General features: G+C 40.4%; 2 protein-coding genes across 5 annotated transcripts; both read right to left on the reverse strand.

Moving 5' to 3' along the window:
- Positions 1-6,017: 6,017 nt before the first annotated feature.
- LOC122978439 (activating transcription factor 7 interacting protein) lies at positions 6,018-38,221 on the reverse strand. 3 transcript variants are annotated; one of them, XM_044345619.1, is made up of 14 exons: positions 37,597-38,221; positions 15,428-15,487; positions 13,946-14,476; positions 13,387-13,831; positions 11,827-12,008; positions 11,564-11,701; positions 11,329-11,400; positions 11,120-11,214; positions 9,405-9,469; positions 8,383-9,048; positions 7,787-7,888; positions 7,598-7,675; positions 7,301-7,383; positions 6,018-6,931 (listed from the first exon to the last, which is right to left on the reverse strand). In XM_044345619.1, the coding sequence occupies exons 3-14, from the start codon at positions 14,468-14,470 to the stop codon at positions 6,473-6,475; spliced, it is 2,910 nt and encodes a 969-aa protein (XP_044201554.1). In that variant the 5' UTR covers positions 14,471-14,476; positions 15,428-15,487; positions 37,597-38,221; the 3' UTR covers positions 6,018-6,472. The 3 variants fall into 3 exon arrangements, with proteins under 3 accessions (XP_044201554.1, XP_044201555.1, XP_044201556.1); XM_044345620.1 differs by having other exon boundaries at positions 37,587-38,221; XM_044345621.1 differs by lacking the exon at positions 37,597-38,221 and adding an exon at positions 19,847-19,904.
- A 7,971-nt stretch (positions 38,222-46,192) lies between these two features.
- Positions 46,193-60,488, reverse strand: sept3 (septin 3). 2 transcript variants are annotated; one of them, XM_044346280.1, is made up of 10 exons: positions 60,356-60,488; positions 54,720-55,124; positions 54,399-54,527; positions 51,438-51,519; positions 51,061-51,198; positions 50,301-50,418; positions 50,116-50,211; positions 49,751-49,847; positions 49,581-49,632; positions 46,193-48,807 (listed from the first exon to the last, which is right to left on the reverse strand). In XM_044346280.1, exons 2-10 carry the CDS (start codon positions 55,120-55,122, stop codon positions 48,678-48,680), a joined length of 1,245 nt encoding a protein of 414 aa, XP_044202215.1. In that variant the 5' UTR covers positions 55,123-55,124; positions 60,356-60,488; the 3' UTR covers positions 46,193-48,677. The 2 variants fall into 2 exon arrangements, with proteins under 2 accessions (XP_044202215.1, XP_044202214.1); XM_044346279.1 differs by lacking the exon at positions 60,356-60,488 and adding an exon at positions 57,796-58,004.
- Positions 60,489-60,948: the final 460 nt, after the last annotated feature.

Here is a 60,948-nt window from a genome sequence, read left to right on the forward strand (position 1 = left end):
GCCTCCGCCATTTTGGACTGAAAGTGACTACCGTATTATCAAAGACCTTAATGATGCCAGTATAACATCTACAAAGTGTAAAAAAATTATTTCTATTTTATTGTCACATAATTAATGCCTCTACTGAAATGGCTTGTGTTGAACAATGAAAAAACATTCTAAATATGCATACTCTTTATACAGTATTTATATATCTACTTATTAAATTCAAAAGAATCAAAGCAAAAATTTGTAAAACATTCATTCAGAATGTCATTTATTAAACAACAAAAACTTTCAAATTATTATTATTGTTACTATTATTATTATTATTTAATTTATTTGCACAGTACAAACAAAATAGCATAAAACAACACAACACAAGAGAAGAAACAAATTGTGCAGGTGAGATTTAGAAAACCCCTAGAGGATTATGGGAGTTATCTCACCTCATTACACATTATAAACAGATACAAAAGTCATGTGATCTACAAAAATAAACAAACAAGCAACCACAGAATCAAAAGCAAACATAAAGTAGGCGGCACAAACCAAGCAAAGAAACAAAACAGGTAAAATAATGTGATGAGGGTGTGTGTGTTTTGGTGTAATGTATAAGTGTGTGTGTGTGTGCGCAAGTGAATGTGCGTGCACACATGCTCTCATGTGCGCATGATTACTGAAGCAAACTTGTGTTAAGTCAACTCCTTACGACAGAGAGGGAGAGAAAGGCCAATCATAATCAGATATGATCAGTTTGAATGGTTAAGTTTGGCTCATCAGACAGGTCCTAAGCTTATATTTGAAATTCTTGAGAGAAGTAAACGGAAATGCAATTTGAATATAACTGTTCCACAGCTGAGCCCCCCTATATCTAATAGAGAATTGACAGGGCCCAGTACGGAATATTGGGAGGTGTAAACATTTGGCATGTCTTGTATTATAGTTGTGTACATCTCCAGCAGGCTGGAAAAATGCTTTACAAGGGAAAGGAAGCGAAGCAGGCTGATGCAGTTTGGTATTTGTTTATGTTAAAAATTGTTAGGATCTTGAGCTGATTGACGAGAGGGGCTGAGTGATCAGCCCTACTGATCATGGGGTTATGGGTTCAGATTTACAAATTCTGAGTGTTCCAAATAGATATGACAGGATGTAACATAACATACCTACCCGCTTGCTCCAGTCTGCCTGCTGCCTGCTGGCTTCAGTACGGAGGGTTTGTTTGTTTTAAACACCCGGGTAGAAGGAGCCGTTGGTGGTTTGTTGGTCTGTGAGACAGTAACAGCTGTCTCCATGTCTCGCACAAGGATAGAGTGCTCAAACAGAAAACAAAACGAGCATTCCTAGAATCTACAACAGATATGGCAAGCCTAGCGGTTCAAATATACATGATTTTTAACACATAAATTATGGTAGAGAGCCAGTCTGAGCTAACACATGTAAAGTGATGAAAGTTTGCATAAACATTATTTCTGAATTTGAGAGGTGGCTAAACAGCATTTATGTGTATTTAGCTCAGATTGTTGTCATTTGCTCCCACATGAACAATGGAGGTTGGGAGTGGAGGCATTAGACCCTGGAGCTTTGGCAGGATCACAGGGGCTGTGGATCCAGGGAGGCAGTGTGTGGCTGTGTTGAAGAAACGTACACTTCTGATTATGGATTGCCGGCTATCAATGTAGTAGGGGAGAAGAGTGGACAAAGGAATAGAGACTGAGTGCTGTCAGGACAAAACGGCGCATATTCAGTGACCACAGAATGCAACGATCTCACTAGCTGTGGATGGGTGGTCTGGACAGGCAAGTGTTGTGGTGAGAAGATGGGGTCTTTCTTAGGAGAATGGTTCTCTGCTGGCTCCAGGCAGGGGAGACCTCCAAACTGTCTGATCATGGCCTCCTTCAACATTCTGCGACGGTAGTAGGGAGACCTATCTCGTTTTTTGTTTGGCTGTCCCATGATGGACTGACCAGCTGCCTGATCAATGCCAGTGACAGGTGGAGAGGAGACAGGCAGGCTTAGAAATCTGACTTTGTGAGGTAGGCACCAGGTGTGCTAGGACTGAAATGACAGGGAGAAATAGGCTAATGACTTGCCAACATGGAAAAAGGCAAAAGACTAGCCTACGGAACCCGGTTGTGTGGGAAACAGGCAGAGAGTTTCCTAGCTAAAACACAGGCAGATACCAAGCCAGCTGAGGTTCTCCTGTGGACAATCTCGGACTCAGCACTATGTCTTTCTAAGGAACTAAGCCCGTGGGAGGCTTCAAGGTTGGGCTCTACCAGCCACGGCAGGGCCTGTGTCAGATGCACTGACCATGTCATGGGGAAAGCATCCAAAACTCAAGGGTGAAAGGCATTGGCAGATTTGGGGATACTTTTGAGACCCCAGATGAGTGATGAGTGTTGGAGGTCACCACCTTAGATGGGGAGAGAGGGTCACTGGATGTTGCTAAGAGGAAGGCTCTGATTTTATAATGTCCCATTAAACAGCAGTTCAGAGTATTCAGCTTTCTTGGTGTCTTGGACAATGCACCACACAGGGATTATATGGTCCTGCTGGGGGACTTTAATGTTCACCTGGGCATTGACAGAGGAACCTGGTTGGGATTGAGTGATAGGAATCATTGACAAAATAAATGTTTGTTAATCTTTCTGCTCTCTGCTGGTAAATATGTGTATAATTCAGGAAAATCAGATATGCATATTAGTGAAATACAGAGCAGCTCCTGTATCATTTCCGTTGCAGTGGTTTCTGTAGTTGCCATGGTCACAGGTTGAGCTGCAGCAGTAATTTGAAAAGTAGAATGCAGAAGCAAAGCTATCAACTTACATAAAAAAACAATGGACTATGATCTTTCACACAATCTTTTTTCACATGCCCAGTAAGTTAGCTGGTACTCCCCAAGACCTACAGTAGAGTGAACAGACTTCAGTGTGTCTGTGTGTGAGCCCCACCAAACAATTTGACTAAAAACTGAAGCAGACACAAGTTGTGGCAGAAACTGGCTCAGACTAAAAGCCAGGTACAGGCATTGGTTCTGAAACAGGTTTGGCTGGGAAATGGCAACAGGCCCTGACAAAGGGGGTAGTACAGACTGACTCGGGGACAGACTGACAGAGGAACAGGGGCAGATAGATTGGCAGACTCTGACAGAGGTAGTGGAGCACTGACCTCACTGACCTGACTGCCGAAGACCAGGGGAACTGAACTGAACTGGAAGGTTCAACAAACATTTATTTTGTCAATGATTCCTATCACTCAATCCCAACCAGGTTCCTCTGTCAATGCCCAGGTGAACATTAAAGTCCCCCAGCAGGACCATATAATCCCTGTGTGGTGCATTGTCCAAGACACCAAGAAAGCTGAATACTCTGAACTGCTGTTTAATGGGACATTATAAAATCAGAGCCTTCCTCTTAGCAACATCCAGTGACCCTCTCTCCCCATCTAAGGTGGTGACCTCCAACACTCATCACTCATCTGGGGTCTCAAAAGTATCCCCAAATCTGCCAATGCCTTTCACCCTTGAGTTTTGGATGCTTTCCCCATGACATGGTCAGTGCATCTGACACAGGCCCTGCCGTGGCTGGTAGAGCCCAACCTTGAAGCCTCCCACGGGCTTAGTTCCTTAGAAAGACATAGTGCTGAGTCCGAGATTGTCCACAGGAGAACCTCAGCTGGCTTGGTATCTGCCTGTGTTTTAGCTAGGAAACTCTCTGCCTGTTTCCCACACAACCGGGTTCCGTAGGCTAGTCTTTTGCCTTTTTCCATGTTGGCAAGTCATTAGCCTATTTCTCCCTGTCATTTCAGTCCTAGCACACCTGGTGCCTACCTCACAAAGTCAGATTTCTAAGCCTGTCAAGCTTTCAGTGGATCAGCAGGAGGGCCCACATGAGTTCTAGCAGGCATCATTAGTGAGCTCTTGCCTAGTCTTCTTCCAGGGCTTACATAAATGCAGCACTCCTGGATCCACTTTTGTCTCTCCACTATTCAGTTAAGCAGTCTTTCTGCTGTCAACCACTCCATAGCCTTTCTGTAGGTTGCACCTGCAGTCATCCAGTTGGTCACCCTTACAGACAACCAGATACCACCCTAGCAGTCATCTAGTTGACCCATCTCCCCTGCTCTATTGCAGTCAGCTGGGTCCTCTGTATCTCAACTCTTCAGTTACTGGAAGTGAACTTCTCTGTTACCTTCCAGTTCAGTTCCCCTGGTCTTCGACAGTCAGGTCAGTGAGGTCAGTGCTCCACTACCTCTGTCAGAGTCTGCCAATCTATCTGCCCCTGTTCCTCTGTCAGTCTGTCCCTGAGTCAGTCTGTACTACCCCCTTTGTCAGGGCCTGTTGCCATTTCCCAGCCAAACCTGTTTCAGAACCAATGCCTGTACCTGGCTTTTAGTCTGAGCCAGTTTCTGCCACAACTTGTGTCTGCTTGTGTGCCTGTGACCATTCCTTGCTTTGTCTTCTATGTTCCTCAATCTGGGTTGGCCCTTCAGTTGAAACATGCACCTGTTTCTGTTAAATCCTGTGCTTGCACCTGCTCCCAGTCAGTGTCTTGACTATCTGTCCGAGCCTGTTTCAGTGTCTGTTCCTCTGGGGTTTTTCTGTGCCTCAATCCCAGTCTGTCTCATTTCTTCATGGCAGTTCATGGCCATTTCCCCCAGTTTCCTGTTATATAGGCCAGAGGTCTTGAATCAGGGCTTAGCCTCCTAGAGACCAGTTCCCCTAAGCCCCAAGAATCTCCAGTTTCTCCAGTCCAATCCACTTTCTCCCTTGGTTTTGGTGTGTCTGTGTGGCTAGGTTCATTGACACTTTTGTGGATCATGTGGCCATCCCCATTCAGCAGATGCCACCTTTATCTCTGGATCCCAAAGTGATTTGACCTGTCTCTCAAGTCTCCTGGCCATTCTCCTGACTGGCTCTAGCAGTCTGTCCTGCCTCTGTCCTGGCATGCGCCCCCATATTTAACACTTAAATATTTGAATACAAAGTTATTGCTCTAGCCATCATCCCACCATCACAACCATTAGACCAAATTCTTAATTGACAACTGGATATGTTTTCAGTGCTTCAAGTTCCCCATATGAAGAAGTCTATTGAGTTTCCTCTAATGCCACCGTCAGTCAACCTTTTAGTTTTCAAAGGACCATATCACAAGATCTGCTAGTCATGAACACACAATATTTATTGTGCATAATCATCATGCCAAGAATGAATTTTCATTATGGTGAGTCCACGACCCTTTCCTGTAGATCCACATTCAGGGTAAACATTTGCCACCCTTAAAGGTGCAGTTGGTAGGATTTAGTTGCATCTAGCAGTGAGGTTGCAACAAACGGAGTACCCCCACCCACCCACCCTTCGAAGCATTCAGGAGAACCTGCGGTGGCCACAAAGGTCGCAAACAATGTGAAAGGCCCTCTCTAGAGCCAGTGTTTGGTTTGTCCGTTCTGGGCTACTGTAGAAACATGGTGGGCTCAGTGGAAGAGGACCCTATATAGATATGAAGGGCTCATTCTAAGGTAATAAAAACATACTTTTCAGTACAATACTGACTAAAAATAAAGGGCTATCTTGGCAAACAGTTTGTTCTCTCACTGCTTAAGGCAACAAAAGAGGAATGCTCCAATATGCTAGATGCTGACATCCTCTTGTGGTCTGTGCGTGCAAACCTGAATGAGTACTGAAGTTAGTGTCAGCATAAACTTGGCATTTCTGTGGTTCTTCATTGGCTGCCAGGTATACAGAGCAGCTTAAGGATACAAACCTGCAGCAAATCAGCTCATTCATCTGGATCACCATGCAAAGGGAAAAAAAAGCTTTCAGTGCCTCTGTTGAAAGTACTGCAAATCTATCTCAGCTGGCAAAACATGGGACTTTTTTTCCATTTTTTTTTTACAGACATCTCTGTATCCTGTTACCACAGTGCCAGTGTCTTTGTGGGGCACTGTTCTATTCAAGGTGGTAGATTGGTGGTAATAAAGAACTACAAACCAAACTATAGAAGATAAAATTTGTCGCAGAGTTAGTAAACCAAGACTTTAATAAAACCCTTTATTGTGTTTGTCAAAGTCTGGTTACCAGACAAAACTTACAAAAGTTATCATTCAGATTCTACAACACATTTATACATTACTGTGCAATTCTGTGTTTACATGGATAATCCTGTCACCTATTCTCAAGTAAAGCAAGGGACATCTGGGTCAGAGTAACAGGAGTCAACAACATAAATATCTGGCTTGGTAGAGAGGCAAAGTAACTGAATTATATACAACAGCTTAAGTCACAAAAAATACATTACATACATTAAACAGACAAAACCAACCGTTTGCCGCTTAAATTTTCCAAGTCAGTCAGAAGTCCAGTTGTTATGCAGAGATATTTACAGATACTGTATGTGTTCAGCGCACAATATTTGAGTTCCTAACACAAAAAATAAGTAAAAGGCGTCATGAACTTTCAAATGCAAAAAAATTGTTTCCATTTCCTAACTGTTCAGCTAGAGCTGGAACTGATGACATTTGTGCACTGAGGTTCACAGAAGGCGCCAAAGCGCCCATAGATGTCTTTGGCTCGAACAGCAAAATGATAAGTGGAGCCAGACTGGAACTGGGTCAGAGTACAGGCCATAGGCAGAGGAAGGGCCTTCACCTCCCCAATCTTCTTCCAGTGCTGCTGAGCTGCATTGCTGTTAGAGTTGTCTTGATGGAAGGCATAAAGGTGATAGCTGTCTACAGCTGCACAGGTCCGATCAGTTTCTGCCACGCACCAGGACAGCACAATACCGGTCTGACTTGGCACCAGCTTCAACTGAGGCTGCTGAGGGTGTGATGTCCGCTCAGCCTCAGGTGGTAAGCGTGGAGGTGCAGGTGCAACAGGGAGAGGGGGCAGTGCCATGCTGGAGCCCCGGTTTGGTGTAGTAGTGGTTACAGCGCGTGATTTCATTGGAGAGTCCTATAAAAAAGAAAACTATTGTTATTGTTACTCTGGCAAATATGATTACAACCATTATTTCTTGAATAATTAAAAAACATCCAGTAGTCATTCATACAGAAAGTGAGAGCTGAATGTTTTTCATAAGCTGATATAAATACATTCTCAACTTCAAACAGCTGACCACTGAAGCTTTTTACAGTCAAAAATCTGTCTGATAGACAAAGACAACTAGACTAATGACATTATAAGCGGTCTGCCAATCCACAGATTTCACATTTAATATCATATGCAAATAACAATTACTCAGGACATCACAGATTAATTATGGAATTACAAAACTGCATTTGCTCTGTGCAAAATATGCCAGATGCAGTTCTAAAACCTCACCAATGGAGGGCGGTGGTGGACTGTCAACTGAGGCTTGCTGGAAGAGTTCTGATTGCTTTGCGGGGACGATCTTGCTCCTGCACCTGTGGACAAAGCACACATTAAAATTAGATGTATCATTTAGATAAATACAAATTATATAAATGTTATGCCTGTCTTTAGTATGTTTTTTTAAATTAGACATAATTTTTTTAAAAACAATAGTGCACAGTAGCCAGGCTGAACTGTCAAGCACAAGTTTATGGTTTGGACACAAAATAACCCTTTCACATCCTCAATATAATGTGGTGGTCTTACTGTTAGGAATGCTGACGGTTGGATGAGGACGCTGGGTTGGTGAGGGAGCTGCAACAGTGGCATTCTTCACTCCTGTCACTGGAGAGGATAAAGTACAACATCTTAACACTCAAGGCTGCTTTTCAATATGTTAAGGTATAGAAAACAAATCAAGAGATAAAAATCAATTTTATTGCGCCTCAACCTTACCTTGGACATCATCATCGTCCTCAGTGAGATCTATGACAGAGCCTTTAGGACGTGCCGCGGGAGCAGCTGCTTTGGATGGAGTTGATCCCGTGGCTTGGTTGTCTGAGAAAAGAGACACAAATATTGATCAAGAGATAAATTCAAGAAAAGAAAAAGCTACGTCTGACTTTATATGACTATGGCAAAGATAATGGATCAGGCAACACAAGTTGTTTATAGTGTTACCAGTGAGATAAGACACATGCGGCACAGAAAGGTGCACTGCTGTTTTATCATTGATAACGCATTTTGAAATATGAACCAAGGAAAGGCAAATGTTATACTAACGATCTTAAGAAAATTATTATAATGACGATTAATAATGAATAATATGTATTTTCTCTCTATTTGACTGTCACTGCCCTCACAAGTGAGCCACAGCATTAATATTAACTGACTCACAAACCCATGATAATCATGTGTTTACATCTCACTGACATATCCAGAACTGACCAAATGACCAACAACTTGATTTGTACAAGCTGCTGATTGCAGCTGAAATGACATTTTAAATACATTCAAAAATAACAGCCTTGTTGACCAAAGCACAGACCCACCTGTCTTTGATGTCAGAGATGTCCCTTGTGGGGGTCCTGGAGCAGTGGAACCCGTTGCTGCCGGCCCAGACGTTGCAGGAGAAGAGGCTGAAGACATAGCTCCGGCTACGGAGACGGACTGAGCTGGAGTCCTGGCTGTGGTCACAGATACCCCAGCGTTGGGCGTAGTTATCCCCCCAGCACCCCCCTGATACACGGCTCGGGCAAGAGAGATCTGAGTGGAGGACATCTGGCCAGTGGAGGCCTGTAGCGCTGGGACAGTGGCAACAGCAGGGGCAGAGGCTGCTGCAGTGGTAGTGACAGGAGCAGGCTTGAGGATAAAAGTGGTGGTGGGAGCAGTGGTTTTGGCCTTGTTGAGTGAGCTGGCTGCAGACAAAGAGGAGACAGGGATGTTGACCAGCGTTCCCGCCTGGCCATTAGCCATTGATAAAGGCAGCTGGATTAGGAGCGGCTGGCCTGTAGCCATCATGCTGCTCCCAGGGGCCGTCTTCAGCAGCAGAGTGCCTGTGGGACTCTGAGTGGTGATGGCAGTGGCCAAGGTAGAGGCGGCGTTAGAGGTGGAGGTGATCAGCTGGAGGATGGGGGCCTGTGAAACTATGGCAGTGGAGGTGGATGTTGGTGTTGGAACTGGAGCTGGAGCTGGCAGAGCTGGTGGGGCTGAATTTGCTGAGGAAAATGGGAAAAACTTTGTTTCAGACAATTACAAGTGTTGCTGAGATTTTCAAATGAACTGCTTTCTCATCTGCTTCTGCTCACAGTCCATTAAAATGTGAGAGTCAACAACCAGAAACAGATATTTCTTAATCATCTCCTTTCACTGCTTATTGCCATGAAGTGGCAGGAAACCAAAGCATCCACATGGACACGTGGACATTTACCGGGATCAAGATTCAAACCCACAACTCTCATGTTGGAAGGTGAACACTACTAACCATCGTTCCACCATGCTGTCCTTCATCATTGTCTCATCCAAAAGAAAAGACTAACAATACATTCAGCAATAAGGAAACCTTGCTACTCACCAGCTGTGCTCGACAAAGAAACCGTTGCTGGAGTCTGCTTTACCTCCATGGAAGTCCGGACCGGCCTGTTTAGAAAGATTGCTTTTGCTTAGAGTTGCTTAAGCTTACAAGCTGTTTACGTCCACATCAGGAAGACGACTGACTGTGTTATAGTGTTGACATTTCAATTTATTCCATTACATACAGTCATCTCTGAACAACTTGTGGCAAGTTTCAACCTCATAACTGAAGTACATGTCTGTGTTTTCATTAAAGCATTTATCAGCATGTATCAATGTTTAAGTGTAGTGCCAATCCCACAACGCTCTGTGTACAAGTCACCAGGGATTAATATTCCTTTCAATATGAAATACATGTTTATGAACGCTGATGAGAATCTAAGTGCAATGAGTGTGATATTTAGACAAAATGATTAGTTATTTCAATGACGAATAATGACAATTGTCCCAGTATGCTTCTGTTCCTGTTACATAAGACTGTCAAAACGACACAGCAGTTCTTTCTTCATATTCTCGAAAAAACTCTGGTCTTCTCTTCACTCGCAGTATTTCATTGATAGCATCACGGATCACTCTCCAGCTGTCACAGGACAGTTCAGGGAATCGACGCTCAATATACATCTTCATTGTCCTCCTTAAGTTTGTGGGCAGCGCCTCTTTGCCCAATAATCCAACATAGTTGACCTTGGCGACCCAGTCGCAGTAGACGTCATATGGGACTAAGTAGCGGAATATATATGATGCGTAGCGGTCAGCTCTGGGATTCCCTGAGCCTCTCTTGCAGTTGTGGTACAGCACTTTCTCCAAGTGGGACGTGATTGTGCGGAGTTTAACGTCTGCTCTGCATTTTCCTTCACTGTATTCTGCCAGCTTTTTTGCCATGGCAAGGTTGCGTAACACATTCTTCTGTTCTTCATCCTCTATTTCCTCTTCTTCCTTCTCCTTCTTAACAGACATTGCAGGAGTCTTACCAACAGAGGGCACCACTCCCTCTCTGGGCACCACAGTCTGCGGCTCCACTGTCTGCCGACGGAGCACGCTGTTGGGAGGAGAAGTGCAGTTTTAACTACACTCTGCACTGCCTGAGGAAACGCTCAGACTTCACATTGTAGAACGTCACAAGACTCAGGACCTGGACCCACGCGGGCGACGCAGACTGGGACGTGTGTTTGTTTATTCCAAACCAGTCTTAAGAAATATTTTGAGTGAAGTTAAGAGTTTTAAAAAGTTGATCCTGACAAACCGAACAAGGGACATGGAATCTTGGTTTCCAAAAAGGTATGGATTTGGAGGATGTAAGAATTCCTTATTCGGTCCATTTGTTTTTAATTCGGTCTTGGTTAGTGTTTACAGATAGCAACCTGGGACAATGTCAACTATTCACGCAGTGAACGGCTGTGTGTGTAGTACTGGCTTCAGTCCGGTATTGTCACGTTCATACAAAGGCCAAATTATATTCACACAAAATACCAAAGTGCACAGACTCCTCTATGATTCAAAGATAACATGTTTCAATACATTTATGCTGTGAATTTTGATAAATTAAATATTTTATCACATAATAAAATGGTCTGGCAAACCTGTGACCTTGCAGTGAAGACATAAAAATCACTAAAAAAAACCTTGAGAAGGTCATTACTAAATTCATAAGTTAAAATATATAGCATGGTTGGCAGGGATCTAGATGAGAAATTGCTTAGGCATGAACACACTTACCGTTGAGCTTGAGGGTTGTTTACAACAGTTGCAGTCTTGGCAGCAGTAGCGGCAGTAGCAGCGGCAGCAGCAGCAGCAGAGGCAGCAGCAAGCGCCTGCGGAAAACAGACAGTATGCCGTCAGAACATCGTCAGACAACATCACTTGCATACCACTTGCATACCAGATCCAAAGATTTCAGCAAGTAACAAAGGAAAACCACTTTTTACCTCCTGTTTCCTTTTGTTTTCTGAAGCCTGATTGGCCTCTCCAAACTTTTTTGCTAGTCGGGTTATCTTGGCCTAAAAAAAAAAAAAAAAAGTGTGGAGGCAGGAAAGCTTTAGATTTGGGAATGCTAACTGTAGGGAGAGAATTTTAACAGCTCCTTAACTATGTATTACTAATGAGCCTCTTACAATGCTGCAGAAAAATGTACTTTAGATTAAAATATTAACGTCTACTTACTTGAAGTGTGTTAATGGCGGTTTGGTGTTTAGTGGCACAGTCGATCTTGTCTACTCTGCCTTTCAGCTCTTGGAAATGTTTGTCAAAAATGGTCAGCTCCAAGACCCTCAACCGTTCATCCACTAGCTTTTGCACAATCTGAGAAAGAATATCAGATAAAGGGGCAAAAAAGTTAAGTAATAAAGTTTTCAATATCCATTTGCATAAAACAGTTCAGTTAGCTTACACTTTGGGGACGTGCTGCAGGGTATTTGCATACAAACCTTTTCAAGTTTATGGTGACTGCCAGCTTTTGCAGTAATCTTAAATTCCAGTTGTGCTTCCAACTCTTCACGCTCCATCCTGGGTCTCTTCCCGTCTCTTTTCACAGTTTTTCCATCTTTCTCATAACCCTCTGATAAAGTGCGCTTCAGTCCTGAAGTGGAGCACTTCTCTTCTTGCACAGCTTGGGGACAAAAACAAAGACTGGTTAGCACCCTGTATGTGTCACTCATTGTCCTAAATCTTTTATGCATAATATGCTTTCTGTTTTAGGTCAGTTTCAGTTGAAGTGGGACCAAACAAAACAGGCAAAACAGGAACTCAGGATAACACTAATAGCCTTGAAGGTCTTCCCGTCTACATGTTCATGATTACAGTCAGTGCTTTATTATAGTTTTGCATCATTTCACCTTCAAACTGTCACTTTAAATCATAGAACACCAGACAGCATAACTACATGCCACCTTCAATGAGGTAAGTCCAGTTCAACCACAGGTAAACAACCTCAGGTAAAGCAATGACAAACTGGAATCCTATCAGAAACTGCAGCCTAGTCACATGGCCGGCATTAACACGATACGTTATTACCCAAAATTCCATCTCAGACTCGGGAAGATGATTTGTCACACTACCATACTTGATTGCTAACTAGTAAGGGGTAATCTGAATAAACCATTCAGCTTACATATGTTTCCATATCTTGGGACAATCTGGTCTGTATTCAAAAACACTTAATTCTCATCTACTTTTACCAGAAAGAGTCCATATTAACTCCATGACTTTCTGGATATCAGGATATATTTTCTGGCTTCAGAGTGCTAGCACCACCAAACGTCAGAAGCTACTTTATTTTCTTGCACAGCATATTAAACTGTCTTTTAATGTAACATGAAAGTGTTATTATCCTTACCATTTGATTTAATAAATTTACACATTACACAATATATATATAAAGTGTAACTCTGTTTTACAAGTCAAAATCAATTAACACGTCACAGGGAGAAAATTATTCAGGTGACATCACTCATGTAAATCAACTTGGACTTGAAAACTACAATTTTTTTGCAGAAAGTCTTTGGGACGAACTGTAGATGTGGAGTTTGCAGGACAAATTCACAGGAGGGAACAGCTAATGAAAGATTTGACTGAGTTGCATCATGTGCAGTGCTGGATCCAGTGTTTTTGGAGGTTGACCCACACTAAGGTAAGAAAGGATATCTCAGTCTTCCCAGCATCCGTTTTGACCATTTTTCTGCCTCTTACAAATCGTCCAAGTTGCAAAACTAAATCGCTTGCACAATTTCAAATTCGGTCTTATTAACATGTAATACAGCCTAAAATTGCTTAGTAGAGTTTTTCTGTAATAACTCTCATATCCTCCATTTCAACATTGGTTCAACTAGAGCAGAGGAACAAAAAGTTCTGCATGTATAAAACACTGAATAACAGATCAAATATTACTGTCTTTGGTTCATTTTCCCTTTGGACTTCTGTTAAACTTTATCAATATGGAGTGATTATCTTGAAGCTATCTGACACATCTGATCTCCACTCTCTTGTACCTGTATTAGATGGTGGGGTGGACGATGGCCGAGATGGCTTTGTGGTTTGTCCAGCTTCAATTTTTTCCTTTTTGATCACCACTTTCACTGAGTCCACCTCCATCTTTTCTTCCTTTACTGATCCTTTCTTCGCCTCTTCTTTGTCTTTCTCGTCTTCTTTTACATCCTCGTCCTTGATTGCCTTTTCTTGTTTTAGATCCGAGGAAGAAGAGGGAGGACAAGGAGGGGAGGAATCAGAAGCGGTCGATTTGGGGGAAGAGGGCTTTTCATCCTTTATTTTGGATGTGGAGGCCTCGGGATCCTTGGCCTTTGTAGTGTCACTGTCTGTTTCCATCGGTCCTGTGCTGTCAGATACTGAAGGTGGCACTGGCGAACATGGAACTGAACCTTTAACAGGATGCTTAGCTGAATCCACAGATGAGTCCTCTTTTGTGGTCTGTTCCTCCTGAGGAAGAGCATAAATGATTCATTAATGAAATTACGTTTTTTGGACTCTCAGTTCACATTCTGCACAAGTTCAATACAGAACAATTTCCTAAAAAAAATTCTAAGCCTTTACCTTTTTCTTTTCCATCTCTGGGATCACCTCTTTTCCCTGCTGCTCCTTGGATTCTGTTGATGCTGATGTAGGGGACTCGTTTAATGAGGACGATGGAGAACCTTTCTTTTCCTCCTCCTCCTCCTCCTCATCATCATCCATCTTTTTCAGTTCAAAGTTCAGAGAGTGGAATGGTGATGTAGGAGAGGAGTCTTCCTTTGCTTTTGGACTTTGTGAAGAGGCAGGGGAGGGGGACAGATTAAGGGACAGGAAAGGAGCAGGAGAGCTCAGAGAGGTTGGAGAAGCAGGTGATGTGGTTTGGGGAGAGTTTGAGTCCAAGATGCTGTTTTGCTCTTTGTCCCCAACTTTTTGTCCATCCTCTTTGTGCGTGCCATTCATTAGCGGTGGCGGAGATGGTTCGGACAGACTCGGAGTTGCTGTCAACAGAGTGCTGTGAAGAGTCTCCAGTTGCTGTCGATCACTGATCTTCATGGTTTTCCTAGCGCGGAAAATCTTCTTCTTCTCCTCTGTCACAACAACTTCCATTGCTGCCTGTGGAGTGACAAGGAGAGATTAGATGCTATCAAAGATGATGAATCTGGGAAGGATTCACAACACCAAAGTGATGGCTGGGAGACTAACAGCACAGCCTCTCCCACTTCTGAGTCTGTTCTGATGTTTACGCAGTGCATAGTAAAGAAATGGCTGCAGCTTTTAACAGGAAACACTAGAGGTCACTGTGGAGCCCTATGGATTTCTTGTTAGTTCTTTTCTAGAAGGTTCTTCTTTCACAGATCTGCATACCAAACTGGACGGTTCACCCAACAGCCTGTTTTTTCTATAAATTTGACTCTAAGCCATCACTCTTCTCTGGGGATCTGCCTGATTAGACATTGTTGTGTCTATCCTAAAGTGACAACAGTCAAGGTGCAGCTCAGTGTGCCAGAAACCCTTTTTTAAATGTCAGTCAGGAAAGCTGTTCTGACAAATTCCCCTTGCCTTCATTTTTTTTTTTGATTAAGCTATAGATTTCATGTTTACCCAAGCCCCAATCCGGTGAACAGAAATGACATTGAAGTTAACAACAGCAGCAACCCAACCGGTCTCCCATCCCCCCACTTTCCTATTGGTTCAGTCCTCAGCGAATCAGAACGGACAAATTGAGGCTGTGTTGGCAGCAGTAAAGAGGTTATGCAAAACATGAAGGATTTTCCGTACATAGTTTAGATTGTTGCACAAATTATAGTTTTGGGGCTAGTTTTTTCATGTACATGCATTTAATGTGCATACACCATATTCATCTCTTGATTTTAACTGATCAGTGAGAGAACAAGCAAAATTAGAAATGCATGAAAGTTGTGTGCAGCAGGAGAATGAGCTTAGCTGCAGTAAAATTCTCATTTTACATTCAGTGGCAAACAAGAGATGATATAATATGATAATGCCATTATATTAAATAACATGTCATGCATACACTAAATATATTATCTGTGAATAACTTACCTTCAAGCCGACAGGTTCCTGGTCATGGATTTACCACAGAATTCTTCAACAGAAGTCAACCTAAAGGAAACACAGATGTGTTTTTTTTTTAAGTAAATTTGATATTATTGCTTCACAGTTGGAACAGAAGTCTATGCATATGACAGTGTGACCCTAAATTTAGCTCTTCTGATTTGAGCAGTGTTTCTCCCTGTAACTGAGCCCTCAAGTTCAAAAAGAGAAATTTAATTGTTAGGTCACTAAGAATTTTATCAAACTGGATACACGATGATGTTGATGACAAATTAAATCCACATTTATCAATAATTCATATAATTACATCACATTACAATAGACCACCCACTGGGACACATAAGGCTGCTATGTGCTGGATATTGATGGAACTGTTGAGCCCTTTGATGTGCTCTCAGTGTTTCACATGAATGTGACGACAATCATTCTTTTATTTGCCCACAAAGTTTTACGTTAGGAATCTTTTTTTGTGTAGGAATGTTTCAACAATGTAAAATGGTTCAAGTTATTTTGCAGTTTTAGTAGTATTAACAATTATTTTGTTAATTTTTTAGCAATTTGTGTGATGACACAAAGATATTTTGTACGTAATACTTTGATACAGGCCCATTCTTATTCAGTATTTGTATTAAAACACAGCTTGATTTAAAAATACAATGATAATGTAATATAACAAAAATGTATCAGGTGACTCATCAGCTATTTACAGACATGACATGCTAACCAAAGCACACATGGAGGATAACGAGAAAATACAGCCAAGAATCTAATCATTTTATCAACTCGTACTTTTAGTGAATGTGAGCTCGAGTGTGTGCAGCCAACACAAGCGCTTATTTTTTCAGCTGTTAACATACGTCCTGTGCTTGTGAGATCAACCCAGTCTGTCTGTTAATACAACTGTAATGTTATAAAAAGAGCAGACATAGATCCTGTATGTAATGTAAATCCACATGCTGCTTTTAGCACAGGCACAAGGCATATAAAGCCAGTTATTATTAAAGCAATCTTTCAATCTTATGTGGTGAGAGCAATGAAGCAACTCGCCTCAGTTTTGCACTGTAAAGTCGGTTAGCTTTACGGTTACTGCATTGCTGACCTGCAAGACTGCAGCTGACAGAGCAAACCGTAAAGGCCTCGCTCTTTAATTTAGCCGTTTTTCAACATAGCAGGACCGTCACATGTGTGTGGAAAACAGCAACATTCATTGAACTGGACTGAGTGAACACTTCACACTGTAAAGCTGAGCAGCCAACTGAGATGCTGGCGCATACGCACAACACTGTGCTCAGCTTTCATACCAGCAAGCATGCCTCCTGCAATGACCTTAAACTCCTCATTGTGAAAGGACATTTCAGCATGATTGCTTCAAAATTTTACCTGAAAAAAAAAAAGCATCATGCAAAAAGTCATCATAAATAAAGAGTGGTGTCCGTTGTGAGCATGATTACTGGTACACTTCACATTCCAGTGTTATTGCCCACTGCGCAGGGCACAAAATCCCCCCCCCCCCCCCCCCCCATCCTATGGCCTCATTTACTGCGCCTGGATTCAGTGCAGAAACCCAAAATGGCCGTCAGCTCTGCTGTTTGCTGTCAGGCTGAGCTCTCAGTAGCTAGCTGAACAGGATTCTCCATCACATATATCAAGTTGCAGCACCACCCTGCTCACCAAGAATTTTATATTAAGCCTGAGGCTTCTGCATGTTGGCAAAGTCAAAAAAAAGGGAGATTATATAAATACTATAATACTAAACAAAAACGTTAAATAAAGCAAAGTTGGGACATTCCACAAATAACATTGTCAAAATGTTTATTTTCTATTTTTCACTTTTTCACTCCCACAATAAAAGCTAGAAATAATCGACAACCATTTTTCCTGCGCTGAGTGACTGTTTCAAAATACAGACTGCTACAGTTTAAGTTATGTTTTTTTTAGGTTTATATATTCTATGTAAATTAGCTATAAAATATACTGTGGTAAAAATAATAACTCATTCAAAATATCCTTTTTCTTCAACCAAGTTAACTTAGATAAGCTCATATTTAGAAATTTGGCTGCTGCTGCCAGTCGAGTCCTGTGCTGAGCCTGACTCAGAGAAAAGCAGGAAACAAGTACAGCATGTGTCAGATGAACCCGGATCGGCTGCGTGTAGCATTTGCAGCAATGTGCACCTGAAGTTATGTCAACAAAAACTACTAACATTTTTTTTAAAAAAAAGAAATCGACTTCATTCATTTCTTCACACTTGTGCTTCTACTAATGTGAAAGTCTGGTGAACTAATGGGAAGGTTCATTTCTGACTTGTATTTCTTGCACAGACAGCTGATGTCTCTGAGGTCAAAGTGCACGAGTCTGAATTCACATCACGTCACTGTGATTCCCTGTGATACGATTCACTGACTGCTGATACTAAAACATTGAGCAGACGTCCATTATCTCTACAAAAATCATGCATCTTCTGCCAAATGTATCACCCCCAGATTTAAACCGGCGTCAACAAGCCGACATTGTCTGATTTCAATGCACAGAAGAGAAGGATTACATAACTTCCAGCATGTTTTAAAAATGTATTTAAAACTTTCAATTACTGTTTGACTGGATTGTTTACTGTTGTAACGTCAAACTTCTCGGTCAAGCTTTGATAACATGCCTGACATACATGACAAGGAATTCTGTCACATATGCCTTCATGCTAATCTGGAGGCTTCAAAAACAGGAAACAAGGGGAGAAGTTTTTAACTTCTTTTCTCTCAAGTAGATGTTTGTTTTCTACTCTGTCATTACTTTGCCTCTGCAACACATTGTTTAAACACCAGGTGACTAGTCACTGAGTTGCTGGTCAAATGTCAAAGTGGCAGTGACTCTGTCAAACTTGACCTGCAAGTCTATCTAATTTAATCTAATCTAAATATTTCCAGAGCAGTGACTACAGGGTCAGTCCTACAGCAGGAGGACTTAAGTTCAAGCCTCTGTGACAGCAAACAGAAACACGGCATTCCAACCTCTCGGTCAAGAGGAACACCAAGACTTTCTCTTTCTGGAAAAAAAGCAGCACAACAATATTGGTTCAGATGTGAAAGATGCAATCACATATCAGCAGATTTCACATTTCTTGCTCATCAAATCTTGCCCAACACGATTGAAGGCTTTTCTGAAGATAACAGGAAAGCTGATGACAAACCGAGTACAAACCACTTCTGGTTGGGATGCGTGAACTTGCATGTGCAACTTGACAAAGCATGTTGGCCTCCCAACAACAGCTTCCAGATGGTGCTGAGGTATCATTCATCACCACTACTAGCTAGGTATGTCCCTCACCAACATGCTGGATTAGTACTGGTACTAATGAAAGCAATTTTTAAGTGGATCAGTATCAGACATGAAGACCAACCCATTTCCAGCCTTTTGTTTGTTGTAACCCACTGTGCTGCAGCCTCATCAGCTGTCAGTAGCGCCTCATTGCTCTCCATTAAAACAGCAGCTTCAATGAAAACATCAACGCTGACAGTACACGTCAGCAACTGGAGCAAGTACAGCCACATTGGGAAAAAAAATTGAAGCGCCATCGCCATTTTGTAGGTGCGGTATGACTCAACTGCTGCTGAAAACTGCACAGGAACTTCTGTATTTTGTTTCTGTTGGCAATGATTTGAGGATGTCCAAATCATTCTGACACAACAGCTCAGATTAACACTAATAACTCTATGGATATTATATACAATACTATGTAATTATTTACTTAATGTAGTGTTATTTAAGTATTGAACATATCACAATTGCACTGGTTTACAAACGTACAAAAACTGTCTATGCTTACGGGCAGTTTCATGCTAGGGATAATAACCAAACTTAAAGTAATATTATATCTAGTGAAATGAATGTGATCTGGTTTGTTTCAGTAAAACAGCAAGACAGCGCGACATAAATAAAAATCTTTCACACTCAACCTTCATTGTTGTAGCATCAGAGATCCTTCACACCTGAGTGAAACCTGACGTGTGAGAGTCACACACAGAGCAAATATTGCTGAATTACAAATGTGCTGACGGTGCCATAAATGCAAATGTAATTGCTCTGTATACGTGTGTGTTCGGACACATCATGATTGTAACTGGGGACTATTCATTTACTCCTGGTAGTGCATGCACTAGTGCAGGTAACAAAATGCCTCTACCAACACTGTTGATCAATCAACTTGATAAGTGAAAAATCACACCAAACTTCTTTACATACTGTATATAGGCTGTAATGTATGTTTCCCACAAAAAACAGATGCATAATAGCTAAAACTCTTCCTTCTTGGACTAGCATAGCACCCTCTGCAAGTATCAAAAGCTAATCTTGAGAAAAGTGTGAAGCTGCATAAGAAAAACTGCCATAACTGTGAGAGAGAGAGATGTCAACCTTTAGCAGGATGTGTGGGATTGAGGCCTTCCATGTATTTGTTGATTGTGGGAGCAGGGCACGGCTGAGAGGCCAGCAGGAGAACATAAAAGAAAGGAGGAGGGACTCTGTTAGGACTAGTCCATCTTGTTCCTTGCAGGGGTGTGTCCTATAAAGAGTGTGTGGCCTAAATGAGCCTGTAATAAGGTGTCACTTCAGTGCTTTAATAAGTAAAGTCAGTCCAATGCTCCTGAGAGAGCGGTTTGCCGTAATGCAAAATATGACACACTAAAAATGTAATATTTTTTTCTTTCTTATGAAACCTCTCCAGTGCATGACATGAATAACACAAACACACACAAATCAAATATTGTGTCCATATTATTTTATAGTACACCATGGTGATTATCAATACCAACCCTAGCTAGCAGCGCACAGACACAGAGGAAGTGCACTGCACAGACAGTTGCTTAGCAACACCCATCCCCCAACTCTAGCACAGACTAGTCCACAGTATGGAAATCTACAGCCAGCATGGACTAAACCATTCTGACCGAGAGCAGAGGGGGGCTGTCCTTTCTGAAAAAAAAAAAAAAAAAAAAAAAAAAACAGGCAAAAAAAAGTTTAATGATAAATAAAGGTCAAGAACAAAACTGTAAGACATAAAACAGTCAGAGGACAGTACTTGACATTTATATGTTGTAATCCTGCAGTGGATATGTTGAGGATTCACCACTGCAAAAAATTAAAAATGTGTTTTAGCTCATTAATGCCATGTGATTGCTTTGAGCTGATTTCTGATGCTGCAATAGTTTTAATTTTTTTTCACAATAGTCACACAATAGTCAGATAATAAAAAACACTGACTTAGCTGTAAATAAACCCTTCCAGTTTTAGATTTCACTGCTGACTCCTTCACATATTTGATCTGAACTGCCTTCATACATGTAACATGCTCTGCTACCATTAAGCTGAGTACATAGTTAGCCTCAGCCTACTGCTATCCTTCTAATGACTCAAGCACTGTGGACGACAGACAACCTTGTAAAACGATCTCACATATTTGCGCTCTTACAGATCATGCTAGAGGCCAAGTGAACCAGAGTCTGCTGTCAGGTTAAAAAGCTCTGATATCGGGTGAAACGCACTGATGAAATGATTAATGTATTTATCAACAGATTCAAACTTTAGAGGTGTGTCTCCATGACACACAGACATCAACAGATTCAGAGTGTAGGAGTATGTCTCCATGACACACACACAACACAACACAACATGCCCAACAATGATGAAATATATAACAAAGCTGAATCATAAATCTACGCTGATGAGCAGTGTTAACCACACCGGAAATGTTACTGATGATCCCATTCTGGCCTTGATGCTTCTTCCTTTCAATGGTCAGCTAAGTTGCTCTATATTAGCGGTTTCCATCATTGACATTGATCATCTTAGTTTGCTTGTAATGTCCCATTTGTTGTTGAAACCGTACAAAAGTACATTTTTCATGAATATCTCTTTGTTTATCTCTAATCTGTTCCCACTTTCAAAACAGATCAGCACAGGCTTTGGGGAATTTCTATTTGACTTTTTCTGAAGACATATCAAAATGAGTGGGGCAAAATAAGAGTTCAAAATATTCTTTCCATCTCTCTCCCAAACAGATGCAATTAAACAGGAGCAACTAAATAAACAGAAATTAAAAACTAAATGTCACGAAATAAATTATGGTGGGAAAAAAAAAAAACTTTCATCTTAGACAAGAGGACTTGAGAAGCGAAAGCTATCCATTAGAGGTCACACAAAAAATGTGATGTGTTGATCAAAGGAGCACATGGCTAAAAAGGCCCGAGGAAAGGCCCGAGGGGGAGGAGCCGACTTCAGACTGTTCCATCTAACTTAAAGCCAGGATCTTTTTAAAGCAACTATGACCTCCTAAAGTCAATCTGTGGTAACAATTACAAACCAAATTGTAGACAGTATCTCACTGTATGAGCTATTAAACAATAACCAGTAAAACACATAAAAAACAAACAAAGCCACTTCAACATGACAAAGCAGCACAATGTGCACTTTAGTCAGAGACTAGCTAGCAGCGCACAGCCAGCGCTCAATTGCACAAGCACAACACACTCAACCTATAAGCAGCTGCACCCTCCCTCCCCCGTCTCTCTCTCTCTCTCTCATACACACACACACACACACACACACACACACACACACACACACACACACACTCTGTCGCTCTCTTTCTGTCTCCCTCCAGAACAGCCTCTCCAAGGCAAACATGGATCAAACCATTCAGATCGGGGGAGGGAGTGGGGGTGGGGCGTTTAAAAAAAAGAGATAAAAGGGTAAAGTATTCAGGTATTCCAACAGTCAAAGTGCAGATTTACTAAATGAGGGCAAAGAATTTTATTTCCTCTAATTTTCACACAAAGTGAAATACTACCGCGTAAGTTTTTTTATCTGAGATTTTTTTCTTATTCTTACAAATCGATATAAACCAAATAAGCACTTTGCTCAGAAACATGGATATAACTACATCTTCATGATTAACTACAATTAGCGCAATAGAGGCTGAGAGAATATTTCAGCAAAAACTATATCAAGTATTTTTGGTCAAGCATTCTTAACATTTGTAAGCAAGAAAAGGCGCTTTTTTAGCCACACAGTCCCATGCTAGCTGTGCACAGAAAGAAATTAGAGCAGAGCTTGTAAGCAGTCTCTATCCGCCCAGCCTCTCCCACAACAGAGGAGAGAGCTGCTGATCGGACTGAACCATTCACACACACAGGGGTGGTTCTTCACTCAAGAGGAACAAAGAACCCCAAATGAAAAACATAACCTGGAAGTATCCTCTTTCTGTTTTAACTTCCTTTATTGAACTAAAGCACCAATAGATTCTGCACAAATAGTTTATTTTAATTAATTTCCTGGTTTTAATAGTTGAGACTCAAAACTGACAGATAAATGTATTGTTGGAGAAGTACTACACTGGAAATGTGTTTTTTGATTACAATCAACTTTCATTTGCACTTTTCACCTGTCTCCATCATCAGGCCTGTTGTGAGAGTAAATAAAAGCTTCCTGAGCGTCCTTTGCCTATCCCCCCTTTCTGTTACTGCAGAAACACAAAATGGCCACCAGTGCTGCTGCGAGCAGCATGCTGAGCACAGGCATGAGCAGATCCTTTAACAAACTCCGCCTACTAACCAGAAAAAAACAAGTACAGTCTATCTGCAGAAATCTCCATACTCATACATGGATCTTGAGGGAAAACTGAACAAAAACTGGCTTCTAAACAGCAGATTTGATCGAATGATTTCGATTGATGTTATCTCTCTCTGTCTCAGTGATCACCTCTAAATGCTGGTTTCGAGTTTCACTGCTGTTGTTAAGAGCCCACATGGCATCTGCTGACTGTTCAGAAACACACTAAGCTATGACTAAAGAGACAACAAAAACAATTTAGTTTCATTTTTTTTTATCTCACGAGTTCAGAGCTGCATTGTTAAATGTTTTATGAACTTAACTCAACATCACTGGCTTATAAAATAATGCAGGAAATTCGCAACAGCTACATTAACCTTTTTCTCCTGAAGGCAGCCGTACGTGTTTCAACCAATATGCTCAACAGTGAACCTGACACTCAGCTGCCTCTAACTGTCACACACAGATGATGCTGTTAGTCTATTAATTCAATCAATTAATTAATTCAATATGTGTTTAAACCAAAACAGTAGAAGATGATTTTTCTAACAGTTATCTGATGTTAGACATTTTGTATGGAGGCTAAATACTGAGTGGAAAAAGAGATGTCAGCCAGTGAGAGCAGAGTCTGCATTCCAACATTACTGCGCACGGTGCGCAGTCTTCCCCTCCCCCACCCTCACTGTCTGCATCTGGATTCACTGAAACCCAAAATGGCCACCTGGTCTGCTGTGCGCAGCCACACTGAGACCTCAGAGTCTGCTAATATGTAGCAGAACATCTTATCATGTTACAGCAGCACAACATCATTCAATGTAATTTTTATGTGCATAATGCTCATCAAGACATTTAATTTCAGCTGAATGGACCGACTACAATATTTAGCGACATTAAACAAAAATTTCCCATGATTCTTCTAAAGCAGGTAGCATTCTTACTCATGTAGATGTTACACTAAATGAGGTTTTACTCAAATCTGTTTGCAGAAAGATTGATTGAAGCCACTCATACATCACCGTATTCGCTTGCAGTTTGTAATTCTTATTATGAACAATAAATCTCAAAGCATGTAGTCACTATTAATTATGATGACTTATTTAGTTTGTACATTTACTTAATTGCAAAAAAACATTTTACAGTCAGCTCTTTTGATATTCTCCTCGCTATCTGATTTTACAGAAAACACCTTGTTACAGTCAGAGATGGTGTGATGAAGATGATCCAGCAGTGATGTCTATGCAGGGGAAAATACAGACCCTGTATGTAATTGCAACCTAGATTTAATGGAGTTACCATGTTCTTCCCCTTTCTGTGTTTCCTCTGGGGGATCCAGTTTCCTATCACAGTCCAATGACATACAGTCCAGGTGCTCTGGAAACTCTGAATTGCTCAGAGGTGTGAAAGTGAGGGGGGGCGGGGGCGGGGGGTGGGAGGGGTGTTTGTCAGTCTACTTGTTACCTCTGTGATAGACTGACAACCTGTCCACGGGTGTACAATGCTTCTCACCCAAAGCAATAAGATAAAATGTACAGAAAAGAGATTATGGATGGACATTAATCAAACATGTAAACACACAGGCAATATGACTAATATGACTAATTAAAAACTGATGAAGAGATCCAGAGCAATTATTCTATCTTGACAATCTCAATTATGTTATTGTGCACATAATGCACCCTGGTAAGAAGTAGATGTAATCTTCTGATATTTCCAAAAGAAACATAACTTCTACTGTATTTTAATAGTAATAATACATTCTACATGTGCTTGTGTGCTGCAATGCAGACTGTCTGAGCCAGTACCTCACTCATTCAACAACAATTAATACACACAAACTGCCTAGCAAAGTAAACAATAATCATAATACAAATATCAGGGTCAAGCAGAATCACTCCCATTTCCTTTGTTCATATTGCACTTCAAATTAATCTCACTCATGGTCTCTGCAGAAAACTGAACACAATCCCAACAGGTCCCATCCACCACCTACAGCTGTCTGTTTTCATGCTTTCCCACAGGCTTAGACAGTTTTATATATTACATTTTATATCTGCTACCCTACAAGCATGAAACCAGATGGAGCAGAGACTTTGAGTTATTCTAAGCAGCAGCTGATTATTGATCTTTCCTGTGACATTCCTTCATGTATGTCTATTTGAGTCTCGTTTTCCATCCAGTCACGTGGGTATTTTTCCTTCAAATGTTAAACTAGGTGAAGAGCCCCAGATGTAATTTTCTACATATTATTCAGAATTTAGCACCTAAATGTGTGAATCTGTTGCCCGTACTTGGATCAGGCCCCTGTCATAGTATTTTAGGTAGGCAAATGACAAATGAACAGAACATGTGAGTTAACAATTCAAACATACCAAGATATACTCTCAAAGGACTGTTATTCTCAAATCATGGGTAAACATTTCAATAACAATCTAAAACAAGTGCTTCCTATCCTCCCATTGTCCAAATATTTGTACGCGTGATTTGGGTTTTTTTCCTCCATAGATGAAGGCTAGCAGGGCTGGGTAGAAGGAAAAAAGGGAAGAAAAATAGGAAGAGGGTGGGGGCGGGCAGAACCAGGAGTTTCAGTGTGAATCAAGCAAGCACATGGTGATTATTCTTTAGCCATGCGCTACTGAGGAGGCTCATCTCATGGTCACAGAAAAGCCAATGAATGTTGACTGACACACTACAGAATAAACAAAAAGCATCTGGGTGGCAAATAAGGATAACCTAACCAAGAGATAGAAATACAAACGCTTTTGGTTAAATGTGGAACTGAAGCATGTGCATGCAGTAGCTCCATTTTTTTTTTTTTGGTTAAACTCTTATAAGCTAAAGTGCAGTTTTGAAGGAACTACAGTTGAAGTCAGATCGGATAAGCTATAGCTAGCAGCACACTGTCAGATCTGAAGTCCACAGCCTGACACAGAGCGGCAACACCCCTCCCCCACACCAGCAGTCTGCTCCAGTCTGGAGTTTTACAGCCAAGCATGGACTAAACCATCTCAGCAGAAGGGTGTTTTCAGTTCTCACCAACAAGGGAGGGAGCTATAGAGGTGAATGACATATTCAAGGCTATCTAGACAACGTGAGCTCTATATTTGGAAGTTCAAAACCAAATTGGTTTATTTAGAATATGAAAATCTTTCTACTGGTTTCTAATTCTCCTAAATTGGCAGAAATTTCACCCCTGACCCTGAAAGAGCACTTAATTTTCCATTAGATATTTGATCAAATATTACTTCTTTCTTTATAGCAGTAACCTATCTATGTTCAAGTCTAAACATGGCTCACTTCACACAAGTTTTTTACAAGAATATCAATGCAAAAGTGATACTGTTTTCATGATAGGGTAAATCCAGTGCTTTAAGCTTTTTTTTCCTCTGCCTAAAACACACATTTAGACATGTGTAGAAAGTAGCTATGACAAACTGGCATAACAAACAGCTAACATTTCTCTGAGCTTAATGATTTAGATTAGTCAACAAGCTAGGCTACTCGACACTTTCCCCACCCCCACTCCTTTCCCTTTGATGGATTGCTTGCAGTGAGTGCTACAGCACAAAATGGCTGCTGCTGCTGTACGCAGTAGAGCAGGAAGGATCTCTTTTACCATGAACACGACTGCCTTCGCCTGCTTATAACTATCTTGTTACTCTATTTAGTTAAAAACATCTGACATTTGTTGCTTTTCTGCCTGCTGGTTTGTTCTCTTAAGGTCTTTGATTTGTTTTGATCTGTAAGGGGTAACACATTTTTCTATATGAGGAAGAATCTATTTAACCTGCAACACTAGGTGAATATTCATATGATTATTTATATCTCTGTGTTTAGAGAGCCCTGGGACTTCTGTTCCATGAGTAGGAAAAACCTCATTTAAAATCCCATTGACAGTTGTAATAACGCAAATAACTTCAATTCAGCCTTGGTAGCCTTTCTCCGCAGTATGTTGTGTTGTTTACTCCTAGGAACGGGTATCATTAGGATTTTATCAATACCAATGTCGACACTGATACTCACTTATTAATACTACTCTCCATCATTTGGTGTGAAAAAATAAAGACATGACATGAAACGATTCCACAGTTATTTATTTACGAACCTAACAGTTATATAAGAAGTGCTTAAACCCGATGCTAACTGTGTCCTGAGTTAATAAATACAGACTAGAGATGTCAGTTTCCATTAATTTTGCTTTCGACAGACCGACGCCCACTAACCCGTAACTAACCAGTTCATTTTTGAGAAAAGATGTGATGTAGCTTTCATTTGTGAGAGTTGTCCAGCACTCGGTGGTCAGAACTAGCTTGTCTGCCCTGATTAACTTAACTTTTAGCTCATCCTTCTTCACTTCCTGTGCCTTTAGCCGCAGTAACTCTCAATGGTGTAACATACTCAGGCTTGAGATACAGAACCAGCTCGTTCAATCCCTTGCCCTAACTGATTGGCAGCATATCGGCCACAATCGTTCAGTGCAACAAGCTGTGTGACTTTATATCCACACTGTGAAGTCTTTCAGAGCACACAAACACCGTAAACACACCTGTCACCTGCCCAGCATGGTGCTGTTAAACCAGAGACACTGCAGCGACACCTTACTTTTTGTACAGTCTATGGGCTACGCGCAGCTATGCTAACACTGCTTGCGATGCTAACTAGCTGCTAGCCGCTGTGCAGGTTGGTAAAATGAATCCGTCACATCTCTTTGTATCTGTGGGTTGGTGCTCCTGCCAGAGCCTCCATGAGAGATGTTTCAGTCGGTAAATGTGTCTTCTTTCAGGACTGCACTCTCTTTCTCTCCCACCCATGGTAGCAAAATTTGGCTCTGATTGATCTAACGTGAATAATGTGAAATATTGAGTTCAGTACCCAACCCTAGTATGCAAATTAGCCTATAGACCAACATGCATAACTGGTCAAAAATATTCTCGGTGGTTAACCAATTAACTGTTAACAGTTGACATCCCTAGCAGAGACTTATTTTTACAACGGTTTGGGCTGTAGTCAACCAAAGAAAATCTTGGTCGACTGAAATTCTACTTATTCTAACCAATCGATTGGTCAATGGGTGAAAAAGCAATGTTCATGTCAACCAACCTCTGAGTTAATGTGTGCCAACTACGCTACGTTGCTAGCAGTTGATTTAGTATCGGCAACATTTTTTGCCAACACTTGATATCAAATAAAAGCCAGAGACTATATCACATTAAGTTGCTGTGCGCTATAAACTCACCATTTCTAAGCAGAAGGCAGAAGATAATGTTATCTCAGAGCCTGACAAGCCAGGGCAATGCCTCTCTTCCTCCAGGCAGCTCTCCAGCTCCTGCCTCCATCTCAGACTCACCCTGGTCAGCGGCTGTCTCCTGGGCCTACCGCTGGCTGTGCAGCGCTAGCTTCGTTTTTCCATTTCATGGCAGGTTGCAACCAGCATTAAGTTGCATTACTGCCACCTGTGGCAGCTATGTTAGAATAAATTAACGGTACATTAATACCGATATAAGCACCGTTTGTCCAGGAGCTTATCAGTATTTCAGTACCGTCAGTCAAGATCCTGTACCAATTTAGTACCGGTTCTCAATACTCATCCCTATTTATTCCATGTTTAGATAAGAACATCTAATATTTTTTATTCAATATTGCTGCTTGTAACAATCCCCATTTCTCATAAGCCTTACACCGTGTCTACACAGGAGGTGTGGCGTGAGCAGCACGTTAGCAGAGCAGTGGCTCCATTTGTGTGTCTACACAGGGAGCATTCAGGCACAGTGTTGAGTGTAGGTCACATGCATTTTGAAAGCACTCAGAAACCAACATGTAATCACTGCAGTTAAGTGCAGAAAACAGAGGAAAAGCAGAGTTGAAGCATAAAAATATGCTTCAGGTTGTGGAGTTGTGTGTATAGCGCAAGTGAAACGTTACGTGGCCTGTGTGGACTATATTGATGAAAATAGCAGCATTTTTGTTCTGTCAGATGGGCATTAGATGGACAACTGAAAAATGCGGCTGAAACGCTTTTATGTGTTACACTGTGTCTGCACAGAAAGTGTTTCAGCCATGTTTTTCAGTTGTCTATCTCTCGCGCACCTATTTTAATCAAACCAGCTGTTCACACAGCCCACAGAATGGCTTGCATTTTATTCTCACTATACGGGAGTAAACACAAGCCAAAGCGTATTTTTAGGCGTCAAGTCCCCATTCTTCCCCATTTTACGCACGTATTACAGCGATTGTGTATTGGGTTCTGAGCTCTTCATCATCATGGGTTAAATCTCATGGCTTGACAGAAGAGTTATGCGTATTGGCCAGGGTCACCTTGAAACTGTGAGTTTAGTGTGTCTGTCAGTCAAATTTAAGGTCGTAAATATACTTTAAATTAAGTGTTCAGATTGTCAAACCGCATCTGAAACTGTCCACATCTTTTTGACACTGGAATTGGGGGAGGATGTGTTCAACAGTTTTGGTAACTACCATCCCAACCAAATGGTTCTATGACTGGCCCTGTTACAGGTACCCATGACAAGTAAGCTAAGTTAGCTAGTTGACATTAGTAGCCTTGCGTAATCAAAAATTAATGATATTAGCTAGAAATTGTTTCTGTGTAACTTAAGTTTCATCTTGTGACAATAGAGTTGCACAGTGAAAATGAGCCACTGGTTCCAGAAGTTATTTTTTACCACTGTAATTCCCATTTGGGCTTCTCCTACCACTGTTAGACTGATGACACCCTGCTATTCTTCTCAGTATAGCCATCTGACATTTGGGTGGAAGCACACATGATTTTCTGGCAGTTTTCTCACAGCTGATGTCATGGAACTACCTTACGATCAACCTGAACAAGACTGAGCTTGTGCTCCTTAAGGGTAAAGTTTGCCAAGACCTTTCTATGACCACTGACAAAAATGTGGTGGTGCCAACTCAGAATGCACCTGTAGTTTTCTTCTACACAACATTAAGAGGACAAATGCAATTCCTTCCTCCCAGCTAATCCAAAATGCTGCTACCCACTGGTGTTCAATCTTCCAACCAAACCAATTCTCCATTTAATACACAGGCTCCCTAATGCTGCTTGCATCCAGTTCAATACTCTGGTGCGAGCCTACAGAGCAGTGAAGGGAACTGCTCCTTTCTCCTTCCAAGCCATGGGGCCATTCAAGCCTCGGAAGGGATCGATCTCACAGTCAGCTAACAGTCTTTGCACAAAATGTCCAGGGTTTCAGCCACAATATGTATTCATAAGCATTTTCACAGTTCTCACAACCCAATAAACAAACCATGTAGTTATGAGAATAAGTCAGAAGAAAATGGAAAATGTAGATTCTTCCAGCTCAAGTTATGTGTGAGTGAGAGCTGAGTTGAATGACATAAAGTCACACAATACACAGGAAATTGAGTAACACTCCTAATTAGCTCTGTTAAAGGTGAAGAAGGTATTGATGATGAAGGTCAGATACTTGTTTGAATAAGCATCACATGTGGGGCAACCACTACTAAAGCATGGAGTTGGCTTAGATATCATTTCACATTTAACCATCAGGTTGCGTTTCTCCTGTTCTGATTCTGGTTCAACTTTCCCGCCGCAGGCTGCTGCAGCACCCCAGTGGCCCCCACCCCCACAGCCTTAACACACTACCCCTTTTCAAATGACACAGCATTCAAATGCAAATTAAACGCCTGATTTGGTGTGAATTCAGCCTTGCTCTGTTTTGGAGTTCCCCAGAGCTCAATACTGGGCCCACTCCTCTTTATTCTAAATGATCCACCTTCTTTTATACATTGTTTACAGCAGCTTTCAAATTCTTCTTTCGCCTCCTCTATCTCTGCTTAACCAGTGGCAAGGCCATGGTGCTCATCTTCTTTAAAGAAAATCTGCCTTGTCCATCAGCTGCCCTGATCACTTTGCACTGACCACAAGGAATGTCAAAGTAATCCTCAAATTACTGGTGGATGTAATGAAGTACAAATTGCAGCCGTATTTCAATTCTAAAGGGAGCATTGAATCACCTTGGATTCTGTCCACTGTCCGCCCTGCTGTTTGCACCATAATGAAGCAAAGATATGTCTGCTTATGTTGAAAGGGAAAAATCTGTGTTTATTAAGAAACTTTATGACTACACTTAAAGATTAACTACACCCTCAAATTCTGCTAGAACCCCCACCCTCCCAGCATATTTCAAAATGCAACAGAGAGTGGGAGGCAGACTGTAGGGAATGTGGCCTCATGGCTACGTAGTGTGTGATACAAAGAGTCAGGGGACACTAACTGACCACCGCTGAGTGTAGCATGAATAGCGACATAGAGCTGGTGTGCTGTTTTCACCGCCACAGAGGAGGAATAAATCTCATGTACAACATCGTCTGCCAGCCCTTATCGGACTTGGTAATGTTATCGGCATCTATGTGTGACAGGCACAGACTGCGGCTCTGGTTGGCCAGTGTTCTTCTACGTATCTATGTGATAATGGGCACAGCACAAAAATATAATTTAGGATCAAGTTCCTCTTTAAGAGCATACAGAGACAGGATGAAAAAGGAGAGGAAAACAACACAAAGAACTGGATTTCCTGTTATATTTTGAGAGTCTGATCTGTAGAGGTGGTGATCTGTTGGTGCTGAGTTGTATCTTAAAGCGACACACAGCATTTCATGTGACCAACAACTCAGAAACTTGCTGCCTAAACTTCAATCACATTATGTTCTTCCTCATCGGTCAGCTTCAGCTTTGCTCATGGCAATGGCTTTAATTCAGCTTTGAGTTGTGACACTGTTTACACTACCTGTGGAGCCAAACTGACAAAGCATTTGTTGCATTCATCAAGTGTGGAAGTAGTGTGCACAGGGGCTGCGATGTTATTGGCTAGCAAGACATACTCTATGCCACTGGAAATCATGATCACATTCAGTGCATATTCGCAAACTGCCTTTAATTTACTGATTTTCTATGGACATGTTAAATTATGTTAAATTAAGTAATTACCAGTCAACACCTGCTGGTGTTTATGGTGCTGTGGGTTTTATGTTAGTTCCTTTGCAGAGTCCTATATTTTTTTAAGCTTGCTTGGGGTCAATTCATGTTTCTTAAATCAATTTTTGTTTGCCTATAAAGTGCAGAATTGAAGCATCATAAATATTTGGACAATTGTGCAAGACTAATGAAAGATCTGGACCACCTGCATCATTATGCATAAAATACAGATTGTCTCATACAGTTATTGACTGTCAGTGCCAGATGTTTCAACTAGAGCATTGGGCATCCAGTCAGCACAGAGCAGAAAAGAAAGCTCCCTAACACGCACTAATGGATCTGCTGCTGTTTGTGTTTCTAGACAAGACATCAGCCTAATAACTACTGAATGGCTAGGGTTAGCAGGTAGAGACAGGCTGAAAAAAGAATCTGGAAACTGTTAAGTTGACTCCCACCACTTTGATTCTCGTAACCAGAGATGATACCTCGTCAACAAAGACAAACCGAGATCGCAAACCAGTGTGCGGAATCATTTTCAGTCTGTCCCTCTCGTAGATTCGTGACCGTTAAATTTACTACGAGTTAGCCACAACAATCAAAACAATTACGCAGACACCCATGTTCACTTCCTGATTGGGTCTTATCAGTCACGACGTGTCCTTCCCTGATTTGCCACGCCCCTATCATGTGACCCTTTTCCAGATGATAACAAACAACATCAGTCTTGACTACCAGTGGTTAAAGCTTCATTTATACTCCCGAGCAGACATGTACACGGACAGCTGCAGACACCAAGGACATGTACTTGTTCTGTTTATACTACGTTCTGGGGTCCACTTGGAGGATGTGTTCCACACACGGGTAGTAGATCAGCATCTACAGGAATACAGTGTTGTGACCGTGTACACAACAACAAATTGGAGGTATGCAGATGTCGGCACAGAGCCTACACGACACAATTTATGTCACGCAGACCCTACTGGACCCTCGTGGACACAGAAAGTATAATTTCAGCTTAATTCAACATGGTCTTACTTTTTGCCATTGCTGTTTTCCCTCCATAGTATTTTCTCCACCTAAGCAACCAACCACAGAGTAAACAATCTGCTTCCTGTTTGCACCAGTATGCACATGCCCACTGTACATGAATGGTCATGTGATATGCATTTTCAGGTGTATTAGTATGGACAGAGATTATTCTGAAATGCTGCTAAAATGTTCATGGGGACGGAATTCATTTTCGTTTTAAAATGTATTGGTGTGGACATAGTCTGACTCTACTAAAAAATACTTTATTAAGACCGACAGTGCATATGTATGAACACAAAGACATTGCGTTGGAACTCATGCTGTATTTACGAGTTTTCATTTATGCAGTTTGCATTAATGAATACTGAGAATGTAAGGAGGGAGAAAGCTGGTCTGATTATTTTTATGGTTGAACGTAGATGAGTTTTTTCTTTTGCCACGCATCGCAAAAGGAATAAAAACATAATGACTGGTCACACAAAAGAATTTCCCCAACCACATAAAATTGGTTCATTTGCAGTGTTTTACGTTTTATTCAACTGTGTTTATTCACTTTGTGTAAAAATGATATAATTGAGAGATACTTTAAAGAGTGCTCTTAGCTATCGAAGACATGCGTTTCATTTCTCTCTGTTCCTGTTTTACCTTGCACTGCTGTGGCCATTGTGTTAATCTAACAGTAATGTAGATGTGGTGGTTGAAAGTGTGTCGGAAATGTTACTAGAAGTACATAGTAAGATTGACTCTGTACCTCAGGTGCTTATTCAGACATGAGGCTGACAAATTGCTGTCAATGTCTTTGTGTAACAAAATGCATATATGAATAGTTATAAATAGGGAAATATTACACAAAGGGATTTCCTTAGCAATGAAAATTCAAGCAGTGGCTCTCACACGTAAATGAATGAAGCAGACACACTGAAAAATAATGTACATGACAATGGCAATGGGAGGAGACACAGATGTGCAAGCCTTAACATAGGCAACATCTGCTCATGTCCCGACCTCCCTCTATCTGAAACAATGAAAAATCACCACTGTCTTATTTTAACATAACGAAAGAGTATAACACTTTCACTGTCTTTGCACGAGTGTCTAGTCTTTGTACTATTTGTATCCTGTTAACAGTTCACAGAAACGGTTTCACCTATTTATAGACATTCCTTGTGTACCTTTCTGAAGATTGTTGTGTTGTGTTTAAGTTCACTGAGAACCACTAAACTGAAGTCAAATTCTTTGGGTGGGTAAACATACTTGGCCAATGCAGATGATAGTGATTCTGATTCTGAGTGTGGTCTTATTGAAGCAAACAGATTTCAAAGACAGGTTTACAGTTTACTTTGAAGATGAACTGTTAATGTCTTGCACCTATACATGTACTAAGCACCAGTTTGGTCCTTATAAATCACAAATTAAGATGATTTGGTGTACTGGGTCCCTCTTAGAATACAAACACAAATGTGTAGGCCTGACTAAATTATTATGGCCTTTGTGTGAAATACAAAGTACTCATTTAAAACAAGTGAGTTTTTCTAATTATCATCATGTCAAGATATAAATGATGAATAGCAAACAGGGTATTTTGAGACCGAACCAAGATCATATTTCCTATCACTCTTATTTTCAGCCTGAGGCAGAAACCGGCTGTAACTGGTTGAAACCAGTTCTTATGGACTTGGCATTGTTTGAAAAACTTAGAAACAAAAGACAAATTTCAGGAAGACTTTCCCACTATCAAAATTATAAATACAGGATTGAAACCTGCTATCTCTCCCAGATTGATTTACTGTAATGATCTGTAATGTCTGTAAAAATGGCATTACAATGAGGCAGAATTTTTTAATTATGATTAGATGAGAAACACACAAACTGCTGATTCCAATGTATGTTACAAAGTAATCAATCCTGTAAATTTAGCTCATATTTATATTGTCAAAAACAGTTAAAGACTGGGTTAACATTTTCATCGATATTTACATGCTAATGGATGCATTTCTTATTCATATATTTGTATGATACTTGCTTTCACAACAATAGGGATTTTGTTACATTATTATCTGCTATATAAATATTTAAATTGCATATTATATACATACTTTGAAATTCATAAATAAATAATATTACAGAATGAGCCTTAATACCGACATTATTCAGAGACAGTATACATAGGCAGTTTCTTGCATGTGTTGGAAATGCTGTGTATTACATGACATGTTCATCGATCCCTTTATGTGGGTGCATACAGTAACTCTTACAGTTGAAATAGGTTTCTCTTCCATCATATGTGATCATTTTTTAAAAATCATAAAAGAGTCACAGGACATCCATGACATAACCATTTGCTCTCTAACATCAACCAACGTTCTAATGTGACAGAGACAACTCAGCTGAAGTGAAAGGTCTTATATTCCCCTTATTAATTATGCTCGATGTGAGCATGTTTAAGATTCACATGAATCTCAAGTGTTATGTGGTTGAATACACTACTGGTATTTACCATCTATTATACACAGGTAAACGACTAATGTTGGGGTTTATATAGGGTGTACATGGACCTGTGTCATGGACTAACAGCTGCACAGCATTGACTTACATTAGGCTACAAACCTGTGTAAACCACGACTGAGAATTGTGTCACTGCAAGACTCAAAAACTCCTGCATTTCTCCATATAAAGAAAACCTGAAGATCTTACTTTTACTATCTAGAATTTCCCTACATTATCATTTAGTGTCTTTTTAAATGTAGCTAGCTCTGCAGATTTTTTTAGCAGCTGTATAATCAATAGGACCTTCTTATCAATCTAAATGAATGAGAGGTTAAACAAATTTAGCAAAGTCAAAAATAACTGACTCCTAACATCTACAGGAAAGCTTTTGAAAAATGGAGGTGGAGCCTTTTTAAAGCTGCTTCCTCTTCAGCAGAAAAAAAACAGGCTGTGTAATGAATTACAAATGCACCATGTGAGCACTGCCACTGGGTGAAGTGGGGGAGGTGAAACTAAAAACAGGGCTGTACCATGTTCCCAAAAGGTAAAAGCAAACCTGCAACAGTTTCCAAGTTATATAGACTGATTTGAGTCCAAATTATTAAACTATCATGGACATGATGAAACAGTCCAAATCTGCACCCTGCCAAATTCCCCAAACTGTGACTGACTTACTGCTCTCTGGTTTAGAGAGAAAACACTCAACTGGTTACTTATTATAAATTACTTAACCTAAACCAGAAAAGATGCTGATTTTTTTCTGTTTTAGAAAGCCACAAGACAGGGCAAACAGAAAAAATGCTCAACTCTTGTATTACCATTGACATTAAGCCACACCCACATCTTAGGACAGTGTGGTGCATGGAAAATTACTGGGCTGTACCACTTTAGACCAAGAGGGGGGTTTAACTGCAAAATGTGGAGAATGCAGCAGTTTCTTCTTCACCTTTGCTCATTTTTTATATTCTGTGCCATTTAGGCTTAGATATAGTGTTGATTATCATTCTGAGGATACTCTCCAGTAATCTGCATTAAATTATAGAAGCATCTAAAAAAAAAAAATAAAAGCCAAAAACTCTTCGTTAAAGCTCTACCATGGGGTGATAAAGACGGTTAATTTATTATTTGTCTATTAATCACATCACTTATTATCTCAGGATAGGAAACCTTTCATCAAAATCTGTCTCCCATATTGCCCCTCCCCCAAACAGTCACCTCTGCAGTATGCTGGACATGCCTGCTTGGAACATACAGTAGTTGCTTCATTGACTTGGTATGGGTTGGACCTTTCAGGCTTTAGAGAGTGAGGTACAAATACGTTGGGGACGCAAATGTGTATTCCCGCATGCAAAATAGAGTAGTCACTGAATGCCATTAAAAAGTACTTTACACTTGTATCAGACTATGGACAACACAAGCGGTGTGAAGGCACCTAGTAATTCAGTCTACAGATAACTGGGTCACTTTTTTTTCTTTTTGTTCATAGGGCATGTGTGTGTATCACAAGTGTTCTTCAATCAAGTTACCAGTGGGAGGGGAGAAGCTACATGCATTAAAAAAACAACCAAAAAACACACGAAAGAAGAAAAAAAAGGACGCACAACCTGTGCAAGAAAATGTTTGACTAACGTAATATTTAATGCAATTACAATCAGAATCCATATCTTAATTAGCACTTTAGTAATTAAAAAAGTAACCGCAAACACGAAAATCGCGTTGCAACGTTCACAGTAGAGAATGTTTCAGGAACATTAAATGTGACATGATCTGCTTGTAAAACATTTTTATTGTCAACATAAAAATAAAAATAAAAATTCTACTGTTAAAAAACATTGTTGTAGTATTATTAATCAAGTCAGTATCTCAGCGCGTACTTGCTACTTTCTACTCCCGCTGCAGCGCCAACATTTTAGTCTGACTGTAAAATGTGCCATCAAAGTACCAAAAACAGAAACAAAAAAAAATGTATTTCATGTTCAAACTGTTAATATTCAAAAGTTAAAAGAAGCATGTTATCTGTTAGTGTTAAATAATGGAAGAGCTGCTTAGCTAGCATGCTAGCTGCAGTACCTCGACTCACCGACTCGTCGCGTCGTCAAGCGATGTTCCCGCGATTTTCAGCTCCCTGACAGTAGCAGACTCCGCCTCCTCCTGCCGCGTGTAACTGACAACTCTTCCTGACGCTGTTGTGTACAACCGTTGCGGTCAGGATGTGGTTTCAGTGGGGCTCAAAGTCCACCGGGTTCACAAAATGCACCGGGGGTAACAAAAAAAAAAACCCTGTGAGCTGTGCTACAACAACTCGGCTGAGTGGGACTCAGCAGCGACTGGGCTCTTCGTTCGAATCACAAATAGACTCCTCCTCTTTTCGTGCACAAAAAAATCCACCACAACCATACGTCACCGGCGGCGGCGGCGGCGGTTGGTCGACAGACGCCAAACGGTCGCGTTGACCAACTGTCGCGCTCGGAACGTTTTTGTTTTTTTCTTCTTCAGTTTTTTTTCAGCCTCTCTAACGGCGGTGGTGGTGCTGAAGTCGTTAACTAAAGCCGGCAAGGTAGGTATGAACTGCTCCAGGACGTGATAGATCGGTTTGTATGGATAGTCTGGCAGGATTAGTACAAGTGTGTTAGAGCAGCAGCACCTCTGCCTGGAGAAACCAAACTGCAGTGTGGTTGAATCAACCTCACTGAGCCGAGGGTAGAACAGGGGAAGATGAACATTAGCATGAGAAGGGAGGGAGGAGGCAGAAACCCGGACTGAGGGGAGGGCTCAAACGGTGGAGGAGGAGTCTGTTGAACGACAGCCCTCAGAAATTGTCTGTTGACCTGAGTACAGACAAAAGGGTTAAAACTAGGTTTGTTAAGTTTTATGCATCACAGGAAGGTAGGTGTGTTTGAGTTGTCCTGTGTGTGTGTGTGTGTTCAGAGTGTCTGTTTGTGTGACAATGTAGTGGTTCGCTCATTGTTTAATGATGATTTAATAAATATCACACATAACAGGAGACAGGAGATCAGACCAACACAAGGTAACAGGGTACAGAGCCAGTGTTGTGAATTGAAAAGGTAATTTTCTTAGCCTGGACTACTTTTTGTGTGTGTGTTTTTTTTGTTTGTTTGTTTGTTTGTTTGTTTGTTTGTTTTTGCATTTATGAATTCTCACAACAAGACAAGAAGACAAGGACAAACACTTTTATTCTCTTCACTTCCAAAATATCTAAACCTCCACATCAATGAGCAACATGTCTGTATTTTTTTTAGCTGCCTGCTGACATTGTACAGCACAGTCAGCCATTTTGTTGAGTCACTGGTGGGTATGAAACCTGTAGTTCCCCAGGAGGCCAGCAGAGGGTGAGTTATAGTGACGTGCTGATCATAAGCATTTACATGTTTGTTCCTGTCCATGAGGAGCAATCCTTTGCACCTGCTGTAGTCTGTGTCGTGGCGAGTCCCCTCACAGTTTGTATGTTCATACTCCAAAATCCATATGATCAGGAGAAGGAGGTGATAGCTGCAGATGCTCCTTGCCCTGTGCCTTTCTCTCTTTCTCTCACACAGTCTCGCACACCAGGCAAGGTCTGCAGTGCTAGTCTATTAAAAAGAAGACTTTAGGTTAGGCGACTTTTTTTTTATCTATATGCGTGAACAAATTCAGCTAGGCTGCACTGTAACATAGTGCCTCTGCTTTGCCATGGAAGTATAAAATGAATTGCATTTACATTTTTCAACAAGGTAGAGCCTCTATGTTCAGGGAACACTATATGCAGATCACAGGCTCCGTTATGGAGAAAATAAAGAAAGATTATTACAGGAAACAGCCTGAAGATCAGTAGTGCAAGCGCTGTAATACCCTGTGTCAGTTTATCGGTTCACTGTTCAGAATCGGTGGTAAATAATTTAAAAAAAACAAGTAAACAGACTTTGAAATGGTTGACGAATTAGTCACCTCACATGTTTCTTTACAAAAAAACGCTGCAAATAAGAATACTCAATTTTAGTTTGTTTAGTCATATTTGTATTTTTCTTAATAAATTGATAGTTATCTTTTGTCATTAACACTGCAGTCCCTGTATGGTGTCATTTAAAGCCTCTGGAGCATTGACACCAAGTGCTTTTTGTTTTGTTTTTTCTAAGATATTTTGGGGCATTTTTTCCTTTTTGACAGTTCACAGCAGTGATAAACAGGAAATAAGGGAAGATAACAAGGGGCCAAAAAAAAGTCAGCACTGAACCAGGATCATTGCAATTCTACTGTATGCATCTTAGGCCACAAACTAAGAAGATACAGAGAAGAAAAACAATCGTGACAAAAAGTCACACTTTCACAGTTGCATCTAACTGTGTGGGTGTGGTCAATTTGCAAGTCACAAGATACACAGAAACACGTCTCCGCTATTACCTATACTTACTTTACAAAGTTAAAATGCTGCCATATTATTGTTATTAGTATTGTCATATTTATCGGATTTGATCATTTCTACTAAACCAAGCCAATTAAGATTTTAATATGATAAACAAACTGGTCTGTATTCAAGCTGTAACTTGGTATGGTTACATACATAGAACCCTCAGCTTTTGTCGATAGCAACGAGAACTGTTAACCTGTGTAAAATGGGAAAAAAAGATTGAAAATTAAAGTCCCCCAAAGGAAAATAGAATCTCAGTAAACATGGTGTTAAGAGAGCACAAATGCGTTGCGGCTCCGTGCACAGTTGATCAAAAGAAGCACCATTCAAAATAGCCATTTCTCATGAAGGAATGACATGCAGGTAAAAGCCGCTACACAGACAGCAGACTCTACATGCACACATTTCACTGTGACCTAGCACAATAAACAACAGTGAAACTTGAGGAAAGCAGCGTGTTTTTTTGGGGGGTTTTATTAGACGACCTAATCCAGTTTACCTGACAAAGGCTGACCAATCGAACGCCTTGTATCGCCTCACATTAATTCACATTGTTAAAGTTTGCACTTCTCTCTCTCGCTCTCTGTCACAGGCGACCTCGATTCTCAATTCAACATTGTATCAATCATGTTGCAGCACTTCAGTTGAACTGGAAATTAAAATAAAAAATCCCCAGATGTCCTCGGTCTAGTGACATCTAGAGGCAACAGGCGACATTTGACATTGTTTCCTGTATGATTCTGTGAATTTTCCTTTTTTTCTGTGGAACAACAGTAAAATTGAAGATAACGATTACTAATTACAATCTGAATTTATGTGTGCTGCTCCAAACTGTGCTGTTTGGATCAGACACATGTATTATTTTTTTAGTGTTTAATGTTTATCCTGAGTCTGTCTAAATGCAGTCCAGCTGCTTTCTGAAAGCAGAACGCATTTCCAGAACTGCGTCGTAAAAAAAAAAAAAGGGGTTGTACTCACATCGTGAGAAGGAACAGCCTATCTCTCCCATCGTTTCACTTCCTGTCTTGTTCTTTCTCTGCAACACTAAAAATACTGCAAGATTTATTGCTCAGTATCTGTGCTTCTGTGAAGGAAGGATTCTGTTGGAATATAACATACAACATACAAAGGATTTTGTTTTTCTTCTATTCTCATGAGTACTGCAGCAAAAAATGTGAAGCTTGTCCTGGAGGCCGGGGGTTAGCATTACAATAAAAGGCAATCGGGTGAATAAAATAACAAAGGGTGTGACCCTTGGATCATGAACATGCTCAGATACCTTTATGGCATTTTGAATGTTAGATTGAGATAATGTATGTAAAGGTGAAATTTCAGCCTGAAGATGGTGCGAGACTGAAAGTGTTGAAAATGGAAATGATTCATCCTCTTGGGCGCATGAATCTGCTCAGTAAATTTCATGTCAGTCTGCACATTTGAAAAGCTCAGGCCAAAATCATTAACAATCATTGTCTTGGGAAAATGTAGTCACTGAGACATAACGCATAACAACATAACGCCCACCCCACCCCACCCCACACACACACACACACACACAACACATTCCAAGTGTAGGCTTTTAAAGGGCATGCTATTCTGTCCCCATTTGACATCTCTCATGTTGAGACCTGATGTTCCTGTTTTCCTGCTCTTGATAGACAATACCCCATTATGAAGATGATAGGACTACAAACTTAATCACTTGTATCTGCAGCAGGTTTTGTGTAATGATCACGATGAAAAATATACGTGCAAGCAACAATACCCATTTGTGCTGCAACCAAGTGTCAAAGGAAATGAGAGGGAGTGACGATTACAAACAAACACACACCACGTTCTCATGCCTTACTTACCTTTTTATAAATGAATTAAAGGTATATCCGATCCATGAATTTGTATTGTGTCATTCTGGCCTGTACTTGATTTTAGGTACAAGAGAAAAAAGGTCATGTTGCATAAAAAATATGATTTTATCAAAACATTTTATCCTCTGGGGAGCATGAATGTGCTCAATACATTTCAAGTCAGTCTTCACGTTTAATTTCCATATCTCTTGTGTATAAGTCCAGATTTTGGCATAATGGTGATGCAACACAAGAGACCTCTAGTGGCCACAATATCTACAGCAAATTTTATATAATTATTAGTTCTCATAGAACAAAGTGTTGGTATTTTTGGACCTGATGGTGATACTGGATGCAAGATCAAAGAGTCATCAAAATCATTAGGAATCACCATCTGGGTACCATGAATATGCATAACAAAATACATGGAAATCTGTCCAGTAGTTGCTGTGATATCTCTGAACCTTTGTGTCGAGACAGGAAAAAAACCACACTGGCCACATACTGTTGTTTGGTTTTCAAACCCTTGTGTAACAGCTGCGTTGTATCCACATAAACGGGGTACAAAGTTTTATGATTACTGGAACAACTTAGCAGAAGAGAGTGAAAAGTTACGGAGCCCTGGAGTGGTCATAAAGAGGAAAAACTATGTATATCGAGGCCACGTTTTATTACATCAAGTGCTCAAAATCCTATTGTGTGTGCACAAGATAAAATTCGTTCCCACCTTTTTGGTTAATTCATGTGCACGAGATAAGATACAGGGAGCCAGCACAACAGACCAGCCTTTCTCCCCCGAGCATGAAGTGCAGTGCACATACTTCAAGTATCGGGTGTCAGACTGGCGCTGCCCACTGCTCCTAAATAGTTAGGATGAGTAAGGATAGGATGCAGAGTATAAATTCCTGGAATATAAAATGTACTTGGAAAATAAAGAGATTCTGAGTGTCAACAAGCATTAAACAGTCCAAAACTGTTTGATTATACATGTTCCCCCATCAAGTCGGTAAATGTGAGAAGAAAACGCACCACTGCCGTGCCGGGATCCTTTTAATTACCTCCCGCGCAGGCCTCCGTGGCACGGCGAGTGCACATTTACTTGTAGATGAATAATTGAAACAAATTAGGATATCAACCACCAAGCGTTCACTGTATTTCAGCAAGTGATCTCTCTTTTAGGTTAGAGTTAGGTGTGACGTCTCCAGTGAGGTTAAGGTAAGGGTTAACATAAGGGTTTTAGCTTTCTAAACAAATGTGTGCAAACAGATGTGGAGAGTTTATTCAGATTAGGACATAAACCATCAAGTGTTCACTGTATTAGAGCCTTATTAACAGATTATTGACCTCAAAAATCTCACATTTACGAACCTGATGGGGAAAACGCATGTATCCCAGGAAATATGTGGGCTATAATCACAGTTTTCCTACATTTACCGTACCAGTTTTTGTTAAACTGCCACCATCTGACTAGTCAGTGTAATTGCTCGACTAAGTTACCAGGTGGTAGTCATTGACCCCTGAAAAGGCCCAATGGGCTAATGATTTAACAGTACCTTTTCAAATGATATAATGAGGAAAATTGTGTCTGTAATGTCTATGATACAAAATATGTCAATAGACCATATCTTGATACATTTTACAAAACATTTTGGAATAATGCATGTCATCGTTCTGTTTGGGCATTTACAAAATTATATTGATATTGTATACTTATCAATTCACAAATCTCAAGATACAAACATCTTGTGAATTACAAAACTTTGACACTACAGGAAAACTCCTTTATTTGATTTTTGGTAGAGAGTTAGATGAGGTGATTGATACCATCAACAGGAGCGAGTAGATTAGTTTAGTTTAGCATAGCTTAGCTTAGTTTAGCGTAAAGACTGGAAGCAAAGGGAACAGCTAGTCTGGCCCTCTCCAGTTCAAAAGTGCTAAAACCAGCACATCAAAACAATGAGCTGGGGTGTTGATTTTCAGTGGGATTGGTAGTATGAGCAAACTCTCTGCTAATATAATGTGAGGAATGATGAACACTTTAGGTGGTGTACACCTCAGTATTGCCTCAAAATGGTATCACTGCTTAAACTAAAAGGCTTCAAGTCACAGGAAAAACAAATGTCAAGTCCAAGGCGTCGTATGAATGAACATCAGACCTCAGGCATCTGATATCAAACATCAGGTATCTGTCTTTTGGCATCAGGTATCAGTTCTCAAACCTTCTCTGGCATCAGACAAAATTCTATCAAGAAGTTATACGAGGACACAGTCAGGTGAGAAAGTGGCCTCAGGCGTTATCAAAGAAACTGGCAATGTGTAGCTACCATCTTTCACGTGAAGTTGCCTTCTATTGGCAAAGGTAATTTTCAGTTTGTGCATCTACGTTTAAAAACTAAAGTAAATAAATAATGAATTACCATAATATTTGTCAACTTGTTTATTTGTCAGATTATTTCTTTCTCAACAGTAACTACACAAACCTTTGACTGGATGTTTGTTAGTACTAACTTCTGTACAATTATAAAGCAGGAGAAACAGTATATTACTGTTACATGGAGAAGAACTATATTTACTGTATCCAATCTTTTTTGTTTGTAAATTTCTTATTCATGAACACATAAACATTAACATTTGGTGCTTATGGTGCTTATTATCCCAACATGGAAGAAAAATGGCCACTCCAAAGGCTTTACACACATGCTCATATGTTGACATCATTTACAAGCCAACAACTTTCCAGGCAGTTCTCGTTGGCATAAACATGAAGAAGCTGTGTTAGCAAAGTCAGCTAGACCTGATGCCCTGATCAGCCCTGAGGTCTGATGTCCAATTATATGACAACTAGACGTGACAACATTTTTTCATTTTCATAAAGACCTTTGGTTCAAATAATGAGACTATTTTTCCTGATGTCTGAGAGGTGATGCTGAGGTCTGATATCCAAGAATGTACATTGTATGAAAGACCGGACTGAAAAAAACCACTGCCACTGCAACACCATGACATATGACATTTGATACCGCTAACACCTCAGCACAGTACAGATGCAAAATAAATACTGTATTAATCATCAGCTTATTTTGGCCAAAATTTTGACCATAAAAGTTGGGCTATGATCTAGTACGATAAAGGTATGGGAGGAAATGCTACTGTACTGATTATTGACACTGGAAAATAGATGTGGAATATCATGTGATGGTGTTGAAGTGTCCACTCATGCCACGTGCCTCTCCAGTGATGCCACATGTGTTTGGTTGGTTCCACATCATTTAAGATAGATAAGCTCAATGTGTGTTTCATTTCTGTGGAAAATGTTTTGCTTGCAAAACCTGGTCAAGCCTGTCTGAGAAGATTCTCAGTCATCCAGGTCAAGGTTTATTCAGAGGGTTGAGTCAAGAACAACTGGACTTAGAGATGCAGTATGTTTAACCCTGAGAGAGGTTAAATGACCAGGACTTCCCACCAGTCAGAACTGAGGAAGCCTTTTGGATGAGAGGTGAAACAGCTTCAAGAACCAGTCGCTCTTGACTCAACCCTCTTGTCAAGTTGAAACCTAAAAAGGAACCAACAAAGTGTCTAATAATCTGTCCAAGGGGAAGCAAGTTGTGGGACATTTGTATAGGACCCAAAATAGTGCCTTGTGGCACACCAAAAGACAGAGCAGCAGCTGCAGACACAAAATTAGTAAAAGATTTTTTTTTAAAAAGTAAAAACCCACTGGAGGGCCTATTCAGAAATACACTGTCCATGCTTCTCTGTCAAGCTGTACTAAGTATTCACCTGCATTATCTGCATCAATATGTATCTCAGTGTCATTAGAGACTCTACAGATGGTTGTTTCAGTGAATCCAATAAAGACCAGAATGAATTCATAAGAATGTTTCCACATTCAGGCTGTGGAGGGCTGCATGACAACTGGTGGTCAAGATCATATCAATGTTCTTTTCAATAATATACTCAATGGAGCAGTTTATGATGGATATCAAACTTCTGTTTCTGTACCACACATCTGCCCTTTTCTTAACTGGCATTCTCAATGATCTCCAGTTTGCCTCGCAGGCGGTGAGCCAGCAACCCACAGCACCCACATGACACAGTTTGTATAGGGTCGTGCTTTCATATATTAACGCTGTTACAAGCTTCTCATATGATTTTCTGAAAATTCACTCAACAAATACTCCTTATATTCATGATATATCATAATTCATGACACACCTGCAGGAATGTCAATATTTCAAATTGAGACATCAAAACTGAGACTGCCCTAAAACAATACATCTACTACTAATCCTAGTCATAATAATGATACAATCCACAAATATTAATATCAGCATAATATAAATATATAATATACAATATAAATATTTCTAATATAAATCATGTAAATCAATCATTGTTGAGACATTCATGAAAAAAAAACTCTTCCAAAAAACATGGAAATGTGCTTTTATTAAATAAAGAATAAATTACAATAAATAAGACATTAATGTATAAATAACTCAATATAACACTGGAAATTATATCTCAATGTGTCACAGCAACTTTGAGAAAAGTGGTTATTAAATAAATTTACATTGTGAAGTTGATTGAAAGGGATGAGTGATCGGTGTGTCGTCGGCCGTCTGTTTAGTTCGAGGAGTTAAGACAGCAGTGCTTTACCTCATGATGCACATATCACACATTCAGAGATAGTTGATAAGTTGATGTAAAGGTGCAGTGATGTGTGTGAACTGACTGGCTGTAAGTAAACAGGCAATATGGATACAAGCATGCACACGTAAACACAGAGTAGAAACAGATGCTGTAATACCGTCTCCACTTTCTGCTTGAAAATCTTTGACTGCACTAAAATCACAGACAACTGTTATCATGTTGTTGCAGACATCACACTTCATATCAAAATCGCACAAACGTGTATGATTGTATAAAATGATGATTCAACTTTAAACAAAAAAAAGATATAGATTGAAAGATTGAATTACTTGTAGTTTTGGCATATTTGTGCTCTACTGCAAACAGTACATGGCAGAACAGTATAAATACTGAGATCCTGAAGAAAACTTAGTAAACATTGATTTAAAGTTGATTATTGATTTGGAATATTGGGCAATATTATTAAAACTTCTTGTAAACTTGATGTGGAAAGTTAGATTAATTATGACTGACAGCAGTGGAGGATCCAAACTCTGTAAACTTCATCAGGAAATAAAACTGGATCAGACAGATATTACAAAAAAGACTTAAAAATCTCACCAGTTGGAACATCTGACAGGACATAAATTTGGTCTAAGTCTCTATTTCATGTACTGTTGAGTCACTGATATTACATGGCAGGGTGCTGCCACCAAGTGGTGAAGAGGAGTAGGTCAAATTTTAAACAGCATTTACACAAATACTGGTTACCACGTCATAGTTCTGCTATGTTCACAATTACTTTGCATGGTGCAAGACATCGAACAAGAAATGATAATAATTTCCAATTTTCTCTTCACCATCAGGTTTATCAGACTAAGTATACTGATTGCACCTGTGTGTAAGATGTTTTTAGCATCAAAAAATATTCTCTTTATGTATGGCCACTGGGTAAGATGAGGGAATAATGCATTAAAACTTTCAAGCCTAACAAATACAATAACTGTGGGTTTCAAAGACAAAAGTTTACACTATGTGTGAATCAGTCAAGCTGAGTGAGTGTGTGTATGAAATTAGATTTTTTTTAAATGACTTTATTGTCATACTACTTTTTAATCTATGTAAAGACAAGTTGAATTATATGTTGCGGGCTTTCATATCAACTTTAAAATTGGGTGCATCTGTCTATTTATCTGGCAGAACAGGTCACAAAGTCAATCTGAATTCAGGAAAAATTATATAATATTTACTGATCTGTTTTATAATTATCCTTCAATCATTATTCGTCATTGCAAGAGCATAGTCAGCCAATGCTTATTGTCACAAACGCACTGGACCACAGTTCTTCGCTCTATACAAACTGCTGTGTAACAAAGCTAAGCTGAATCGTCCCTGAACTGTTCAGCATGGAATCACATAATCTGCAGTATGCACAGTCATGCACCCTGTGGACTCTTTAATTACACTCATACTGCCGCCCGCAGAATTGCATTTCATATGTGACTGATGTTGCAGCTGTCTCTCATCTTAGTATGCAGGTCTGTGCATGCAAACTGTGTTAAAATCAAGAGATTAAACGTGAACAGGCCAAAGGATCGTTAGAGAAATTTCATTAGTTTCCTTCGTGATGGTGGATATAAAAGAAGACAGCACAGCTTGTAATCTTTGTTAAGCCCTCTAGACAGTAAAGCAACGAGGTTCTTTCTTCAAATGAACAGTTACTGCTGAGAATTTTTAAAAAAGGAATTTGTATAGAGTCAACTGCAGAGCTGCCTCGTGTATCACTTCTGTACAGGAATTATGATTTAAACATTTAGAGCAAATCATTTTGTTTTTCTGAATCCAGACAGCAGTTGCAAGACAATACTAAATAACTTTAATGACACACTTTTTTACACATCATAATGTGGCACTTCCTAGGCTTGTACTACCCGGACAATGAGAAATGGCAAGGCATTGGCAGTAGATAAAATTACATTAATGGCACTATGTCTCTGGTTGGGACTGTCCTTTCTTCCAAATATTCATAGGAGGTGAACTAGAAGGGTTTGATATGTGTTTTTGGGGATGATGTTGGGGGAGAAAGTGGAGAAAATGATGGGTGGTGTTTGGAAAAAGAAACATATGACATGTCTACATGACACCAATTTATACAGATTTAAATGTTTATCCAAGCATGCAGCGATGCCGCGATGATAATGACGATAATATACTGAAGATTTATCTATCTGCTTCATTGCACTGTTTTTGCTCTCACTTTGAACAATTCCCCTAATTGACTGTTTACAGGTTGCTTTCTTGGGTGTCATTGGAGGATATGGGGTGCAGACCTCCGTTTTCGTTCAGTCTCTTGGCACGGTAGGTTTCATAGTGAATGTTATGAGTGACCTCCTTCAGATCCTGTAGATGAGACCTGAGAAAAAGAGACAGAGAGACATGGAGAGGAACAATTTGCATATATTTGGAACAAGAAGGTTTCACCTTTATTATTGAGTTTTATTTAATACAGCTTACAGATCCTTCTGTTTTGGGTTTAATGCAGTACTAAATTCCTATTAACTGTAAAAACATGACTGGATCCAGGAAGCAATTGGAAACAGTGGGATTTGACACAAATTTTTGGCCCCTTGGGGTTAGAGGGACTAGCTGCAAACAACACTCATAATGTTGTTGAGGTTGCTCTGTTTAGACATCCAACAGACACAGAACAACATTAGCCTTCATTCTGGGTCACCTGGTGAATTTAAGTCCAATATTCACTCTCCTTTTAGCTCTGCTTTGGTCTTCACCAACTCCTGAGGGAAATATCTGGCTCCTTAGCTACTAAAGGCTCCACTATGTTGTCCTGCTGGAAATTAGTTTTATGTTTTAAAAGCTCACTGATCCATGTGTTTTGTGTTTACACATACAGTATTAAAATCCCACAAAAACAATAAATATTAAACAGTGGATTTGCTACGTAAACCTTCGTAAACACTGTCTTGTAGATAAACAATTACACAACTTTGCTCCTAAACATGATGGTTCTCATATTAGTTATAAAAAATATGTTTTAATTTTTACTCACATATTAATCACATTATTGTTAAAATACCCAGAGACAGAGTTTTCCACTATGGTTCAAAATCAACCCCGAGGTCTTGTGCTGTTCACTGTGTTGCGATGGGTTTTTAAAAACTATCTTACCTGATTAGGAAATCTCTCAGCTGAGCAAACTCACAATGGTTGGGATTTTCAACTGCAACAAAAGAAAATAAGGACAGAATCAAATGTCATATCTTATTATCAATATCATCTCTGTAGCTAAGGGGATATACTATAAATGTTACTTTAAAAAGAAAGGCCATATCACCCACCTTCTACAACTCCCCACGCTGTTTTCCTCCCCAAAACCCGTTTGCCATTCACTTGATATTCTTTGTCGCTGCCCACCACAGCAAAGGGCATCGCCTCCTATAGACAGAGACATGTCAATAAGGCTCAGTGTACCGACAGGAGCTGCACAAGGTTTTTGAGATGAAACAAGTACACAACATGCTCCAGTGCCCTGACATTCTGCTATGAGGAGGCAACGCATGTGTGTGTGAAGAGGAGAGCCGACAGTTTTGTGCCTTTTTTGGTTTAATGTGGGTCAAGTTGGGTTAGAAAGGAGGGGTGGGAAATAGAAGAGGAAGAAAATCATGGGACAAATGAGTGTCAAAGAAAGAACAGAACCACTTACTCTGATCTTGTCATTGTCGCTCTTGTCTTCCATGTCGTCATCAAACTCTTTCTGTGGGTAAAACTCAATCCCGCCCATCTCCAGCTCCTTCCGCACCTACAGCACAAACCAAAGCCAGTCAAGAACAATAGATATATTTATCTGCCATTCTGGGAAGGTTGTCAGATAATCAGTGAAACGCTCACCCGCTGTTTGAACTCCTGCCTTTCCTCAATGGTCATCGTGTCTGCCTTTGCGATCACTGGGATAATGTTGACCGAGTGACTCAAGCGCTTCATGAACTCAACATCTAGCTGCCGAAGACTGTGACAGGCAGGTAGGCAGAGAGAGAGCAGAAAAGAGAGTAAGTAGGCTGAATTAGGAGCTGTGATTCTCCCAGAAGGCTCATATGCTCTTAAAAGTGACAAGACGATCAGGATAACAAATAGAGGAGGCACAGAGATTTTCTCTGTCATACGTCTCATTACCTTTCCCTGGTCTTGTAGCAATTATAAAAGATTTACAGTGTAAATGGTTTTGAAAAGTGGGCTTATCGTTGGACAATGGTTGCGTCCCAGTTCTTGTTTGCCTGCTCACAAAACACCCTGTCGGTCACAATTACTCTGGCTAAGAAGGATGGGATACACTGGCTCTAATGCACAAAAGACTGTATCCGTTTATCCATTAAAGAGCAATTTCACAGTTGTCAGCAGGAGCTAATTGTGAGGGGTTCAGAGGAGAGACATGTGTGTTGCCTGCAATATAAAGCAGCACACTTGATTTAGGGCTTTGTTAATCTGAAACGAAATGTTTTGGGGCACAAACACTTTGTGCTTGTGTATATACGTATGCTTTTCTCTCACAGCTTCGATGCCTTTACCAACATTACTAAACACTAAGATCAGATACTTAAGGATGGTCTAAGTGATTACTTTGCTGCTCTAGTCTTGACAAAGTTTAACTCACGAGTGTCCAGTTGGGGAGATGAAATAGAGACAGCAGTGCACCCTGGTGTCAGGGATGCGCTTCTTTCTGGTGATATTGACCTCCTCCTTTAGGAACTTCTCATACTGCTCATTGATATACTTGGAAATGGGCTCCCAGCTGTAGATACAGAAGAAGAAGTTAGTTAAGAAAGAAAAACAAGGAGAAAAAGAAAAATTGACTTGATAACTTGTCGATAGATTTTAGTGGAACTAAGAGTTGTTTGCATGTTATTTTTGAAAAGTTGCAACTTAACTAAAATACAATTTTGTTTGTGAAAAGTGAAAACAGTGCTTGGTATAATATCGCAGTAGTGATATTCATGAGGCTTTAATAATCCAGGAGTTGGGGGAACTCACCAGTTGTCATTATTGATTTGGTCTCCGAAGCCTGGAGTGTCAACAACTGTCAGCTTCATCTTCACACCACCTTCCTCAATCACTGTATAAAACACACATACAAATAAATGAACAAAGTCAGAGTGAAAATACTTTAAATCTTACGCAACTGAATGTTAAAGATATTGAACAAATGTTTTTGTTTAGTATAATCAGAGAAATAGTATTGAAGCTAGGGACACAGGACACAGTTTAAATGACTTGATGGGAGATTTTGAACATCTGGATGTGATGCCACACACACACACACACACACACACACACACACACACACACACACACTGCTGCTGCTGTTTGGCTGCTCTCTGACGCTGCTGGCAAGGGCATTAAATGTCAGGTCACTGTCAACCGCAGGCAATGTGTGCATGATCATGTAAAGTGAAGCAACTAAACACCGACGTATCACCACCGTTTCCCTGCTGCTGTACAATCATGAATACTCCTGCATATCTTAACGTCAGTCCAGTGGCTTCACCAGTCCCAGATAACATAATGAGCACAGTGCTGCACGCTACGTCCTGAAGACTTTCCAACAGATTAAAAAAAAAAAAAAAAAAGGCCTGCGTAGCTGTCTGCAACAGTGATACTAACACTGGGGGAAGGGAACCACAGTCAGACATTTTTAAATACTACACAGTGGTGTTAAATATGTGTTATTTGTTATGTATTTCAGCTCATTTAGGGCTCTTTACAAACCAAAATGGCTAATTGGATTGTTGCTGCTCAGTTCTGCTTATTCCAGCAGAAAGCTTCTGCTTAGTGGAAGAATTCCACAATTACATGGAGGTTTTTAACTCAGTGACGAGTGAAACAGCTCTGACTGCTCGCTTCACAACATTGTTAGCAAACCACAATTTGAGCAATGTTTACCTCTTAGTGTCAGTTGTCAGCAGAGGTCATTGATTTTTACCATGGCAACACAGCTATTATTTATGAGATTGTCAGGCGTTATGGCAGCAAACCTTTCAGGCTTCAAATTAGGTCATCTTATGCAATTTTCTAGCTTGTATTAGACTCAAGACAAACTAAGTAAGCCTGAATATATAGGCCAGTCTCTCAGACTCCGATATTTGTAGAATAGAGTTAAGAGGCTCTTCTTTAACTGTAGAGCTTGGGCGTCTCATCTGAGACGTCCTATTATAATGAAAATGTAACAGACAAGCAGATAAACATAGACTGTCTGGGTTGCTACAGTCTGCACTTTGAGGAGATTTTGCTTGAAGATGACAGAGGTTGTGTGAAATGCAACCAACAATTTCAAAAGCTCGGTCTGTCAAACAGAATCCAAATAAAAATGCAAAGAGGTGTTAATACAGCCACAGTGTGTGTGTAAGCAAATATCATCAGAAAAACACCGCTGCACAGTTCAGGATGTTGAATTAGTGTCAAGTAAAAGCTGTCAGGGATCCAGAGGGAACCACGAGGTCCAAGAACAGTCTGTACTGATGACTAAATACAGTTTGTCATGAAATAATCAGAGTTTTAGTCATAAAAGAGATGTAGACATAATAAGGTCAAGCTGTTTATTACCCAACTCCAATGTAGATAGTTGTGCTCGACAATCAAGAAATTCATCATAAAGCTCAGATAAATAAAACACATGTTATTTACATACATTATATATAGTAGCTTATGATAACTAATACATTTCAGACAGTTGGCAAACACATTTACCTGTGTTTATCATTTAAAGCATGTGTCATTCTCCTCCCTGTCATGCAGTAATCTCTAGTGTCTCCCACCATTCAGCACCACCTGACCTCCACTCCCACCTGCTCTCAATCCCCTCATTAGCTCCCCAGCATATACATACATACAGAACCTGCCCCTTATGCTGCAACGACAGGTTTGTGACGTGTAAATAGCGCTCACGTCAACATCCAAGTTGTAATTCTAGGTGGGAAACTCCGATATATCTGACTTGGCTCTTAATGATATGGAAATATGCCTGAAAATCAAAGAACTATGGACGCCTTATGTCCGCCAAAAACTGTTGATCAATGTAATTAAACCTAAGTTTAATGGATATGGTGTTATATTCACAGATTTTTGATCTTTACCCGACCAGCTCTGTAATCATACATTGTCCTTTTTTGGACCTTTTGCCTCCTTGTCTGTCCTGCCTGAGCGCCTGCTTTGCACCATGAAAACAGTCAACTTTTCTTAGAAATCCACAATGTTTGAGCTTAGGACTGGCAAAATCAAATAACATATCACCACAATATTTTTGACCAAATACCTTGATATTATTATATATTATTAGACCTCAATTATAAAACCAGGAACAGACAACACTTATGTCATATCATGATGTTACGACATGCAAAATCTAAGACGATATCTGGTTGATAGAATAAGGATATATTACCCAGCCTTATTTGATCTTACACTGACACTGCAGCAGAATAATGTGTAATAGCAGAAGTCTCAGACGCAGGTGTGTCATCTGTCAGTGATCTGCCCAACAACTTTAACCCGAATCCATTTATTCAGTTTTAGACATTTTGCAGACAAACACCTTCTTCCTGTGTTGTTGGTAGAGATACTTTCCTCAAACTGATGTGAATCAGACATGCTTCCACGTACACGGATTATCTCAATATGATAATAACTACAGAGCAAGAAAAATGGATGCTCAGTACAAATTCTCAGAAGACACATCTGAAGGAATCATACAAACACTTAACTGTCCATTAACAGAGTTTTTGAAGGGACAGGGAGAGGCAGAAGTTGGCTCATGCGTTTGTATTTCAGCTGTAAATAAATAGCAGACTCATTTAACAGCTACCAGAGTGCACTGATAGAGGAAGGCTATAAGATTTAAGAACACGGTCAAAGATCGTTAATTTTCTCTGTCGAATTAAATGCTACTATAAATGTCCGTCTCTAGAGAAAGAGCTGTGGCTCTCTCCCTCTACTCACCATGAGACACTGCTTTGATCTCCACAGTTTTGGGGATCTTGTCATCACGGGTCCACCCTGCACTCCTCCTGCTCACCTGGGACTTAAACAAGGTGTTCACCAGAGTTGACTTCCCGAGACCGCTGTGACCTGAGAGGAGAGGGAGGAGAAAAACTGAGATGAATGAGACTGAAGATAAAGAGCGAGAGACAGGAAGGTATGACAGAAGAACTGTGCTTTGCTTTCAAAGGATAAAAATAAAGACATAATATTTGAAGATATTTTGCAGGTTGTGTTATGTGTAAACCTTTTTCACCTAATTCACAGGTTTCTGTGACGTACCTACTACCATGATATTAAAGTCGAAGCCAGTCTTCATGGTCTTCTTCCTCATCTGCTCAATGATGGTGTCAATGCCGATGTACCCCAGCAGAGTGGATCCACTGCCGGCGTTGTGGGAGCCAACATGAGCGTGACCTCCAGTGTGTGCAGCTGCAGCGTGACCTCCGACATGGCCTGCACTGTGGCCCACGCTGTGGCTCACAGCATGAGCGCCTCCGTGGCTGGGACCGTGACTCCCGATGGGGACCGGGATGCCACTCGGAGGTGGAGCCGAGACCCCACCTCCTCCGATGCCCGGCCCCTGGGGCGGGAAGGGGCTGGAAGGGGAAGGAGCCCCCACATTTGGGGGCTTGGCAGGGACAGCTGGTTTGGGTCTCACTTCCGGAGGAACTACGTCTGACATGTCTACAGAGGAGAGGAAGAGGAGGATAAAAATAAAATTACTCCCACATCATTAAGAAGTAGGCCAGTGGAGCAGCTGAGGCCTCTCCTCTCTGTACTCGCTCTACACTGAAGAATGAGATGTTGTAACAGGGTTAAAGGGTTGATTCAGCAAAAATAACTGCAGTATATAATAAAAACATATTTTCTCATGTACATCTAGTCACACAGATATACTTAATTGAGACATTATTGGAGTTCATTGACAATGTCCATACAGGGTTCACAGCCTGCAGCTGGGTCCAGGTCCAGCAGAATGACTCACATTACACCTATTTTAAGTTCTTTGCATTGGCTTCCAATCTGTTTTAGGATTCATTTTAAGGTTCTTGTTATCACGTATAGAGTCCTGCATGGACAGGCACCTGAGTACATCAGTGATCTTATCCATCCCTGTATCACCAGTAGGTCACTTAGGTCTTTCTACCAGGACCTCCTGACTGTACCTCGCTCTCAGCTGAAGAACTAAAGGTGACAATTGTGGCTCCAAAACTATGAAACCCTTTACATATACAGTCTGCATTCTCCATAGAAGCTTTTAAAAACTATTGAAGACTCATCGTTTTAAATTGGCTTTTGTGTCATCTTGAGTTGTGTGTGATGTATAATGATTGTTTTTATGTTAACTTTAACTTGTGACATGTTTTTATTGTATGTATGTTTTTATGGTCTTAATTTGAACTTTTATTCCTGTGAAGCACTTAATGAACTTTATTTCTGTGAAAGGTGCTATACTAAATACACTTATTATGATAACTAATCATCAAAATGTTACATAAATGTGATTCATAATAATAATAATAATAATAATAATAATAACAATAATAACTTAGGTCATCTCACAACTATCTGTGTGCCAACGAGTCACTTAAGCTTTGAGATGCGTTTTGTCTCTGTCCCAACATTTGACAGACGAGATGTTGCTGCTGAGTTTTCTGAATATAATGAAGATGTGATTGGCACAGACATCAACCTTATTAAGTGAATGAGGTATTGGCCAGATCTGATGGATCCACATCAAATGTACTTTCTTTATTAGTATCCTCATAAAATGCAGTATTCCACTATAAGTTACAGTCAAACACAGCAATCACTAGTGCATGATAGTGCGTTATTATTTGGGCTCATATATCAGCTGATATTAGTTTATTGCAGATATCACATGAGTATAAGTATGTTTGAGGTCATTTTAGTGTCACCATTACATTTTTTATCCAGAGGAGAGAACTGACGTGTTTATTTTTAACTACTAAATGTATCACTGTGGACATGTCTTGGTCATCATTCTTTGAAAAAAAACAACAAAAAAAAACATGTTTAGGTTTTTTAGTGCTGCAATGATTAGTTAATTAGTTGATTGACAGAAAATTTATCACCAACTATTTTAATAGTCAATAGTAATTTTTTAAAGAAAAAAATACAAAGCTTCTCTGGTTCCAGCTTCTTCTTTGTCTTCTATGATAGTAAACTGAATATATTTGGGTTGAGGACTGTTGCTCGGGAACAGATTTGAGGTTGCTTTGGTTTTGGGAAACAGTGTCACACATTTTTCACTATTTTTCACTAACTGATAAATCAAGAAAATGACTGACAGATTAGTTGGAGCCCTAATGTTTCTAAAATGATGTGTATGTAAAAATAAACACTGATATGATTAGATGAGTGAGTTTGGGTGAACCAACCCTTTAAGTGAAGCAAGCAGTGCAGGCAGATGGTAACAGAAACAGGCAAGTTACAGTAAGTAAGCCCCCCGGGGTGTACACATGGAGCAGCCTGCTGCCGTGCTTTAAGTCAGCGCAGCCACAGTCGTGGATACAGATCACACAGGTTAGTGAGGCAGCGGGCTGTCACTTTGATTCACAATAGTCAACGGTCATGCAGCTCTGCCCCCACCCCCCCACCCCCCGCTCCTCGCTGCTTACACACACACACACACACACAGTCATGCTTCCATCACTTCAGAGGACATTACATTGACTTACATTAAATTCCTGGAGATTTCTCCTTCTCATAACCACAACCACAACTAACCCTAACCTTAACATAACCTTAAGCTAACCTTAACTTTAAACCAAGTCTTCACCCCAGAATTAATTATTTACGTTGTGAGGACTTGTTTTTTGTCCCTAAAAGGAAGGTGAGTCCCCACAACATGACTGTGTAAACAGAGTTATGTTCCCATAACATGAGGAAGACCAGGTACACACACACACACACACATACATACACATACATACACACACACACACATACATACATACACATACATACACAAACACACACACACCCACAGATCACCACATTCATTTTGAGCTAAATCCTGAAGGCACATCACACTTGAAGACGAGGCTGAAACATATAATATGTGATGATGCTCTGCTGACATGAAAGCTACGAGCTGCTTCCTCAATAAAATATCTTTATCTTTGTTCTGAGTGGTCAAACAAATGAAAGGCGACATATTGTGGCTCCATGTTGAAGCTGAACACATTTTATCTGGTTTTGGAGGTTGGCTCCATCACAGCCTGTCGACCCCATTGTCTCTCTTCAGTCATGCTGGATAATAACGTTAACGGCTAACGGCAGCTCCGTATTAGCCGTTAGCTTCAGCCCGCTGATGTTGAGTCACACTCACCGATTCCCGTTCAGTTGAGCTGCAGGAGGAGACGGGCTTTCTGTTGACTGACTGATACTGTCGCTCTGGGTCCGAAAACAAACGATGTGTATCCAACACAGAGATAATAAGACGAGGAGCGGTCCTGTGATTAGTCTCGGTACCTCTACGCTCCTTCCCTCCGGCCGCGACCCCCCTTTCCCGTTACCAAGGCGACAAGAGGAGAGGGAGTGAGGAGATGCAGCGCGCACGCGCAGTATGACTTTACCTCAAAGGGACATTTTTTGGTACAGTGTCTTCTGTCAGTGATGCAGACTATTTTTGGGATTGCATTATGATGAGGTAAATTCAATCTAGTTTGTTTTGGATCAAATGTGTAGAAACTTAAAAATATAACTGCAAGTTCAGTTTACTATAATGAAGAATATAGTTAGTGCCTCCCCACCCCCTCCCCACAAGAGGTAGAGATTAGATTGAATCAGAGGTGTAGTGGGATGATGTTTGAAAAAATATTATTTCAAAAAAATGTTATATTTTGTCTGCCTTTTCTCTGATTGTTGCTTTGTTAGTTAGTTCAACTTTACGCCTCATTGAAGTAACTCTAAACGATCATAACACAGAAATACTAATTAGATCAATCACAAATAATATTAAAAAGCTTTTTTTTAAAAGTCACTCAGAGGAACAAATGTCTCTGATGCACCATCATACCTTGAAGAGCTCATAGTACCGTATTACCCCACTAGAACACTGCGCTCCCAGTATGCAGCTTACTGGTGGTTCCTACAGTCTTTAAAGGTAGAATGGGAGGCAGAGCCTTCAGCTATCAGGCTCCTCTCCTGTGGAACCATCTTCCAGATTTGGTCCGGGGGGGCAGACACCCTCTCTACATTTAAGAGTAGGCTTAAAACTTTCCTTTTTGATGAAGCTTATAGTTAGGGCCGACCAGGCTCGCCTTGGATCAGCCCTTAGTTATGCTGCTATAGGCCTAGACTGCTGGGGGACTTCCCATGATGCACTGAGCTCCTCTCTCCTCCTCCTCCTCCTCTCCATCTATATGTATTCATATATCATTACTGCATGTTACTAAGTTGACTTCTTCTCCGGAGTTCTTTGTGCTTTCTCATCTGCAGGAAACCCCCGGGACCGGGCTCTGGCCTGTGGCTGTGGGGATGTTCTTCCCCTGCTGTTGCTGCTGTTTGTTGTTGCAAGTCATGTATCTATTGTTGTTGTTGTTGTTGTTGTTGTTGTTGCTCTGCTTCTCTGCGCCGCCACCCTTCCTACTCTATGTGAAAAGTGCCCTGAGACGACTTTTGTTGTGATTTGGTGCTATATAAATAAAATTGAGTTGAATTGAATTGAATTAACTTCAGTGTGTTTTCAGTTCGCATATTGGAAACCACTCCTCCCCAGTTCAGAGTTTATATGAGGAACTTTTAAAGCTAATCTATCCTGTGACCTGGTGTCATGGAGGGATTACTGGACGGGTCCCAGAGGCTCGTAGGGTCAGGAAGCCCATAGGCCAGAGAGCCTCGGTTTGAAGTTAACAGTCACAGAGCTCAGTTAAAAGTCCTCATCTTGTTCTTTTGATCCTGGTCTGTCTTTTAACATTAATAATTTGCCAACAAAATCCAATGCAATATTTGTTTTTGTTGATTTTATCCCCTTCTTACATCTTCACATCATACCGACAAGATTTCATTAAAATACAGTGAAATTAGCAAATCAGTTCAAACCAGTTTAACAGCAGAACACCTCCTCTGTAAGAAGCATCTCAGTCTTTCTTTGATGGTTTCCTATGAATTTTTTATAGCTTTTTTTATAGCTTGAGTCAGACAGCCTCTCAGGTGCAGTTTTTGAACTGACAACGACACCTGAGAATTTTGGTTCACCTGCAAAATGTCTGAAACATTCCCAATTGTTTTGCATCTCTGTCAGTCTGGGTGTCTTGTGCCTCTGTAAGAGGGTTGGGGGGGGCCTTTCACATGTAATACTAATACTAATACTAATACTACTAATAATAATAATCCACCCATCCTTGGTTGTCATAGTTGCTCACTTTAAACTTAAAAAAGGATGTAAAATATCTCTGCTATGTAGACAGAAAGGCCTTATAAATGAAGACACAGGAATTCATGAGCCTCACAGATGATGACCATCTGTCCTTCATAAAACTCACTGAGGTCAGAGCTATCTTGAATAATGAATCAAGAGATGCTGTGGAATTTAATGTGGATGGTATTATTGAGAAGTTTTGAACAGTTTTACCCCAAGTCCTCTAAAACTGAAACAATCTGAGGAGGGAAGAAGATATTGCCTCAATTTAAGGGGTCACAAGTCACAAAGGTTGGTAGCACTGCATAATAACATCATAAAAAGCATCCTAGTGCATCTGTGATCCTCAATAGGGTGTTTTTTTAAATCCCCTGTGATACTACAACAGGATTTGCTGGGGTAGCTTAACTTAACCACCAGTAATTATACAGTATTTGAAAGTGTTGCTGTGATATTGTATAACTAATTTAAAATAGGAACAGGAAGCAACCGTGGTCGAACAGGATACTGGCAGCACAGTACTCACACTTTATCTCTGAATTGCTCTCGTTTCGTCCTTCTTGTGCTTTCCTTTCTGCGTGTTCTTGTTTGTCTCCGTGGAGTGCTGTTGTGGCTTTTCTTTTTTGGCTCTACTCACTTTGATACACTCTGTTAACCAACGTTGCTCTTCAGCATGTCTGTTACTCTGCTGATAAGGAGCGACGTCTTAAGTCGCTCTTCTATCCTCTTTGACCACCTCCTCGTCTGAGTTCCCGCCCCCCCCCCCCCCCCCCCCTCAGATCGGAAATTATTGAACTCTTTTCCAAAATAGATTGAAAAAAAACAACAAAAAAACAGGTCAGAATAAGAGATGAAAGAGTTCCTGTCATCTATGCTTTGAGGAATTAGTCCACTATGTTCGGTTAAAGTCTCCCAAGTGGTTTGGATAACTCTGTACTCACCCACATACACTGAACCCGGGTAATACATGGTGACGTAATAGGGGTCCTCTGGTTCCTCCATGATAAATGCTCTCTCTGCTTGAGAGTAATTCAGCTGTTTTGCTGGGAGAGAAGCTGCTGTTGTCTCTTCTGGTCTCTGGTAAACTCTATGCTGTGGCTGGGATGGCAGGTCAAATAC

Source organism: Thunnus albacares, chromosome 3 (genome assembly GCF_914725855.1).
Source record: "Thunnus albacares chromosome 3, fThuAlb1.1, whole genome shotgun sequence".
Lineage (NCBI taxonomy): Eukaryota > Metazoa > Chordata > Actinopteri > Scombriformes > Scombridae > Thunnus > Thunnus albacares.

Bases quoted from the DNA above. Each gene is read 5' to 3' on its own strand.
- LOC122978439 (XM_044345619.1), bottom strand. From the start codon at position 14,470: ATGGAAGTTGTTGTGACAGAGGAGAAGAAGAAGATTTTCCGCGCTAGG. The intron at 13,832-13,945 runs GTAAAGGCTTAG...GCTCTTCCTCAG, and splicing joins CAGAGATGGAAAAGAAAAAG to GAGGAACAGACCACAAAAGA. The intron at 7,384-7,597 runs GTAAGACCACCA...CTTTGTCCACAG, and splicing joins AACCGTCAGCATTCCTAACA to GTGCAGGAGCAAGATCGTCC.
- sept3 (XM_044346280.1), bottom strand. From the start codon at position 55,122: ATGTCAGACGTAGTTCCTCCGGAAGTGAGACCCAAACCAGCTGTCCCT. The intron at 54,528-54,719 runs GTACGTCACAGA...CTCTCCTCTCAG, and splicing joins CTTTAATATCATGGTAGTAG to GTCACAGCGGTCTCGGGAAG. The intron at 49,633-49,750 runs GTGGGTGATATG...CTTTTGTTGCAG, and splicing joins AGCGTGGGGAGTTGTAGAAG to TTGAAAATCCCAACCATTGT.